The following is a 72,089-nucleotide window of genomic DNA, read 5'->3' on the forward strand; positions in this document are numbered from 1 at the left end:
GAGCTAGGGACATGGAACGTGGGTTCAGAGTCGTGTTACTATGTGCAACAAGGTTGCGAAGCGTGCGATTTCTTCTAAGGACCGTGCTAGGCCGGGTGGGAATATGACCAGAAAGTATAGGGTTACCCCTAAATAATAACCAGTTGAGTTAGTATCTCCTTAAGTATAGTGGGTTGAGGCAAGGCAGAGTCGGCTAATGAATTTCTTTTAATAAGAAGTAAATCCATCACGTCCATGGAGCATTTCAAATGAACAGCATCCCACAATTTAGAGAATTCAGCATCATTAGAAAATGATGATTGTTGGGCTATAACCAAACCCTTGTATACTAAACCTTCATCAATATATTGCTTCAAGAAAAGCACATCTATGTGATTAGTGATCTCAATTCTACTTTGGTTCTCATAATCAAGAAACAATTTAAAAATATCCCTTTTATCAGTGTCATTTAGTTTCAGAAGGGGAACTTGTTCAGACAAAACAACAGAACTTGTAGAGGCCCCTAAAGCTTCAAAGATATTAATAATTCTATGAGATTCAGATTTAAGCTTGAAATAATCCATGTCAGATGGAGGGCAATAAAGCAAGCAGCAATTAGATATAAGGTTAAAACACACAAAGGAAGCAAATATTAAAAGTGTAGACGTCAATAGCTGTTTAAGTTTTAATAGCGGTCACCTGCCTAAATGGATTCTCAATATCCCATATGGGCAGTATTAGAGGATCAGAAAAAAATTGTACAAAGGACAATGATTTTTGCAATGAAGCAGAAATTTTGAAGCAACAGTTTCAACAAAGAGGATACCCCAAAAAATTGGTCCAGGATGCATTTTTGAGAGCTAAAACATTCTCGCAGCAAGATTGTATAGATAAAAACAAAAATAATCAGGTCAATGGTTCCTCAGTTTCTGAAATTGGTAGGTGGAGTTTCGTCACCACATTTAATCAGTTTCATAGGTTGATACAAAGGCTTCTTACTAAATACTGGTTTATTCTTGAGGGTGACCCTAAACTTTCCGGTCATATTCCCACCCGCCCTAGCACGGTCTTTAGAAGAAATCGCACGCTTCGCAGCCTTGTTGCACCTAGTAACACGAATCTGAACCCACGTTCCATGTCCCTGGCTAAAACAATTCTGAGTCCTGGCTGTTTTGCGTGCAGAGCTGCTAAATGTCTTTGCTGTACATCTATTTTAAATGGGGTCAAAGAATTTAGATCTAACACCACAGGCATTAACTATAAAATTAACCACCATGTTAACTGCCATCTATATACTGTATGAGTTGCGGACTACAATACGTAGGTCGTACTATACAAACGATGCACACACGGTTAAATAATCATCGCAAGAATATTCGGAATGGCTTTTTACTGCATAGTTTATCCAAAAACTTTTTGACTACACACCAGAAAAGTTTAAAATCTCTAAAATTAACAATTATTGATAACATACCAGCAGAGGCGTAGCTAGGGTTTTGGTTCAGGGGGGGTGAAACTTCTGAGTGGGCCCCTAACCAGAGAACCTTAACAGATGACCGCGCTGCTGCCAAAAATAATCTATATATAAAAAGACCAATACTGATATTACCGCCATATGGTCAGTGGTAAATAATACCAGTCCTACAGAACATATAATAGATTACAGCAGAGTTACAGATAGTGACTTACCGCTGACGTTTTTTCTGATGGAGTCATTCACTTTTCGCGTCTTTTCCATCTGGCCCAGACCGACATGACTTCTCCAGCAAGGACTCGGCTACAGAGAATACAACAAGACACGTTTCACTTCTCACATTTTCAGCACTGTTTCCAATTGGACTATTCTCAACCAGCACAAACTGCTCATCCTGCTGATACCCCAATACTGAGCCGCTGCTGCCGTATGTGTCCCTATTACTGCACCTGATACCCCAATACTGAGCTGCTGCTGCCGCATATGTCCCTATTACTGCACCTGATACCACAATACTGTGCCGCTGCTGCAGTATATGTCCCTATTACTGCACCTGATACCCCAATACTGAACCGCTGCTGCTGTATGTGTCCCTATTACTACACCTGATATCCCAATACTGAGCTGCTGCTGCCGCATGTGTCCCTATTACTGCACCTGATACCCCAATACTGTGCCGCTGCTGCCGTATGTGTCCCTATTACTGCACCTGATACCCCAATACTGAACCGCTGCTGCTGTATGTGTCCCTATTACTACACCTGATATCCCAATACTGATCAGCTGCTGCTGTATGTGTCCCTATTACAACTGACACCCCAATACTGAGCCTCTGCCATATGCGTCCCTATTACTACACATGATACCCCAAAATTGAGCCGCTGCTGCCGTATGTGCCCCTATTACTGCACCTGCTGTGTGGTTCTGTGTGACTTCTAAATTTTAAAGCAACCCTCTACAATATGTGTCCCTATTACTGTACCTGATACCCCAATACTGAACCGCTATCGCCGTATGTGTCCATATTACAGCACCTGATACCCCAATGCTAAGCCACTGCTGCCGTATGTGTCCCTATTACTGCACCTGATACCCCAATACTAAGCTGCTGCCGTATGTGACCCTATTACTGCGCCTGATGCCCCAATACTGAGCCACTGCTGCCGTATGTGCCCCTATTACTGCACCTGCTGTGTGGTTCTGTGTGACCTCTAAATTTTAAAGCAACCCTCTACAATATAGTGATGCTGGGTGCAAGTACCCTAGAAAACAGTGCCCACATTTTGTCCCCTAGAATGTAATAGTGCCCTTTATGCCCCTTTGAGTCACAGTAACCCAAGTTCCCCTATAAGTGCCCACTTTACATTTAGTAATGTCCCAAGTCTCCCCCCTGTACAGCTCCTCTATACACAGTATGATGCTCTCTTATACACAGTATAATGCCCCCTCACTGTATGATGGCCCCGTCACTATAATCACTGTATGATGGCTCCCTAGATAGCATCCATATAGCACAGTGGTCTCCAACCTTTCTGACCTTGAGAGCCACATTCAGCTTAGACAGAGGGTCGCGAGCCACATTCAGCTCCCATCTCCTTCAAAGAAGTGTTACTCAAAACCCCCATTACAGGTATAGTGATAACCAATGCTTTTCCACACAAATCATTCCAAAGCATCACACTGAGATCCAGGGGTTCCCACAATACCCCCATTCAGTATTCTCCCATCAAGGACTCCCAACACACTGTCACATCAAGCTTTGAGCACCTCCTCTAACAGGTAGTACCATCCTCCAGCGTACCATACCTAAAACATCTCTAAACCCCTAAGACCAGGATATGTGTAACCAGATCTGCTCTTCTGTGCAGGGCTACTCACGTAAATCACTATTTTGTGATGTACTCTTCATACCTGTTTGCTAGGCCTTGAGCTAATACACATAGCTGGCAGACAGTCGCAAGCCCCAATTCATGGGACTGTGAGTAACATGTGGCTCCCGAGCTACAGTTTGGGGACCCCTGATACAGTATAATACACCAGATAGTCCTTAATATAGTATAATGCACCCCCATAGGCAGAGTCTATAGTATAATGCACCCCCATAGGCAGCCTCCATATTATAATGCACCCCCCATAAGCAGCCTCTATATTATAATGCACCCCCATAGGCAGCCTCTGTATTATAATGCAACCCCATAGGCAGCCATTAAATTATAATGCATCCCCATAGGCAGCCTCTGTATTATAATCCACCCCATAGGCGGCCTCTGAATTATAATGCACTCCCCATATGCAGCCTCTGTATTATAATGCACTCCCCATATGCAGCCTCTGTATTATAATGCACTCCCCATATGCAGCCTCTGTATTATAATGCACCCCCATAGGCAGCCTCTGTATTATAATGCACCCCCATAGTCAGCCTCTGTACCCCCATAGACAGCCTCTGAACTATAATGTACCCCCATAGGCAGCCTCTGTACCCCATAGGCAGCCTCTGTATTATAATGTACCCCTATAGGCAGCCTCTGTCCCCCATATTCAGCCTCAGTATTATAATATACCCCCATAGGCAGCCTCTGTATTATAATGTACCCCCATAGTAAGCCTCTGTACCCCCATATTCAGCCTCTGTATTATAATGTACCCCCATAGTCAGCCTCTGTACCCCCATAGGCAGCCTCTGTACCCCCATAGACAGCCTCTTTATTATAATGCACCCCCATAGGCAGCCTCTATCTTATAATGCCCCCCAAAGTCAGCCTCTGTAGCCCCATAGGCAGCCTCTGTACCCCCATAGACAGCCTCTTTATTATAATGCACCCCCATACGCAGCCTCTGTATTATAATGCAGCCCCATAGGCAGCCTCTGTACCCCCATAGGCAGCCTCTGTACTATAATGCACCCCCATAGGCAGTCTCTGCATTATAATGTACCCCCATAGGCAGCCTCTGTACCCCATAGACAGCCTCTGTATTATAATGTACCCCCATATTCAGCCTCTGTATTATAATATACCCCCATAGGCAGCCTCTGTATTATAATGTACCCCCATAGTCAGCCTCTGTACCCCCATATTCAGCCTCTGTATTATAATGTACCCCCATAGTCAGCCTCTGTACTCCCATAGACAGCCTCTGTATTATAATGTACCCCCATAGGCAGCCTCTGTACCCCCATAGGCAGCCTCTGTACCCCCATAGGCAGCCTCTGTATTATAATATACCCCCATAGGCAGCCTCTGTATTATAATGTACCCCCATAGTCAGACTCTGTACCCCCATATTCAGCCTCTGTATTATAATGTACCCCCATAGACAGCCTCTGTATTATAATGTACCCCCATAGTCAGCCTCTGTACCCCCATAGACAGCCTCTGTATTATAATGTACCCCCATAGACAGCCTCTGTACCCCTATAGGCAGCCTCTGTACCCCCATAGACAGCCTCTGTAACCCCATAGGCAGCCTCTGTACCCCTATGGCAGCCTCTGTAACCCCATACACAGCCTCTGTAACCCCATAGGCAGCCTCTGTATTATAATGCACCCCGTTACAAAAATAAATAAATCTAATACTCACCTCTCTTCCTCCCGGCTCCTGCACTGCTCCCTGCTCTCCCGCTCATCTCCTGGCAGCGGGCGCCAGGCAGTGACATCAGCGTGCCCGCTGTCAGGGAGAGGGGGATGATGGGAGGAGCGATCGCTCCCTCTCTCAGCACTGCGGTCAGTTGTATGAGCTAGATGCCGGTACAGCTGACCCTGCAATGACGGGGGGACCACTGCTGGCACAGGGCCCCCCACCGCCTGCTCAGGGGCCCATAGCGGCAGAGCGGGGAGATCGATTCTCCCTGCTCTGCCGCAGAATGTAATTGTGCTGCGCACGCCAATACAGTTACAGTAGTGTAGCTCGGGGTGGGCCCCCTCAGACCATGGGGCCTGGGCGACCGCTCCCTCTGCCCCCCCCCAGTAGCTACGCTACTGCATACTAGATGTTTGTGATCGCTATAGCAGTGTAATCAGGAGAGAAAGCTTTTTGATATTTAAGCTAGACACATTGGCCCCTGAGGGATTAAATGTGACCATTGAAAAGGTGACCAGATAATTTTATTATATCATATACTGTATTATTTTTTATTCTATTCTAATATAATGCACATTTTTATATTTCATATTTTTATGTATTTTAGTATATTGTATATTTCATTTTAGTGTGTTCTTATTATATGCTTTATATCATGTGTTTTTATTAGACCTACACCTGTCCTTTGTAATTCTATGTTACCATGTGATTTGTTAATTGCATCTGTTTTTTCATTGGTTGTTTGAGGGTTAAATACCCTTTCCTGTTTGTCGTTAATAAACTGCCACCTGATGAAGAGGGTGTTACCGTCGAAACGCGTTGTGGATTGAAGAAAAACTACTTGTCTTGGTCTTCCTAGCGCTCCTCTGACCGCGATTTTATTCACCATTGTATTTGTCCTCCTTTGGAGGTGCACGGCTGGAGCTGCGGTGGACCCCTTTCTGCTTAAACTCCTTGAGACCGTTCTCCCAGCGCTCCCCTGTGACCGCAGCTTCCCTGGTTCTCATAATGATAATTACACTCTTTGCAGAACACATTACTCTCCTGTAATGGGGTTTCATAGAGGTAATGAGAATCGGCTAAGTATTTTTCAATGTGACAATTATCTTCTGACTTATCATCTAAATTGAAAAATTATTGTGCAACCATCAGAGCAAGATTGGTTTAAAAAACATCTAAATGCCTTTTACTGTAAATAGCAGTGAAAACCCCACACTGCATGTTTGCGACTTTATGAACCCCCAAATCACTAGTAAAAGGAAACGGACGCATTTCTTCAAAAATATTAGATTGATGGATAAGTCTGTAGTTACTGCCCTCCAGTTAGAAGCGATCATCCAACCAAACTTTGGACCCAAAAATAAAGAGAGATTTTAGTATTATTAAGACTGTTAATCCTTTTTCACTATTCCTGTGTCCTGAACCACAATACTAACCTGGAATAATGTTGTTCCATATAATGCTCAGTTTGGAACAATTCACTAAGGTATTCCTAATAATTATCATATTATCAGTTTTGTGTAAGTGGAGAAAACATATAGCCTGCTTAAGGGAAAAAGGATTATACGTTCCATTGTAGAAACTGTAAGTTGTCTGAGAGAATGCTGAGCTGAGTGAATACTGCATTATTATCTGTTCTTACCCTGGGTCAAAATAATGAATATATGTATTTTATGCATTGTGATATTGTGTTATCCAAGAATAGTACACTTTTGGGCCTGGGTTGCTGCACTGGTGGGCTCAGTACTTGGTGGGCAGCTCAGTGGTTAGCACTGTTGATTTGCAGAACTGGGGATCTGGGTTCAAATCCCACCAAGGACAACATCTGCAAGGAGTATTTATGCTCTTTCCTGCATGTCATCCATTCTCCTCCCACCCTCCAGTTTATATTGTGAACCTGATAGAGACAGCGTTGATGGTGTGTAAAGCGCATTGGAATATGATGGTGCTATACAAGTAAAATAAATAAATACACTATGAGCATAGCTAGAAGCAAGAATGGTTTCTCACCTCTCAGCTAAAACGAGGGCCTACGAACGTATGTTATGATGATGGAACAATGCAACTCAACAATGAAGTGAGGTGCTGATAAAGGGGACACATCACATTTGTGGTGTCAAGTAGTCCTGCAGTTGGCCTATTTAGCTGGTTGGTGTCATGATCCAGACCGGGTTTTGGGTGTTGTCTCTCCTTTCCCGGTCTGGTCATTCAGGAGTTAACTTTCTATGCCTCGTTCCGGTGTCAGGTCTGCTATTTCTCTGCACTGCATCCTGCGGGCAGTCCCAGTTATACTTCCTGCCTACAGCGAGTGTAGCTGACTCTGGTGAGACCCTGATTTGTCCTGCTGCATTTAGCTGACTTTGCCTGTGTCTGTGTACATCTCTCCTACCCGTCCTGACAGTGTGCCCCTGTGTTTGGACTCCCCGGTACTCGACTCTGCTTTGGCTCTGACCTGATTCTATCCTTTCCTTCTGGTACTTCTGATACGGATCGGTACTGACCTTTTTGCGCTTCTCGGACTGTGTGTATGGAATTCCCCTTGGTATTACGCTACTCTCTGGTATCGACCCGGCTTGTCTGACTATTCTGCTGCCACCTGGTGGTAGCCTCGCTGCAGTGCTGCTGCTCTGCTCTGAGCAGGAGTCCAGCCCTCTCTCCACTCTGTTGCCATCTAGTGAAGTTTGCGTTACTCTGCATTTACCTTCAGTGCTGCAGCATGACAGTTGGGATTGCAATTTGCCAAGCGGGGGATTATCATTAAATTGGAGGCCAGTATGGGCTTGGTCATTACTGTGGGCAGTGGGATGTAATGGTCAAGCAAATAAAGAAGCAAGATCACCTTTTATTCATCATCTGGATCTACCCTGCTGCTATTCTTACAGAGCCTAGTCTATGCCAGCTGTAGCATATGTAAATGGACATATATCCGGGTATGTGGCAGATGACTGATCTTCCCCCTTTAGGACTTGTCTGCTATCAGAATTATGGGTCTTATCACACCTTAGCACATTGCATTATTGTTACACCGCTCCGCCATACTCACCCGGCCTCCGCTCCCACGCCGCAGTCGCCCTCCGCTCCCACGCTGCAGCCTCTCTCCACCCGACGGCCGCGGCGGTCACCTGAGACAGGCCCGCGACTGATGCCTTCCCTGCATGCTATGCGCATGCGCCATAGGCCGCGGCTGCGCCTCCTTCCTGCTTCTTATGCTCCGGCTGTGCCCTGACCCGGAAGCACCTTTGGACCAATGGCTGACCAGACGGGGCCATATCAGGCCGCTTCCCCCTGAGGGAGGCGCCTGATCGTTGTGTTTCCTAACACTCTGGCCTCGCTCCATCGTGCACACTCTGCTCCTGCAGTTCCTGTCTCGGCTGCTCCTCACAGCAGCTTCTCAGTCCTGCTACCCGTGTTCCTGGTTACCTACTCCAGTCCTGCCTTCAGTGTTCCTGTCGTCCTACTCCAGTCCTGCCTTGTGTTCCTGCCGTCCTACTCCAGTCCTGCCTTCAGTGTTCCTGCCGTCCTACTCCAGTCCTGCCTCGTGTTCCTGCCGTCCTACTCCAGTCCTGCCTTCAGTGTTCCTGCCGTCCTACTCCAGTCCTGCCTTGTGTTCCTGTCGTCCTACTCCAGTCCTGTCTTCAGTGCTCCTGCCGTCCTACTCCAGTCTCAGTCTTACTCCTGTCCATCCTGAGCCGCCCCTCCCGGTACCGGCTACCGTGGTACTCGAACCCCTGGGCCTGCTCCTAACGGTCCCTGTATAGGGGTCGGTTCCACCTGGCAGCTCGCCCGGGGTCCCTCGGTGCCACGGTCCACTCTCGGAGTTCCCGCTCCTGACCACCCGCGCTAACAATTATTCCTTTAAAGTGTTCTTCTACACTTAATAATGGTGGCACGTGTTTGCATTGCTCTATTTACAGAAACAAAATGATCTGCTTTTAATCTCCATGTTGTTTTCCAAGGTAGATCACAAAATGCTCATGGTCTTAAAGGGGTCTAGGCAGAACACCACTGTCACTAACTACTACTCTATGGTTTTCCATGATACCCTGAAAGACAGTCAGCTATTGGTAGTGCCCTTTTCATCATACGCAGTAACTCCTCCATCCTACTGAAGCCATCAGACTTTCATTTTTGACTGTCTTCGCTCTATTTCTTTATCGTGATGTTTTGTAGTGTATTATTCATACAACCCACCATGGTTCATCTTCATTCTACTATGCCCTGTTGCACTCTCAGAACTTGGATTTCTTGCACCCTCCTCCGCCTCCACGCTTCTTCTTCCCACTTCCTCCCCTCTCTAGAAGGGCTGACACGGGTCGGCCATTATTCCCTGGTTTGATCATGTATTCTTGCTGCTTTGTCCTGTTACCCATAAAAATGATTGATCATTCATAATTTAGGATTCTTTATCTGTCATTTTTCTGTGTTGGTGGTATTGCCCACATGATCTCTTATGATAAATATATAGTAATGAAATAAAACAAAAAAACTAGATTAACCTGCGGTTGGGTAAAATACAGCAGCACATAATGCTACATATAGAACCTTAAGAAGGACCTATCTGCAAAAAATTTACTTTTGTTAAAAAAATTTAAAAATGTTATTAAACATGTATACTTGTTTTACATACTGATTGCTGTGAAAGTCCATATCGATTTAAAAATCTTTGATTTATATACAAGATTTTTAAAGGATGCGTGCTGCTATCTTGTGGATTAATAGAAAACCAGGGAGCAGAAAACAGGGCAATAGGGTCTTATCCGGTAGACAATTAAATATTAAAAAAGGTTATGCTAACTTTGTCTGGTTGTGTTGACACAGCATTATTATGGCAAAGAAATCCAGCTGCTGCAGGTCCAAAGGGTCCTCAGACCAAAGAAATTACAGAAACGATCATGGTTTTTGGTCTGATGAAGTGTGTAATACTTTGGAACACGTTGGCAAAATATAAATCGCAAATCCACTTGTGTGGATCTGGATTTACTATTTGGATTACCAGCAACGCGGATTTTCCACAATTTTCCTTTTCTGTGCTATCTTATGGATGGCTTGGCTTCTGATTGATTGCTCTGCAGTACGAATGCTACTAATGCGCATGCTCACGCACAAGAAACAGGAAGCACTACTGTCAGGGACATAGTGTTACTTTCTTAGGACTTGTCCCTGTCTATCACTGGTTTCTGCTCTGATCGTAAGATTCTCAAGCTGATCAGAGACCGGTATGATAATAATAGACAGTAAAGTGCTTTGAAGATAAAACCCTGCTAATAAAGTGACTATGTTCCCTGGCAGCAGTGCACACATTATCAATAACAGTCTTGAACATGATTGGTGTGCTCTAGGCATCGAGATCACACTGCTCAGAGCAGATGGATCACTTCTGGACGTATCTCCGCTAAGAACGTTGGGAGCTGTCAACGACTTTCAGCAGATAGCCGAATTTGCATACCATCCGTATGCCCTTCCCATGGTGTGTAAATTACTTTATCTAACAATTTAATTATATTTGGATGAAGTTTTTATGTGTAATATATTAAAATACAAACTAGGGGTGAATTTGGATGATAAGTAACCTTTAAAATATCAATGCAACATTTATACCCCCGGAATGGTATTACCAATGCATGTTCCCTGCCCTTAGTTATATATCTACCAGTCACTGTCTTCTGCTCTTCCCGCCACTACTCCAGTACCGTTCCGCCATCTTGTGACAAAAAGCCCGACTGGCCGTAAGTCAGCGGTAACAGTCACAAGTTCCCAATGCAAGTCTATAATAGCCTCGTACTGGATCTCATAGACTTACATTGAGAAGTGACCTTTGACTAACACTTTAGCGATCTGGCTGGTCACAACCAACTGAAAATGACCGAAGCATTGATAAAAGATGAATACAGTTGATGTTAAGTATTTTATTACGGGCAGGGAACATGCATTAGTAATACCACTCTTTCGGTGAAATAGAAAAATAAAACCGGAGTGGTGCTTTATGGGTGATGAAGGTGGTTAAATGAAGAAGACCACAAATAAGAAAAACATTTTTACTTCCATTAAAAAAAACAAAGATGGACAGGCTGAAAAAAATACCCGAGGAATTCCTGAGGTCACATCCATAGAACTGGTCAGATTGAGATTTATTGAACTGTTATACTGTACAACTGTGCTTTTGTTTGCTACGTAGGCTGATTCACTTGACTTAGTATTTGCCCAAACTGATAGCTTGTTATAAGTAGACCATGGTTTTATTTTCCCTGAAGTGATAGAAGAATGAAATAAGGCACTTCATCTCCACAAACTTTAAGACATGTTCCTCACCATTTTTATGGCTTTTTCATTCTGTTACATTGCTTCACATTCGTTTCACCCTGGTGTCCAGACCACTGAGCTCTTGCATAATTTGTGGAGGTAAGTCATCAGGTACTTGCTCCTTCAGGTATTTCCCAACTTCTTGCACTTCTTTTTCCCAGAATCCTTTGGGGAGGGAAAACAGCTGGTTTGTATCAACGGCACCTAGCCCTTCTAGATTCAATGCCCCCTCAGCAGGAAGATATCCAATGGGTGTTTGTCGAGCACTCTCTTCTCCTTCTACCCTACGGAAGATCCAGTCTAGTACCCTGGAATTGTCCCCAAAGCCTGGCCATAAGAACTGTCCTTTGTCATCTTTTCGGAACCAATTGACATGGAAGATTTTGGGAAGACGTAGTCCTGGTCTTTTTTGCAGACTCAGCCAGTGAGAAAGGTAATGGCCGAAATTATATCCGAAGAAAGGTCTCATTGCAAAAGGATCGTGCATGATAACTTTGCCTACATAAAAGATACGTGAGTGAAATATAATAAACAGAATGATAATGCAACAAAATTAGAAACCAGAACGTGAACAAATTGATGAATTACAAAGAATAGAAATCAAGAATAAAAAATAGTAGTAGAAGAAATGAACAAAGACAATGTTGTTATGGTGAGATGTTAGGCTTTCACACTTACCTTTGTGTTCTGCAGCTGCAGTAGCCTCAGACCTCATGGCTGCTCCAACAAACACTCCATGGCTCCAGTCAAAGCTCTCATAGACCAGAGGTACACCTTGAAAAAAAAATATTTTTTTATTTTATTTCTTTATACAATTACTTATTACCTTCAATAACCTCTAATATAAATGCATCTGTGAAAAAGCAGTGTTTTCTGCATGCCACATGTGCTGTTTTGTCACCTCTTACTTAAGCTCCCCAAAATGAAGATATCCTACTGTAAATATGTGGCCAATGTGGGCATAGACAATTCTGATTGAAGTTAAAATGACACCAGACATAGATGAAATTCTACTATAATGCACATTTCAATGCTTAACTCCAATATTCTCCTACTGATGGAGACAAGAAGTCAAGTAAATTCAGAAAATGCTTTACCCTCAGGCCTTCTCCCACCAAAGATAATAGCGTCTATAGGAACACCCTCTGGTGACTCCCAAGCTTCATCCATAATAGGGCACTGAGCAGCAGGGGCGCAGAAACGAGAGTTAGGGTGTGCGCTGGGATCTTTATCTCCTGTAAAAAAGAAACATGCTTTACATTAGCTGGAAGTGTCAAGAAACAATACTTGTATAGAAGACTGTTTTGCCTCACCTTTCTTCCAAGGTTTTCCTAGCCAGGATGTGACTGTCACACCAGGTGGAAGATCTTGGTCTAATCCTTCCCAGTATACACCTCCATCACTTGTCTCTGCCACATTAGTGAAGATAGTATTCTTCTCCACTGTATGCAAGGCATTGGGATTTGTTTTTACAGAAGTTCCAGGAGCCACACCAAAAAAGCCATTCTCTGGGTTGATAGCCCGAAGGCGCCCTATTAAGAAAAGTAAAGGTTTAGCTATATTAGGGGAAAGTTTAACAACACAATCTTTGGTACATGATGATGTCAATCAGGGGAAAATTTTGTACTACTGTGGTTATTTACTGCCTTCACATCATTAATCGGGCAGCATGGTGGCACCTTGCAGCGCTGGGGTCCTGGGTTTAAATCCCCGGGAGTTTGTATGTTTTCTCCATATTTCACACTCCAAAGACATATTGATACAAAGTTTAGTTTATAAGCTCCAATGAGGACAGTAATGATAACGTCTGTAAAGCACTGTGGAATTAATGACTCTATATAAGCGTGTAACATAAATAAATAATAGGTTACAAACCTTCACTATCAAATTTCATCCAGGCAATATCATCCCCCACACATTGTACTTTCCAGCCAGGCAACGCTGGCCGCATCATTGCGAGATTTGTTTTCCCGCAAGCACTTGGGAAAGCTGCAGCGATATATCTCTTACGACCAGCAGGATTTGTGATCCCCAAAATCTAATATGGGAAAGAAACCCCAATGTACAAACAGCACAGAAAAGATGGCTCAGGAAACAGAAGACAGAGGATCTAGTGCAGGAGAGAGTGTACAAGGGGCTAAAAGCTCCTCTCTCACCAGCATATGCTCAGCCAACCATCCCTCATCCTTGGCAATTCGGGAGGCTATGCGCAGAGCGAAGCATTTTTTTCCCAAGAGAGAATTTCCTCCATATCCACTACCAAAAGAGATGATCTCACGGTTATCAGGAACGTGAGCAATAAGTGTTTTTTCAGGGTTGCAGGGCCATGAATTCACCAGAGGGGCTGTAAAGAAGACATAAAGGCACCTGTTTAGTAATTGCATCTGTATACTGTAAAACCCCATAAGACTGTGGGAATATTCTTACCTTTCAGGGGCAGTGGTTGCCCCACAGAGTGTAAACATTTTACAAAGTCACCATCTCCCAATGCATCCAAGACTGGTGCACCCATACGTGTCATGATGCGCATGCTGGCAACTACATATGGGGAGTCCGTGAGCTGAACCCCATATTTAGACAGAGGGGAGCCAACTGGGCCCATACTGAATGGTAACACATACATCGTACGACCTAGGGAAAGGGAAGGAAGTCAAACCATGACCAATTAACACAACTAATCAAGTAGTTATTTTCACACAAACTACGTGCATTCTGTGAGGTGGGATAAGCCTGGTAGCATGGGATGGACATTACAGACTTGGCAAGTAAACGCACATCAGGAATAAAATAAGCTAAAAAAAAAAAAAAAAAGGGAGAAATTCCCAGCTTCCAAAAGATCCATAATTTATTGTGTAAAAACAAAGTTGATAGAGTTCACATGAATGTCAGAGCGACCCGTTTCAAACACTAGACTGGTGTTATTTTTCAAAAAGTTTTTTTAAAAAGAACACAGGTCTAGTGTTCGAAACGCGTCGCTCTGACATTCATGTGAACTCTGTCAACTTTGTTTTTACACAATAAATTATGGATCTTTTGGAAGCTGGGAATTTCTCCCTTTTTTTTCTCTTGATTGAACACACGCTGGACAACGTGTTCCTGTGCTCCCACGCACCACAACCTGCAACAGGTGAGCTGGTTGGATCTTTTCTTTTTCCAATAAAATAAGCTCACAGCATTGCACAAACCTTTCATGCAACCAGGAAACCGATCGTTCTTGGCTCTCTCAAAATCTCCGGGGGACATCCAGTTTCCGAGTTGCCCCACTGCTCCTTCTGCAGGAATCGGAACAGTGTCCCGCTTGTTATTAGTTACTATGACTGTCTTACTCTCCACTCGAGCGACATCTTTTGGGTCAGTTCTTGCCAACCAGCTGGAGAGACAAGAACAAGAAATGATGAGAAAAACGAAGAGATGGCAAAGGCACACAAACTGGGTCAATAAGCATTAGACTATAATAAGCATGCGGGCAGATTGATATATTAATGCTAAACACTGGACTGGTAGGGTTACAGAAGGGAAATGATGGAGAACAGAAACTAAAATCCAAACTCACCAGTTGGGATACTTGTGCAGCTTCTTAATCATACCCTCTTGTTGTAATACAGTAAGGATGGTGTCATTCTCGGAGGCGGTGCCATCACATATATGGATGTTTTGGGGGTCACACAGTTCAGCTCCTCTTATCACAAATTCTCGGACAGCAGGAGGAAGTCGCTCTATCTGACCACTCAGGACCCGCAGGGCATGGGCGTTTCGACTGCTTACCTGCTGTGACTGCACCCATGCTCGTACAGCCCGGGAGCACGGCCTGTGCAAAGAAGAAGTTTGACATTTCTTAAAACCCTCTCCACCTTTGAAATAAGTATATACAAAGTTTAATATCTTCTTAATGTACAGAGTGTCCGCCTCCATTTAGACTAGTCAATCACATATGCAGTTTTTGTAAATGGGCATTCTTAATCTTAATAGTCATGAAGCATTTTTCTACTAGAAGGGTGCTGTATCATTTTTTACAGTAATTTTACCACTGGGAGGCGCTATTGCACTGAAAGCTGTGTAAATGTTAAAACATTGGTTATAGAGTCCTTGGGAAAAAATAAATGACTGAGTCATCTAAGTCAGAGGCTCTATGCATCTTGTTTTGCTCAACTCCTGCAATTATGTTCCTCCACCTCTGCAACCTTTAACCCTAGTGTTCGATAAACAGCACGTACAAAGTGCTAAGTTCACTGACAAGATATGCAGAAACACAGAATAAACATGTACTCAGCATTTACCGACCATAACTTCATTTATCAATGTCTTCAAATATACTGCTAATAAATCAGTATACTGATCAAGGAAGTAGGGGCTATCTTGGCATATCCTGAAATTAATTGAGGTCCTGACATACAAGGCAAAAGCACGATGATGTCTACTTTACTTATTCTACACTCTCCATACACACACACACACACACACATTATTTATATTAGAAATATAATACATCCATCTGTCAGTAGAATCAACCCTCCTAAGCTGTCTACTGTATATGGACATATAGGTCATAGAAAGATGAATAAAATGATACCTTGATATCTGCGATCCGATGAGACATGTAATGACTGACATGAATCTGCTCTTCCCATCTACATACAGTATTACATACTCATATATTCTAAAAAAAAAAAAGGGGATTTCTCTGGAATAAGACATCGGATCAGCTATCAAGGTATCATTTTATTCAGATTCCTATGATCTACATGCCCATATAGACGGCTTAGGAGGATTGATCCTTCTGACACATCCCCTTTAAGTGAATGAAGCCTTGGGTAGCCATCACGTCCAAAAGGAATATACATCAGAGTTAAAAGTCATGAATATCACATCGGTGTCATGAATATCAGATTGGTGGGGTTCTGCACCATTGATCAGATTTTACCAGGTTCTGCCAGATGTACACAATCTATGAAGACGGACTACCACAGCGTTACGCAGTGTTTTTTCTGTCAAAGCTCTTATTTTTGGTGCAGAAAAATCTGCTGCAAATATTCAATGTCCACATGGGTTAGAAATGTTACAGACTTTTACACAAATCTCAGCCACATGCTGCAATTTTTTTCATGCACAGAAATTGACCTGCGGTTCAGATTTTGAACTGAGCAGAATTTAAATCTTTTATTCGGATTTTTACTGCAGATTTCACCTTTTTCAATGTGAGGGATAGAGGTTTGGTAAAATCCACAGAAAAATTTGGTGTAAGATCAGCTGCTTCTATATAAAATCACTTTAAAACATTGGTGCACATGCCTATTTCGGCCACTAGTCTGACAGCTGCATATTATAAATGATCTCCCTGCAAACAAAGTGAAGTACATTTAAATGTTACATTGCTGCAGTACAGTCCAGTTAAACTAAATCTGTCAGCAGGATTTCAGCTATTTATATGGGCATGTAGCTATTTCAAAGACTAATTCAGCAATAACTTTCCATGGCCAGTCTGCTCCTCTGTTACTGAGAAATCAGCGTTTGAATTGATTTGCAAATGAGGCTGTAGATCTGAAGCATTGGGCAGGGAATAGAGCTGGAGTGACAGAGGCTTCAGATCTTTAGCCTCATTTGGATATCAATTCAAATGCTGCTCTCTCAGTAAAAGAGGAGCAGTCTAGCCATGTTAGTGGTATTGCTGGACTTGTCTTTGAAACAGCTACATGCACATATAAATAGTTTGGAAGCTTAAATCCTGCTGACAGATTCCCTTTAAGGCCGGGTTCAGAGGCTAAACTGGAGCGACCACTTCTTTCTGGACATGGCTGCAGATTTCCCTGGGGATGCTTTTGCCGAGATGGGAGATGCTGTGGCTAAGACTCCTCCTGGTGCTGCTGCTGCATGGTATGCTGCTGCTGTATAGGGGGCTGTTATGATTCCATAGCGGACACAAGCGCCCCTGCCTAACCAGCGATCCTCCTTAAAGGGAATCTGTCCCCTTTTTTGAGATATCATATGATATCATTCAATTGTGTGTCACATACGGATTCTCTTAGTACTTTTGCTTCCCCCTGACCCCGCACCTTTCATGCATAAATACCTTTTTTTATATCGGTTCAGATGTATGTAAACTGCCACGGTCCGGTCCGCTGGGCGGGGCTTATTCAACTGCTCCCCCCCACTATGTCTTGCTCTATACAAGAAGAAATGCGTAGAGCAAGACAGGGAGGGGGCGCAGTTGAATAAGCCCCGCCCAGTGGACCGGACAGCGGCAGTTTACATACATCTGAACCGATATAAAAAAATTATTTATGCATGAAAGGTGCGGGGTCAGGGGGAAGCAAAAGTACTAAGAGAATCCTTATGTGACACACAATTGAATGATATCATATGATATCTCAAAAAAGGGGTGACAGATTCCCTTTAAGTATACCGCAACCTGGGATCTGCCAACCGGCGCACGCCTGAAGTTTCTGGTACAGTCCATCGGAAGCTTAGTTCTGATGTACGGTCCCGGCACGTGTCATAGGGGCGTGATTTCCGGTTTGCGCCCCGTGATCTGCGCATCCTGGGCTGCACCAGACCCCATACTGTGATGGCGCCACAGCCCTCGCTCTGTCTGACAGACGAGACCCCATCGGCGCTTCCAGCCTCCAGGCGCCACAGCAGCAGAGACTGTGCCCTGCTGGAACACCGGACGGCCCTGGTCTGGAAATGCATCCACTTCTTCTTTGTCCTGCCGCCGCCAAGAAGGCTCCCCCTGTCAAGGACAGGAATCCACTGATGCGGAGAGAGGCCCCACCCTTTTTATCTTGAAGGTTTCCTGTCCTCGAAGGACGCGCCCCAATCTCGTTGGTGCTCTCATCATACGTTTTCCATCCCAGAAAAAAAAAGGCCGATTTTCATCAATATTCCATCTGTGTGTCATCCATGTGCGTCTGTCTCTTATATATGCTTTTATACATCAACAGTTAATGATACTTACAATAGCAAATACCGTTTACTATGTTAATGATTGCAATATATCTGGAAAAAAAAATTGGATGCAAGATGGATAATCTGTGTGGGCTTCATTTTTTTCTGCACACCTATAGACTTGAATAGACTAGTCTCTCCTGATATACATTAGAGACTAGTGCATGCTGTAATTTCTTCTCACATGGACAATGAGTCTATGTGAAAATAACTCATCTGCATCGCTGTGTTATTAGTCCCCGTGTTATCTCTATATATAAAACTGAATGTATGTATGTGTGTATCACCAACCAATCACGAAGCATCTTTCATTTCACCAGAGCTGTTCAAAAGAAGCTGAGCTGTGATTGGTTGCTATGAGCAAGTTTTCCCACTTGACAACACCTCAGCAGACACTGACATGGTGGGAGAAATCTAGCATCCCCGGGAACATAAGCTCCCAGAAATTGTCTGCCTCCCAGACAGGAGCACAGAGCACATGACAGAAATGAATCCCTCCCGTGCATCATTGGTATGCAAGTTAGGGCAAATCCACTCAGTGTTTTGGTACTCATCCCAGGCCTTTCTTAAAGGGATCTCCAGTATGGAAGGCAGGGCAAATCCATCCAGTGCTTTGGTTCTGATCACATGCCTCTCTTAAAGGGATCCTCGGTATGGAAGTCCGAGCAATTGCCTTCAAATGCTCTGGTACTGACCCCAGGCTCTCTTAAAGGGATCTCCTGTAAGGAAGTAAGGAAAAATCCCTCAGCGCTCTGATTCTGACCCCAGGGTTCTATTAAAAAGATCATTGGTATGCAAGTCAGGGCAAATCCAATCAGCGCTCTGGTTCTGATCCCAGGCTTTCTTAAAGGGATCTCTGGTATGGAAGTTAGGGTAAATCCCTCAGCGCTCTGATTCTCACCCCAGGCTTCTATAAAAGGGATCATTGGTATGGAAGTCAGGGCAAATCCACTCAGCGCTCTGGTTCTGACCCCAGTCCTCTCTTAAAGGGATCCTCGGTATGGAAGTCAGGGCAATTGCCTTCAAATGCTCTGGTACTGACCCCAGGCTCTCTTAAAGGGATCTCCTGTACAGAAGTTAGGGCAAATCCCTCAGCGCTGTGGTTCTGACCCCAGGGTCTCTTAAAGGGCTCATTTGTATGGAAGTTAGGGCAATTCCACTAAGCGCTCTGGTTCTGATCCCAGGCCCCTCTTAAAGGGATCCCCGGTACCGAAGTTAGGGTAAATCCCTCAGCGTCTGATTCTGACCCCTGATTCTGACCCCAGTCTCTCTTAAAGGAATCATTGGTATGGAAGTTAGGGCAATTCCACTCAGCGCTCTGGTTCTGATGCCAGGCTTCTCTTGAAGGGATCCCCAGTATGGAAGTTAGGACCGTTCCACTCAGCGCTCTGGCTCTGACCCCAGGCTGACGGGATGATGTGGGATATTAGGGGTAGTAGGCCGGTGGCTCTGACGGGATGATGTGGGATATTAGGGGTAGTAGGCCGGTGGCTCTGACGGGATGATGTGGGATATTAGGGGTAGTAGTCCGGTGGCTCTGGCTGACAGGATGATGTGGGATATTACGGGTAGTAGTCCGGGGGCTCTGGCTGACTGGACGATGTGGGATATTAGGGGTAGTAGTCCGGTAGCTTTGACGGGATGATGTGGGATATTAGGGGTAGTAGTCTGGTAGCTCTGGCTGACGGGATGATGTGGGATATTATAGTGAATGTGGCTATGCGGAGAGGGCGGGGCTATACACTCATCTATATATATATATAATCATTATAATTTGTTATAACTAATCGTAGTTAGTTACTATGCCAGGGCAGCGCCAGGCTCTTCAGCTAATCCATTTATAACATGGACTGCACGTGTATGTACAGGGTGGGCCATGTATATGGATACACCTAAATAAAATGGGAATGGTTGGTGATATCAACTTCCTGTTTGTGGCACATTAGTATATGGGAGGGGGAAAACATTTTAAGATGGGTGGTGACCGTGGCGGCCATTTTGGATCCAACTTTATTTTTTTTCCAAAGGGAAGAGGTTCATGTGACACATCAAACTTATTGAGAATTTCACAAGAAAAACAATGGTGTGCTTGGTTGTAACGTAACGTTATTCTGTCATGAGTTATTTACACGTTTCTCTTTGTTTACAGCCATTGACATGTTGCAGAGGTTAACACGTGAGGAGCGGATAGAAATTGTGTTGATGTCTCGTGAACGCAGTACCCATGTCAGTGCAGCAGATTTCAATGCAAGACACCCTACGCAAGAAAACTGTCACCATTCCCATTTTATTTAGGTGTATCCATATAAATGGCCCACCCAAAAACGTTTGCCTCATCACTGAACATAATGTTCTGTGTAAACTGAGGGTCCTGTTCCAATTTTTGCTTTGCCCATTATTTAAATTCAGCGCACCGATCTGGCATCAGTCGAACATCCCTTCGGCGGATATTAGCTACTCACAAATGGCACCCTTACAAAATCCAGCTGCTGCAGCATCTCAACGAGGATCACCCAGATCAGCGCGCTGAATATGCAGAATGGGCAAAACAAAAATTGCTATGGGAACCATGTATAACCACGTTTTATAAGTAATGACTGTGCCAGTCCAAATATCTGCCTATACCGTTCATTATGTATGGCGAATGCAGGTTTGCAGAAATATTCCTAACTCTTTCTACTTTGGATGAACTGACTTGTGAACCTGGATGGCTGCCCGTACATTCTTTCCAATATAACAACCTATTATTGTTACATGAAGGATCTTATGACATCACACAGGCTACAAGTTTCTTTGTTAAGGCTTTCTCCACTGCTGGCTCGGTCTCCTGTGCAGATGTACCATGGGGAGGTGATGCAATATTATACATAAAACCAGAGATGTGCTGGTAGACTTTCTGATCTCCCAACCATATCTTATAGCAACCCCAGTTGTACAGAACTTGTCCTGAAAATGTACTTTTATCATATCATACCTTGCCGAATAATGTTCATGTGACCCAATAATACTAAACACATCCTGATCACACACTAATCATATATCACTGATCATATAGCGCTGAACCTCACCTGATCATTTACTACTGATCCTGTACTCTCCATATACCCATCACATAGTACTGGACCTGTCCTGACCACATACCCACTACATAGTACTGGACCTGTCTGGACCATATACCAATGACATAGTACCGGACCATATACCCATCACATTTTACATCATATTTGATAATCAACAAAGGATCAAATGTGATGGGGTGCAATGTTAGTCCGCCTCCACGTGGTGCACCCTAGGTAACGCTAAAGGACTAACACTCTCGACGACCAAACAATCAAACTACATCTACAGTCATGGCCAAAAGTTTAGAGAATGACACAAATATATTTTCACATGATCTGCTGGCCTCTGGTTTTTATGTGTGTTTGTCAGATGTTTTTATCACATACAGAAATATAATTGCAATCATATTATGAGTAGCAAAAGGTTATATTGACAGTTAGAATGAGTTAATGCAGCAAGTCAATATTTGCAGTGCTGACCCTTCTTCTTCAGGACTTCAGCAATTCTCCCTGGCATGCTCTCAATCAACTTCTGGATCAAATCCTGACTGATAGCAGTCCATTCTTGCAAAATCAATGCTTTTATTTTGTCTGAATTTGAAGGTTTTTGTTTGTCCACCCGTCTCTTGATTATTGACCACAAGTTCTCAATGGGATTAAGATCTGAGGAGTTTCCAGGCCATGGTCCCAAAATCTCTATGTTTTGTTCCCTGAGCCATTTAGTTATCATCTTTGCTTTATGGTAAGGTGCTCCATTATGTTGAAAATGGCATTGTTGATCACCAAACTGCTCTTGGACGGTTGGGAGAAGTTGCTCTTGGAGGACATTCTGGTACCATTCTTTATTCATGACTGTGTTTTTAGGCAAGACTGAGAGAGAGCCCATTCCCTTGGCTGAGAAGCAACCCCACACATGAATGGTTTCAGGATGCTTGACAGTTGGCATGAGACAAGACTGGTGGCAGCGCTCACCTGGTCTTCTCCGAATAAGCCGTTTTCCAGGTGTCCCAAACAATCGAAAAGGGGATTCATCAGAGAAAATGACTTTACCCCAGTCCTCAGCAGTCCACTCCCTGTACCTCTTGCAGAATATCAGTCTGTCCATGATGTTTTTTCTGGAGAGAAGTGGCTTCTTTGCTGCCCTCCTTGAGACCAGGCCTTGCTCCAAGAGTCTCCGCCTCACAGTGCGTGCAGATGCACTCACACCTGCCTGCTGCCATTCCTGAGCAAGCTCTGCACTGCTGGTAGCCCGATCCCGCAGCTGAAACACTTTTAAGAGACGGTCCTGGCGCTTGCTGGTTTTTCTTGGGCGCCCTGGAGCCTTTTTGGCAACAAGGGAACCTCTCTCCTTGAAGTTCTTGATGATGCAATAGATTGTTGACTGAGGTGCAATCTTTCTAGCTGCGATACTCTTCCCTGTTAGGCCATTTTTGTGCAGTGCAATGATTACTGCACGTGTTTCTTTCGAGATAACCATGGTTAACAGAAGAGAAACAATGATGCCAAGCACCAGCCTCCTTTTAAAGTGTCCAGTGGTGTCATTCTTACTTAATCATGACAGATTGATCTCCAGCCCTGTCCTCATCAACACCCACACCTGTGTTAATGGAGCAATCACTGAAACGATGTTAGCTGGTCCTTTTAAGGCAGGGCTGCAATGATGTTGAAATGTGTTTTGGGGGATAAAGTTCATTTTCTAGGCAAATATTGACTTTGCAAGTAATTGCTGTTAAGCTGATCACTCTTTATAACATTCTGGAGTATATGCAAATTGCCATTAGAAAAAATGAAGCAGTAGACTTTGTGAAAATTAATATTTGTGTCATTCTCTAAACTTTTGGCCATGACTGTAGATCTCTTGGCCAATATATTTTACATCATATTTGATACCCATCACATAGTACTGGACCTGTCCGAATCATACCCCCAGCACATAGTACTGGGCTGTCCGGACCGATCATATACCCATCACATAGTACTGGAACTGTCCGGACCATATACCCATCACATAGTACTGGAACTAGAACAAAACCGTTGGCACAACCCTGGTAACCGGAGGTGGTGCACAAGTAGGATCCCAATCCGTGAACTTCAATTTATATAGACTTGGCACACACCAAAAAGATTCTGATGCAGAAAGGTGGTTTTAATGAATTGCAGTACATACATACAGACGTTTCGGTCTAGGACCTTCATCAATGTACAATAAGTTGTACTGTGAGCTCTTAGTGACTGGGCTTTAAGGGAGAAACCAATACTGCAAGGAGGCACCTGCGGCCGTCCCACGTGGTTCTATATAACAAGTGGACGCAGTAACCACCGCGAATCCAATGGACCTGCCATCTGTCCCCGATGGGGCTCACAATGTAAATTCCCTATCAGTATGTCTTTGGAATGTGGGAGGAAACCCACGCAAACACATACAAACTCCTTGCAGATGTTGTCCTCGGTGGGATTCGAACCCAGGACCCCAGCGCTAACCACTGAGCCACCGTGCCACCCATCACATAGTACTTGACCTGTCCAGACCATATACCCATCACACAGTATTGGACCCGTCCGGATCATATAGCCATCACATGTGCTGGGCCATATACTGATCACATATCACTTGGCAATCCTTACCAGGTACTGAGCATTTGTTAGTGAGCTTGTGATCATACATAACCAGCCTCTCCTCATCATGTACTTCTGACATACACTACACCCCTGACCCATGATACACCCCTGTACCTGTCCTGATCCTATATGCCTGGACCTGCCATCAGGACCACCAGCATGACTGTCACACATCTGTCCATGCAGGGCTGTCTGACCTTCACACTGAGTCCTGGTGCCAGCACAGGGCATCACTGGGTACAAAGTAAATGAATGGCATGTCAGCTTCCCCCTTCTCTCCAGATCCCCTGCCCCGGACACTTACCCCACCACACGCACAGAGAAGGAGGGCATGGCAGCGGGAGACAGTCAGCAGGCGGACAGTGAGCTCCTGCAGGATGCGGAGCGGGGGGAGGTGCGGGGATACACCGGCCAGGGAGGGACTGGGGGTAGGGACACCAGCAGGGGGCAGGACAACCCGGGGACCGGTTTGGGGTGGTGAAATTGGACTAAAGGTCTTGTTTGTCGCTACGTGTGTTACATCCTGTACCGCAGCCCGAGTGCACACACCCCATGGCATCGTGTCACCGCCTGCCCCTCCCCCACCGCCACAACTTCCTCGAAGAGCCGGGACTGCGACCATTGGCTGCAGGATGCCGAGCCCCTGTGCGCCGCACCGTGCCCACCCCCTGACACACATGTGGAGGAGCCGGCCAGTCACCTCCTTCCACAGGCTGCCCCCCAGAGCTTCCTCCGCCCCCCCCCAGCTGATGTAACAGTGTCCTGCTCTTAGCAGTCTGCTCCACATGTGCACATACCTACACGTAGCCACTGAGCTCAGCAGCAGTGTGTGACAGGCCCACATGACAAGAGTGGGGAGGATCCCCAGGTGATAAAGGGGTGTCTGACTGCTATACTGCAGAGCTACTCTTGTTATTGGGGTCATGTCATGTCCTTACGGGAAAAGACTTGAATTAAAGGGTTAATCGCATCTTCATACTTGAATGTTGTAGGAACAAACACTTTTTAAATTTACAACTTATGAAAATTTCATCTCATTGCCTAGGAAGCCAAACACCGCTGCAGTCTTAGGCTATGTGCACACTAGGGTGACCGCAAAAAAATCGATGTCGGAATTTTGTCCGTCTGGACCCCACAAAACGATTCCCCTTTCCAGATATTGAGATAGCCAAAATTTGAGCTCGATCAAACGACGTTAACCCGTGCCGCTCGTCGCTCAAAGTTTGAAAAATCCAAATTGAGGTATTTTAAGATTTAGGTATTTTGCATAGTCTGTTAGACTATAAAGAATGTGACAACAACATTGCAGAAATAGCCCTGACCAAATTTTCGATCCATTTGTGGTATTTGAATGCAGAGTTGGTGGGATTATCGTTTTTTGATCCCACCATTACAGACAATGAAAAGTTGTTAATGGCTAATAAATTGCTCAGTAGCACAGATGAACGGACTATGCAAAATACCTAAATCTTAAAATACCTCAATTTGGATTTTTTCAAACTTTGAGCAATGAGCGGCACGGGTTAACGTCGTTTGATCCAGCTCAAATTTTGGCTCTCTCAATATCTGGAAAGGGTAATTGTTTTGTGGGGTCCAGACGAACAAGATTCTGACATTTTTTCCCCCCCATATGAGATCCGGTCACCAAAGTGCACACACTGCAGATTCACCTGCGGGTTTTTATCTGCAAAACCTGCAGATAAAACCGCAGGTAAAATACCTGCGGTTTGCCACCTGGACAATGGAATAGGTGGCAAACCGCAGCAGAATCCACAGAAATAATTGACGTGTCAATTGTTTCTGCGGGTTTAAAACCGCAGCTTTTCCGCAGTTAACAATCTGCAGCGTGTGCCCAGCAGAATGTAAATCCCATAGGATAACATGCTACTGTACACTGTCTGCAGAACCGCCACAAAAACCGCAGCTGGTGCACATAGCCTTAGGCTATGTGCACACGTTGCGGATTCCGCTGCGTTTTTTTCCGCGCGGAAACGCAGGTAAAACCGCAGGTAAAGTGACCTGCGGTTTTCCTGCGGTTTGGTCTGCGGTTTTGCCCTGCAGTTTCACACCTCTACTATGGTAGAGGTATGAAACCGCTGCGGAAACCGCACAAACAATTGACATGCTGCGGTTTGTAAACCGCAGCAAAACCGCGTGGAAAAAAAACGCACCGTCAGCACAGCGTTTTTGAAACCCCATAGGGTTTCATTGTACTGTACTTGGTCAGCGGAACTGCTGCATTTCCGCAGGGGCAAAACAGCTGCAGAAACGCAGCAGAAACCGCACCGTGTGCACACAGCCTAAGTAAGGCTAGGTTCAGGTTTGCGGATGTCAGAGCTGCGCAGTTCCTCCGGGAAGCCCCACCCACTGCCGTACCGCCTCCGTTCAGCTCTGCCTACGTCGGCATACGTACTGTGTACCCTATCTTTAGCATTGGGTACGCAGGCCATGCGGATGTATGTGGATGCGACCGCAACAAAATGCAACATGTTGCGTTCGATGCAAGTCGCCGCAGCATCAAAACGACGCATGCGGACGCATCCGCATACATCCGCACAGCCTGCGTACCCAATTTTAAAGATAGGTACGCAGGCTGCATGCAGATGCAGGAGGAGGTGCGGCAGTGCGTGGAGCTTCACGGAGGAACTACGCAGCTCTGAGGAACGCAAACGTGAAACCAGCCTTAGGCTGTGTTCACACACAGCTTTTTTTTAGCGGTTTTTACCGCGGTTTTCACAATAAAACCGCTATAAAACCGCTAAAAATAAGCTTCCCATTCATTTCTATGCATTGATGCATTTTTTACCGCGGTTTAGGCTTCTCCCATGCTTTTAGAAACCGCTGCGGTAAAAAACGCATCAAAACCGCGCAAAAACGCGCAAAAACCGCCGCGGAAAAATAGGTGCGGTTTCTGGGAAGGGATTCAGGTTTTTGTGCAGAAATTTTCTGCAACGTGTGCACATACCCTTACGCCACGTGCACACTCTCAGTATTTGGTCAGTATTTTACCTCAGCATCTGTAAGCCAAAACCAGGAGTGGGTGATAAATACAGAAGTGGTGACAGGTTTCTATTATACTTTTCCTCTGATTTTCCTCTCCTGGTTTTGGCTTACAGATACTGATGTAAAAAATTGACCAAATACTAAGGTAAAATATTGACCAAATACTGAGGTAAAATACTGACCAAATACTTGAACGTGTGAATGTGGCCTTACTTGTAAACTGAAGCTTTCCTGGCCTAGGAGGTAACCTTGCACTCCAGCGATTCTGGTCAGTGTCAAAGCAGTGCTTACAAGCTCAATAGGGAAGAGTCTGTAAGCACTGCGCATGGTCTGCTGTCTAGCAGAGGTGGTCTGTCGACAAGTTGTAAGGGCTCCTTCAGGTGAGCGTATCATAAGGACCTGTACTGTCCGAGTTAAAAGCTTATATTCACCCCCTGTGCTGGCACCGTTCCAGCAGTGTCGGCACTCGCTCTCCCCAGGGCTTCCGTGTTGTTGTGACACATGTCCCCGACACCCAATCAGTGCGGGCATCACCGTCCTCCTGTCGAATTGAACATGAAGAGGAAGTGAGTGCAGCCGCAGCCCGGACTTACTCTTGATGTTTGATTTGTCCGAAGGCGGAAAGTGACGCCGGCGCTGATTGGGCGCCGGGGTCACATGTCATAACAACAGCCCCAGGAACGGTGCCAAGACGGGAGGTGCTCATAAGCTTCTTTATTTTATTGGGGCCAAGCGTGGCGTATGAGAGGGGATTGTCCTAGTTATGGACAACTCCTTTAACCACGGAATCTGCATAGCATCATGTACATTTTAAAGAGAATGTAAAAATGTAAATTCAGCTACTTATCCCCTATAAAATCATGCCAATAATATACATTAGTGTTCTAGTTGCAGATAAATCCACTTTTAATCCATAGCAAATGAGGATGCGTCGGTGCACTGTTACACCCTCCAATCTGCATATCCAGTGCTGTTCCTGATCTTCCTGGACAGTTCTGGCTTTCTCACAGTGAGCGCTCCCTGAACTCACATCCCTGCTCCTACACATGTACTCTGACGCTGGAGGAGCTCAGCAGTGCCATCGTGATATCAGGACTGGCGGTGCACTCAGAGTGGGCTCGGACACACCCTGATCTCCTGCTCCTTTCTGCAGCCACTTGCTGGCAGTAGTGTGATCATGGACTAATATTGTCAATACTGTAATAATTTAATTAAACCTAAACTATTTTAAGTTTGGCTTCTTGGCCATGGAAATAATTGTAAGGTTACAGAAAAAGGAGCAATCAGCTGTTAGCAAGTCCTGTGGTGGCTCCTGGCCTGCTTACAACTGTCAGGTTTTTGACTTCCACCCATCTGAACAAGCCCTTTATTCTTTTTGGATACCTTACAATGGTTATACTCCTTAGGGCTCATTCACACATCTGTGTTTAAAGACGTAAGGCCGGGGTCACACTTGCAACTGCAATGCGAGAAACTCGCGTGAGTCTCTCCCCTCAATACCCAGCACTGACGCCGGCACTCGGACCGGAGCCTAAGGCTGGGATCACACTACCGTGTGTGATGCAAGAAACTCGTTCGAGTCTCTCGCATCAACACCCGCCACTGCCGCCGGCACTCAGGGCCGGAGCTGCGGCTGCATAGAATACATAAAAATACATGTAGCCGCAGCTCCAGTCCTGAGTGCCTGTAAGGGGGCGAAACACAAAAAGAGCCGGGGGGGGGTTGCCTCCTCTGTTCCATGCCCATATAGCTGTGCAGTAGGGTTGCCAGGGGGAAGACTCTTGGACCTGGACCGACTGCATCTTGGGCCTGTCAGTAGAAGTGGGGAGGAGGAAGTGGTGCTGCACAGGAAGGAAGCTGGGCAGAGAGCGGGAAAAGTGGATCACCCCCAGGGCTGTGGGATTACTCGGTGACGGTGGCGGTGACCCGGTCTGTGGCCCTGGGTATTCATGTAAAGTAGAGGTGGAATGAAACTGAATAAAGTTTATAGGTAGATGATTCGTGACACCACCTGTGGTACTCGGGGCAATGAAGGTGTTAAGCGGACACTACAGTGCAGATCCTCTAGGACAGATGGTATAAGGCAGCAAAGATGGAATAGCTCTCCACAGGTAGAGCTGTAGTCCCAGGGCAGTAGTGGTAGGTGTCGAGGTAGATGGTGTAGTGTTAGGCACCGAGTTGTAGCAGTGCTGAGTGGGTTGGCGTAGGAAAGAGGCAAATCAAAGACACAGCTGAGTGCAGTTCCAATTCTTTTACTCACGTTTCTGGCACAGACAGGTGCTCGCTTCGGTGCTGCAGCCTTCAGGTCAGGGGCTCAGCCAACTCCCAGGCACTTGGATTAACCCTTACAGCACTCCCTTTCGTGTGCCTTTTCTGAACGTCTCCTTTCTAGCGCTAATCTGAAGTACTTGTAGTTCTGAATTACACTCAAGTTCCTCCTTCTTGATGTTACTTACAACTCCACTCGTATGACGGGCAGCTGTAGCCTACTTCGGGGACTCCATACAATCATGTCCCGGCTCACACACGTTGCTGCTGCGTCTTCGAGTCTTAGGTGGGAATAAAGTGGTCACATTTTCTATTCCTCCGGTTTCTGCTGTAGGATCATCAGAATCACACACAGCCTCGGATACCGGCGCCCGGCCTTGGTGCATTAAACTTATGAAAGGGCTCTGCACTAGCCCTAGTCCCCAGTCTCCCTCCTCCTCATGTTCCATTCTTATCTATCTATCTATCTATCTATCTTCTGAACAACTGATCCTTCCTTCTTTCTGTTTCCTTGCAAGCAGCTCCAGCTTACAGGAGGCTACAGCATCTACGTCCTTTCCCTCCTTCCTCTGTAGGGGAGTCTGACCTAACTTCCTGTCAGCTTTCCCCTCTAGTGTTTCTAAGCTCCACCCACCACCCTTCATGAACCCAAGAAACTGCCATAAAGGGTGCTCTGCTGTTCTAAGGTGTCTGTGCTGGATGTAGGTGCTGGAGTCTGGTCAGGTGTTACCGTCTTACCTGGGGAGTGGGATACTACACCTCAGGAGGAGGTGCAGTACCTCTGTGGCGACTGAACCCTCAGGGATGCCACAAAAGCGTGCGCACAGACCTCAGAGCAGCCTGGGCAACGGTCAGGACAAGACGCAGCCGCACACCAGGGAGGAGAGAGAACTCCCTGTCATGGCCGTCATGACTGTCATGCTGCTTGCGCTGCGTTATCCCCACTGTCATGCCTGTCATGCCACATTGTCCCCAGTGCCGAGTCCCTGCAGGCGCCCTGGGGGTCCCTCTCGTGTGTGCACGAGCACCTCTCTGTTATGCCTGTCGTGTCTGTTATGCTGCATGACCCCTGGAGCAGTGTGCACGCGCATCTCTCAGTCATGCTTGTCGTGTCTGTTATGCTGCATGACTCCTGGAGCTGTGTGCACGCACACCTCACAGTCATGCCTGTCATGTCTGTTATGCTGCATGACTCCTGGAGCAGTGTGCACGCACACCTCATCCCATGGCTGCCTGCCGTTGCTGGTGCACACTCGTGCTTTACCTCATCGCTATACGCTGTGGCTTGTGCGCACATGTGCTTCAACTCATGGCTGTGCGTCATCGCTAGCGTGCACGCGTACCTCACGCTGGTTGCATGTGCCTTACCTTACGGTTGCGTGGCGTTGCTGGTGCGCACGCGCATCTCCAGTGCTGGATCCTCTGGCTGGACGCCTGTGATTGGCGCCCGAGTGCGCATTCCTCTCCATGCTGTCTGAAATGGATCCTCTCTATGGTCCTGGAGGACCGAATCCAGCAGTCCTCTCTATGGTCCTGGAGGACCGAATCCAGCAGTCCTCTCTATGGTCCTGGAGGACCGAATCCAGCAATCCTCTCTATGGTCCTGCAGAACCTGATCCAGTGATCCTCTCTATGCTCCTGGAGGACCTGACTCAGCGGTCCTTTCTATGATCCTGGAGGAGCTGAACCGGAAGTCCTTCCCATGGTCCTGACCCGGAAGTCCAGGTGCTAATGGCCTATATCAGACTACCCCTTCCTATGGTCGGGGCCTGATTATCGTGTTTGCTTCCCTGCTAGGGCTGCATGGTCCCTGCTCGGTCGCTCCCTGTATTCAGGGCCCCTGCACCCTGCCCTGTTGGTCTTCTCTGCACATGCTCTGTTCTTGTACTCTGTCTATTGTCATGTGCCATGTCTTGTGTTGTCTTTTGTGCCATGTTTTGTCTTTGCTATTCTTTGCCTTGTAGTACTTTCTATGTGCTTTGTCTGAACCCGGCTCTGGTCTCTAGCATACGTTCCGCTTCTTTCTCTTGTACCCGGCTCTGTGCTTCAGCCTACGATCCGCTCTCTAGCTTTTTCTGCTTTCTGACCTTGTACCTTGTCTGTGCTCCTAGCACACTTCCTGTCTAGTACTGTTTTCGTGCGCTCTTGCACATTCTCCTTTCGTACCAGGCTTTGCCGTGCCGTCTTGCATGCGTCTTAGTTCTGTACCTTTGCCTAGCCCTGCCTTGTGGCTGCGTGTCCTGGGCACGCGCCTGGTCGTACCCGTGCCCGCCTGTCTGTGCCTCAGCCGTGCCGCTCTAGTCGTGCCCACCTGTCTGTGTTTCAGCCGTGCTCACCGTCCAGTGCTCTAGTGGTCTCCGCCTGTCTGTGCCTCAGCCGTGCTGCCTCAGTTGTGCCCGCCTGTCTGTGCCTCAGCCAGTACTGCCTGCCAGTACCCCAGTCGTGTTTTCCATGCTCCCTTGCACGCACGCTGTTTCTCGCACTGTGCATTTTCGTGCTTCATTAGCACATGCTTTTGCTATCTTTGCTGTCCTGAACCTCGTCTCTCTGTCTTGTCCTGAGTACTATGTCCTTAGTCTGTACCCGGCTCTGATCTCTAGCATACACTCCGCTTCTTTCTCTTGTACCCGGCTCTGTGCTACTGCCTACGTTCCGCTCTCTGTCTTGAACCCTGCCCCTGGCGTGCCCCTCTGCACACGCAGGACCATGTCTAGTACCTTGAACCTTGGTGTTTTCCCTAAACACGCACCATGCCTAATACCTTGAACCCTGGCATGGCCCCTATACATGCACCATGCCTAATACCTTGAACCCTGGCATGACCCTATACAGGCACCATGCCTAATACCTTGAACCCTGGCGTGTCCCCTAAATACGCACCATGCCTAGTATCTTGATCCTGGTGTTTCCCTAAACATGTACCATACCAGGAACCTCGGACCTTAGCGTGCCCATTGGCACGTTATCACCTCTGTGTCTTCGTGATTACGTCTTGCACCTTATGGAACCCTGTGACCATGCTTTGCACATCCTAGAACCCTGTCATGCACCTGGTGTGCTCTGCACATACCCTTGTCATGTACCTGGCGTGCCCTCTGCACGCACCTGTCTCAGTCGTGTCTTTTGTGAGCTGGCCATGTGGTCTCAGCAGTCATGGTGGCTCACTCCCTTGGGCTTGCCCCTGACACTCCCTGTATAGGGGGTGTTTCTCACTAGGCCAGCTCGCCCTAGGTGAGTGGGTGCCAGGACCCAGAGGGTCCATTCCAAGAGTTACATCTCGTCTCGCCACGAGACGTCACAACAGTATAACACTCCCGTTCTGAGAGCAAATACCGGGGGACTGCACAGAAAGACTGCATCTCATGACTACGTGGAGCCTGAGGCTGCAGTGACAGTAAAGGTGTGTCCTGACCCCCGTGCAGAGACTGTGGCCCATACAAAGACTGTGGCCTGTGTTGAGAGTGTGCCCCGTGCAGAGAATGTGACCTGTACAGAGTTCACAGAGACAGTGACCCCCGCTCGAAGCCCCGGTACCCGCGGTGTTAGTGCAGAGCCCCTGATTCTGGTGAAGGGATGCAATTGTATACAGAGCTTTGATTCTGCAGGAGAGATTGTAGTGTTGGAGCGAAAGACCCAGAGCAGAGGGAACCCCGTTTGCCTCGTGTTCCCCCTGACTCCCACAGTAACCCCTGGGACCCCGGCTGGGGATTGTTAAAGATCACAGAGTTCACAGAGACTATAGACGACAAGTGCCGCTGTTGTTCGGTGCCTGCGTGGGAGAAGGTTGACCCTACAAGCAAGTCCTCTTCAGACTGTTAAGTTCATTCCAGGAAATACTGTTCAATACTGTTTATGCTGTTTGCCTGTTTTAGAACTTGTTTTCACATTACCAATACTTGCACTGTTAATCCCTGTAAATAAACCCCCCTTTAACTGTTGGTCCGTTTGTTCCGTGGTGACATACCCAACACCTGCACATTGTTATATGCCGGTGGCAGTGCTGGATGTTGATGCGAGAGACTCGTGTTCAGAGGTATATAAATATCCACAAATGTTTGACAAAATGAGACCCCAAACCAAAGGCATAGAGGATGTACTGTATATACTGTAGTACAACTATTTCACCCTTTTGTGTCTCTGTGCTGAAACTGCTATCTAGCAGTGGAGGCTGGCACCCTGTTGATAAGATGCAAATTTCTCCCCCCCCTCCACATCGACTGACCCTAACTGGTCTTGTTGAACTCTAATCCAGTATGATGAAATTAGATCAGGCCCAACCAGAACCAAAACCCAAAGGGACTTCAAGTACCATCATTAGCCAACCAAGGTAAAGAAGGGGCTGAGTAGTTCATACCCATTAATATAAGTCATCTGTTGTGTGGGGTTTTATGGGGCAAATAAACATCAAAATATAGAAAACAAATGCATATAGTAAACCCGTAGATGAAACGTGGTTGTAACTTCCAATTATCCAAAGTAAGAACGACAGAAGAATTGTCAAGGAATAAAAGGAAAAAGTAGGAAAACTAACTTTCCTTGCATGTCCCTATGGTAAATGCACAACCTGGCTGCAGAGGTTGGCACACTAGAAAAAGTGCAAATGGAGCTCCCGCTCACCGTCGGCTGATCCTATTAGGTCCTATTAATCAATGCTCTAAAGATATTAAAGATACCAAAAAGAGTAGATCTTTCCCTAAAGTTATAAACCTATAAATAGGGATAAGAAAAGGGGCAATAGAAACAGCAGGGTATGTCATCAATTAACATTTGCCTATCCCTACCTGTAATATGCAGGGCTAAATGCATAGAAATATGCTGCACCATAGGGCATATTAAGGAAATGCAGTTATCTGGATCTTATGCTATGTAGTAGCCTTGACGCGTTTCACCTCCTTCACCAGATTCATCAGGAGGCTCCAGGAAAAGAAGACTGATATCAGATGTACATGATTAGTTGTGGCCTAATTGTAGAGCTGTGTGCATGTAGTCAGTGTGGGTGCTATTATGGCTGCCATACCCCCATATATATATTTTTTTTGTAGAATGGGAATTTTTGGTGGCGTTTTATACATGTGTTGGCTCAAGATCATATTCAGCTAACAGCTTAGTAGAGGTACGTCTAGGGCTTTTCTCTGGGCATCATTCTAAGCCATTTCGAAGATAACGTTGAGGATGTAACATCGTGCTGATGGTTTATAAGTTCCCAATAATTCCATATTTCAGTATTGTGTTTGTTTTTTATGTATTTGTTTGTCATTATTTTATCTACATTCCTCCCTTTTTTACATTCAAATCAAATATCTATAAGATACAAATGTAAAATGACGATTCCGATGTGTCAGGCAGTTGCTTGTCTCTCTTCCCATAGAAATAACTTTGCAAATGGGCAAGTCAAAGGGGAAATGAATAAAACGCTTTCGCCTAAACAATCCTGCCAATCACAGCTATCAGATGTCTTCTGCCATCTTAAGTATGTGACCGCTATGCTACGTACTGGCACACAGTGATTAAAGCTTTTATAGCCACCGGCATAGCAAATAGCAAAGGAGGACTCTGAGCAACTAAAACCTGCTCCTTTTACACTCACAGGGCGGTGAAAGCTGGACATCGCAGAAATGTAGACGTATGTATGTGCCGTGTAGCGTGCGGGACCAGTTAAATCACTGGGCAGCTAACTTGTCCACAGTATAAGTGGTGTACAGACCCAACATAATTTACCATGGAAGTTGTAAACCAAAGTGTGAAATGTAGATGAAAAACATTAAAACTCAGCGTTAAAAAATACTCAAAGTGCATGAAATGAATTTGAGAATTTCTGTCCGTGTGGCGACCACATGGCAGTGTATGAAATCTGTACATAGACGCAGAATAGCTGTCTGTTCTCACATGACTGCCTTGTGTGACACACATAAGGAAAATAAGGCAGATTACAAGACAATGGATGAACTTTATCTCGCATGAAGTGTTTGGGTTTGGTGTCTTCAGTCACTAGAATATCAGTCTAATTTGGCTTTAATCAGCGGGATCAATGCTCCTATCTTTTTGCGATAGTCTCAAGGTCTCTCTAGCTAAAATTTGGGAAGATAAAGCGAAACTTTGAAATTTATTTACCCACCATGAGTGAGGGTTGAACTGTCTGTTGTATGCCTAATGTGTCTCAGGAATCCTTGGTGCCACATTTCTCTTCCATGTTGTGTGTATATGGTATCAGTTGCTTTGACTGTGTATTTACTAAGCCTATTGTTTATTTTCCATCATGTTAGCAGACATCTTGTACAACCTAAATGTAATTTGGGCAATTACATTGTCACGCCGCCACTGCATACTCACCCGACCTCCGCTCCCGCGCCGCAGCCCCCCGCTGTCCGACAGCCACGGCGGTCCCTTCTGACAGGCCCGCGGCCGACGGTGTCTGCATGAAATGCGCATGCGCCATAGGCCGCGGCCGCGCCTCCTTCCTGTTACTTGTGCTCCGGCAATGCCCTGACCCGGAAGCACCGACGGACCAATGGCAGATCAGACAGGGGCATAGCAGGCCGTCCCCCTTGAGGGAAGTGCCTGATCGTTGTGTTTGCTAGCATACTGGGACCTGCTTCCTCGTGTGCTCTCTGCAGCCTCGCAGTCCTGTCTTCCGTGATTCCTGCAGCAGCCTCTCAGGCCTGCCCTCCGTGGTCCCTGCAGCAGCCCCACAGTCTGGTACTCCGTGGGTCCTGCTATCTATGCTCCAGTCCTACTCCAGTCCTGCCTCCCATGTTCCTGCTCCGTCCTGCTATCCACACTCCAGTCCTATAGTCCTTCTCCAGTCCTGCCTCCCGTGTTCCTGCTCTGGCCTGCTATCCACGCTCCAGTCCTACAGTCCTACTCCAGTCCTGCCTCCCGTGTTCCTGCTCCGTCCTGTTATATCTGGTCTGGCCCTGCAATCCTACTCGGACCCTGCCTCCTATAGTCTCGCACTCCTACTCCATTCCGTTCTGAGCTGCCCCTCTCGGTACTGGCTATCGTGGTACCCGAACCCCTGGGACTGCTCCTAGCGATCACTGTATAGGGGTCGGCTCCACCTGGCAGCTCGCCCAGGGCCCCTCGGTGCCACGGTCCAGAGGGTCCACTCCTTGAGATTTGACTCACCTGACCAGCCGTGGTAACAGTACGATCAGGCCATGGACTTCGACGGTACTACTGCTGCTACCCAAAAGGAGTTGCTCTTTTTGCGGGAGAATCAGGGACGCATCATGTCTGTGATGAAGTCTATGGACACCTGTTTGTCTGCCCTGCAGGTGGCTGATCCTGGAAATGCCCCTCAACTGGCCAGTCTTCAACAGGAGCTAGGTCAGCAACGAGATACTCAAGCCCATATTTTGAGTTACATGGCCTCCATTGATAGCCGCTTGTCGGTTCTCCAGTCTGCCGCCGCGATCCCGACTCCTCCCCCCATCTCTACAGCTCTCCCGGCGCCCCGCCTCGCCAAGCCGCCTCGGTTTACTGGTGATCCGAAGCTCTGCAGGGGGTTCTTAAATCAGTGTAGCTTCCATTTTGAATGGTTGCCTCAGCAATATCCCTCTGACCGGGCCAAAGTGGCCTTCATTATGTCCCATCTGGAGGGAGAGGCCTTGTCTTGGCTGAACCCTCTCTGGGAACGGGACGACCCCGTTATCACGAGTCTTCCAGTCTTCTTGGATACTTTTCGCACGGTTTTCAATGAGACAGGTCGGTTTGCCTCTCTCACCGAGTCCCTTTTTAACCTATATCAGGGTTCTCTCACAGTCGGGCAGTATGCGATCCACTTTCACACTCTCTCCTCTGAGCTCGGCTGGAATAACGCGGCTTTGGTAGGGGCATTCTGGCGCGGTCTTTCGAGCAAAATAAAGGATGAACTCGCGGGTCGGGATACCCCGACCACCTTGGAGGACCTTATCTCGCTGGCCACCCGCATTGACATTCGCTTCCAGGAGCACGCTCAGGAGTCAGTGAGAGACAGGAGGTCCACTAGACCAGCTTCCCTTTCTACCCGGTCTGCTAGTCCCCGTATTGCCGGGTCCTCTTCTCCCCCCTCGGTCGAATCCATGCAGGTAGATCGCCTCAAGTTGGCCGAGTTGCATCGGAGAGAGAGGCGGGCACAAGGCCTATGCCTCTATTGCGGAGGTTCGTCACACTTTGTCCGCACATGTCCTGAGAGACTAGGAAACTCCTCCACCTAGGTCAGGTAAGAGAGGCCTCCCTAGGTGCTAATGATTCCTCTCAACTGCTTACTATATCTGTTATTGTGGTTTCAGGGGAGAGACGTGGGTCCGAGGTGGCCTACATGGATTCGGGCTCGGCAGGTAACTTCATCCAGCGTGAAGAGGTGGACAAATACCAAATTCCCGTGGTTACCCTATGTAATCCTCGCCTGATTGCCGCAGTGGATGTCAAACTGCTACAGGAGACCATCACCTTGGTCACTGAGGAAGTGGAGTTGCAAGTCGGAGCCTTACATCGAGAGAAGATAGCCTTTTATGGTTTGCCCATGCTCTCCCATGCGATTCTACTCGGTCTTCCATGGTTAAGAACTCATCAGCCTGTTCTCAACTGGTGTTCAGGGGAGATACTCCGCTGGGGGCACCCGTGCCAAGCTCGCTGTCTGACTCCTGTCCGTCTGGCGGCCGCTCCTCGGCCACCTCCAGACCTTCCGGGCCTTCCTTCAGCCTACAGCTCCTACACTGATGTCTTTGATAAGAAGGAAGCGGAGGTTCTTCCTCCACACCGGCCTTTTGACTGCCCAATTGAACTAATCCCTGGTTCAACCCCCCCAAGGGGCAGAATCAACCCCCTGTCTCCCGCAGAGACCGTAGCCATGTCAGAGTATGTCCGGGAGAACCTCGTCAAAGGCTTTATATGGAAGTCCTCCTCGCCCGCGGGAGCCGGGTTTTTCTTCGTCATCAAAAAGGACGGAACTCTACGGCCGTGCATTGACTATAGGGGCTTGAACGAGATTACCATCAAGAACAGGTATCCTTTTCCACTCATTACGGAGCTGTTTGACCGTCTCAGAGTGGCTCGGGTCTTCTCCAAGCTAGACCTCAGGGGAGCCTATAATCTGGTCCGTATCCGCGCAGGTGATGAGTGGAAGACAGCTTTCAACACTCGAGACGGCCATTACGAGTACCTGGTCATGCCCTTTGGTCTCTGCAATGCTCCTGCGGTGTTTCAAGAGTTCATCAACGAGATCTTCCGGGACCTCTTGTACTCCTGTGTGGTCGTGTACTTGGACGACATCCTCGTCTTCTCTCCAGATCTCTCTTCCCACAGAAGGAGAGTTCGCCTGGTGTTACAGCGTCTTCGGAAGAATCGCTTGTATGCTAAGATAGAGAAATGTCTCTTTGAACAAACCTCTGCCGTTTCTGGGATACATTATCTCTGACGCTGGATTAAGGATGGATCCCGTGAGGTTGACTGCCATTCTCAAATGGCCTTGCCCCGTCGGAGTAAGGGCGATACAATGGTTTCTCGGATTCGCCAATTATTACAGGCAATTCATTTCTCACTTTTCCGCAATAACCAATCCTATTTCTGCTCTCACCCGTAAAGGGACAACTCCCAATGCTTGGACTACTTAGGCGGAGGAGGCCTTTCAGGCCTTAAACCGGGCTTTCTCCACGGCCCCGGTGTTGCATCGTCCCGCTTCCTCAACAGGTGCCGGGGCAGTACTGTCTCAGAGATCCGCCCCCGGTCGTCTGCATCCATGTAGCTTCTTTTCTAAGGCCTTCTCTCCATCCGAGTGTAACTACTCGATCGGCGACCGGGAACTCTTGGCCATAAAATTGGCCTTAAAAGAATGGCGTCATCTCCTGGAGGGGACTGTCCATCCCTTTGTAATCTTCTCGGATCACAAGAACTTGGCCTATCTCCAGTCTGCCCAGAGACTCAATCCTCGTCAGGCTAGATGGTCCTTATTTTTTGCCCGATTTGACTTCGAGCTCCGTTTTCGCCCCAGCAACAAGAACACCAAGGCAGATGCTCTGTCCAGGGTCTTCCAGCCAAACGAAACAGTGGAGTAACCTTCGCACGTTATTGACCCAACTAGAATCATCACAGTGGCTCCAGTGAACTGGCTTTCTCCACCTCCTGGCAAGACTCTTGTGCCTGAAAACCTCAAGCGAAAGGTCCTTCTATGGGGGCACTCCTCCAGACTGGCCGGCCATGCTGGAACTAAGAAGGCGCTTGACCTTATCATGCGTCACTGCTGGTGGCCCACGCTTTTCCATGATGTGCTCGATTTCATGGCCTCTTGTCCCTCCTGTGCTAAAAACAAAGTGCCACGATGACTTCCATCCGGCTTGTTGCTTCCGTTGCCTGTCCCTGCGGTTCCTTGGGAACACATTGCAATGGATTTCATCACTGACCTACCCTGTTCTTCCGGCTGTACAGTTATCTTGGTGGTGGTGGACCGTTTCTCCAAGATGGCCCACTTCATCCCTCTGCCCGGTCTCCCCTCGGCTCCTGAGTTGGCCAAAGTTTTCATCCATCAGATCTTCAGACTCCATGGACTACAGCAACGTATTGTGTCTGACCGAGGGGTTCAGTTAACCTCCAAGTTCTGGTGGGCACTGTGTAACCTCATGAACGTTTCCCTCGACTTCTCCTCTGCCCAGCATCCACAGTCCAACGGGCAGGTGGAGTGTACCAACCAGACATTGACTGGGTACCTACTCCATTTCTCCAATGCCCACCAGAATGACTGGGTTGACTTACTCCCCTGGGCAGAGTTCGCCTATAACAACCATGCTGGCGAGTCCTCGGCCAAGTCTCCGTTTTTCATTGTGTTTGGCAAACATCCTGGTGTTCCCCTTCCGGTAACCCCTGCCTCCAGGGAACCCGCGGCCAACGCCTTGTCCTCTGAATTTTCCAAGATCTGGGCTGAAACCAACACGTCACTCAAGAGGGCCGCTGATCGGATGAAGAATTGTGCCGACAAGAAGAGATTGGATCCCCACCGTATCGTATCGGGTACAAAGTCTGGCTCTTGTCCAAATTTATCCGGTTGAAACTGCTTTCTTACAAGTTGGGTCCGCGCTACATCGGTCCGTTTGAAATTCTTGGACGTATCAATGAAGTCGCCTACAAATTGAGGTTGCCTGCTTCACTCCGGGTCCCGAACACCTTCCATGTCTCTCTCCTGAAACCTGTGGTACTGAATCGCTTCCATTCCGTGTCTGATCCTGTTTCTCAGCCGGTTGGTGCTGATGATGTCTTTGAGGTGGAGGACATCATCGCCATGAAAAGGTTGGAGGTAGGACTCTTTTTCTTATTGACTGGAAGGGCTTTGGTCCTGAGGAGAGATCCTGGGAACCTCGGGAGAATATCAATGCTCCCCGTATCCTCAAGAGATTTCTTGCTAACCTCTGGGGAGGGCGGCTTAGGGGAGGGGGTACTGTCACGCCCCCACTGCATACTCACCCAACCTCCGCTCCCATGCTGCAGCCCCCCGCCGTCCAACAGCCACGGCGGTCCCTTCTGACAGGCCCGCGGCCGACGGTGTCTCTGCATGCAATGCGCATGCGCAATAGGCCACGGCCGAGCCTCCTTGCTTTTACTTGTGCTCCGGCAATGCTCTGACCCGGAAGCACCGACGAACCAATGGCAGACCAGACAGGGGCATATCAGGCCGTTCCCCCTTGAGGGAGGCACCTGATCGTTGTGTTTGCTAGCACACTGGGCCCTGCTTCCTCGTGTGCTCTCTGCAGCCTCGCAGTCCTGTCTTCCTTGATTCCTGCAGCAGCCTCGCAGGCTTGCCCTCCGTGGTCCCTGCAGCAGCCCCGCAGTCCGGTACTCTGTGGGTCCTGCAAACTATGTTCCAGTCCTACTCCAGTCCTGCCTCTGGTGTTCCTGCTCCGTCCTGATATCCACGCTACAGTCCTACTCCAGTCCTGCCTCCCGTGTTCCTGCTCTGTCCTGCTATCCACGCTCCAGTCCTACCGTCCTACTCCAGTCCTGCCTCCTGTGTTCCTGCTCTGTCCTGCTATCCACGCTCCAGTCCTACCGTCCTACTCCAGTCCTGTCTCCAGTGATCCCGCTTCAACCTGCTAGCCCTGGTCCGGCCCTGCAATCCTACTCGGACCCTGCCTCCTATAGTCTCGCACTCCTACTCCATTCCGTTCTGAGCCGCACCTCTCGGTACCGGCTATCGTGGTACCCGAACCCCTGGGCCTGCTCCTAACTATCCCTGTATAGGGGTCGGCTCCACCTGGCAGCTCGCCCGGGGCCCCTCGGTGGCACAGTCCAGAGGATCCACTCCTGGAGATTTGCCTCACCTGACCAGCCGTGGTAACATACATGCACACTGAAGATATTGTCCTTCTGTAAATGCTGTAGTCCCCATGTAAAATAATAATCCTTATATCCATCTTCCAGAGATGTTGGCGCTAGATTTCCCATGCTCATGTGACATTGTTCTGCCACTTGAGTACTACACTCAAGCTGAATAAAATGATACCTTGATGTCTGCGTTTCAGTGTCTTATTCCAGAGAAATCCAAGTTTTTATTAATATGTAAATGAGCTGTTGCTGTTAAGATCTATGGGCAGGACTCTATGGGATGTACATGAGAATATGCCTCCAGAGCAAAGCTAGTTTTAAACATGTAATGACTGACAGTCTGATATCCTGATCTCACTGCAGAGCTTTATGTGATTACAACTAACACAGTATGGCAAAACTAAACTTTGTCTCACTACAAACACATTTGCAGCTCTATCTCTTCACTTTGTTCTGCTGTTAGCTCAGCTGCAGAGCTGCGACTGACTACAACTGAATGTCACGCTCCACAAAGGAGCCAGATGACGCATGGCGAGATAGAATGAAAGGGAAGTACTATGACTAGGGAAAGATTATAGGGGCACCCCTGAATCTTGCCCTGCACAACCCTGAGCTTCCTGACATTCCTAGACAGGTTCTTTCAACCCATGTAGAGGTCATGTTCTTAATCCATATCTTGCCCTAAACACGGTCCTGGCTAGTGCGTGGGGCAGCAGAATAGCTTGTCCTGCTCTATAATACAGACACAATGGAAAACAGACAAGGGTAAAAAAAATAGCAATCACTCTCAACACACCCAGACTAAGGAATGGTATATAACGGGAGAGGAAGGGTGATACAAACCAAAAAGAGAGATATGGTGAAGGATAACACCAAACTTCCAAACAGAAATCTCCCAAGACAACTCTAAATTGGCTTCTCATTCCACTGCTCACTACTCCCAAACCAACTCCAGGGTATAGCAAACTGACACTGGCACAAGTCAAGCTAAGGGCTCCTTCACATGTCCTGATATCTCCGGTACTGGAAAAAAACAGTGCCGGACATATCCATGTCCATGTGTTTCATATGTGTGGCATATGTGTGGCAACCATGTGCAGCATCAGTATCACACATACCGGCGCCTGAAAAAAGACGGCACAGTGCTCCTTTCCTTCCAACCTCTTCCATGCACCCAAACAGTGGTTTATCCTACTCAGGGAAAAATGGACAACAACTTTTGGGGTCCAATTTATCCTGTCACAAGTAGAAAATAAAAAAATTGGGGACTAAAGATCATGTTTATGGAAAAAATATGATTTTTTTACTTTCACGCCCGGGCGTTATAAACTTCTATGAAGCATTTGGGGGCTCAAAGTGCTCACCACACATCTAGACATATCAGGCCGTTCCCCCTTGAGGGAGGCACCTGATCGTTGTGTTTGCTAGCACACTGGGCCCTGCTTCCTCGTGTGCTCTCTGCAGTCTCGCAGTCCTGTCTTCCGTGATTCCTGCAGCAGCCTCGCAGGCTTGCCCTCCGTGGTCCCTGCAGCAGCCCCGCAGTCCGGTACTATGTGGGTCCTGCAATCTATGTTCCAGTTCTACTCCAGTCCTGCCTCTGGTGTTCCTGCTCTGTCCTGATATCCACGCTACAGTCCTACTCCAGTCCTGCCTCCCGTATTCCTGCTCTGTCCTGCTATCCACGCTCCAGTCCTACCGTCCTACTCCAGTCCTGCCTCCTGTGTTCCTGCTCTGTCCTGCTATCCACGCTCCAGTCCTACCGTCCTACTCCAGTCCTGTCTCCAGTGATCCCGCTTCAACCCGCTAGCCCTGGTCCGGCCCTGCAATCCTACTCGGACCCTGCCTCCTATAGTCTCGCACTCCTACTCCATTCCGTTCTGAGCCGCACCTCTCGGTACCGGCTATCGTGGTACCCGAACCCCTGGGCCTGCTCCTAACTATCCCTGTATAGGGGTCGGCTCCACCTGGCAGCTCGCCCGGGGCCCCTCGGTGGCACAGTCCAGAGGATCCACTCCTGGAGATTTGCCTCACCTGACCAGCCGTGGTAACATACATACACACTGAAGATATTGTCCTTCTGTAAATGCTGTAGTCCCCATGTAAAATAATAATCCTTATATCCATCTTCCAGAGATGTTGGCGCTAGATTTCCTATGCTCATGTGACATTGTTCTGCCACTTGAGTACTACACTCAAGCTGAATAAAATGATACCTTGATGTCTGCGTTTCAGTGTCTTATTCCAGAGAAATCCAAGTTTTTATTAATATGTAAATGAGCTGTTGCTGTTAAGATCTATGGGCAGGACTCTATGGGATGTACATGAGAATATGCCTCCAGAGCAAAGCTAGTTTTAAACATGTAATGACTGACAGTCTGATATCCTGATCTCACTGCAGAGCTTTATGTGATTACAACTAACACAGTATGGCAAAACTAAACTTTGTCTCACTACAAACACATTTGCAGCTCTATCTCTTCACTTCGTTCTGCTGTTAGCTCAGCTGCAGAGCTGCGACTGACTACAACTGAATGTCACGCTCCACAAAGGAGCCAGATGACGCATGGCGAGATAGAATGAAAGGGAAGTAGGGAAGTACTATGACTAGGGAAAGATTATAGGGGCACCCCTGAATCTTGCCCTGCACAACCCTGAGCTTCCTGACATTCCTAGACAGGTTCTTTCAACCCATGTGGAGGTCATGTTCTTAATCCATATCTTGCCCTAAACACGGTCCTGGCTAGTGCGTGGGGCAGCAGAATAGCTTGTCCTGCTCTATAATACAGACACAATGGAAAACAGACAAGGGTAAAAAAAACAGCAATCACTCTCAACACACCCAGACTAAGGAATGGTATATAACGGGAGATGAAGGGTGAGACAAACCAAAAAGAGAGATATGGTGAAGGATAACACCAAACTTCCAAACAGAAATCTCCCAAGACAACTCTAAATTGGCTTCTCATTCCACTGCTCACTACTCCCAAACCAACTCCAGGGTATAGCAAACTGACACTGGCACAAGTCAAGCTAAGGGCTCCTTCACATGTCCTGATATCTCCGGTACTGGAAAAAAACAGTGCCGGACATATCCATGTCCATGTGTTTCATATGTGTGGCATATGTGTGGCAACCATGTGCAGCATCAGTATCACACATACCGGCGCCTGAGAAAAGACGGCACAGTGCTCCTTTCCTTCCAACCTCTTCCATGCACCCAAACAGTGGTTTATCCTACTCAGGGAAAAATGGACAACAACTTTTGGGGTCCAATTTATCCTGTCACAAGTAGAAAATAAAAAAATTGGGGACTAAAGATCATGTTTATGGAAAAAATATGATTTTTTTACTTTCACGCCCGGGCGTTATAAACTTCTATGAAGCATTTGGGGGCTCAAAGTGCTCACCACACATCTAGACATCGAGATAAGTTCGCTGGGGGGTCTAGTTTCCAAAATGAGGTCACTTGTGGGGGGTTTCCAAAGTTTAGGCACATCAGGGGCTCTCTAAAGGCAACATGACATCTGCAGACCATTCCATCAAAGTCTGCATTCCAAAACGTTACTACTTCCCTTCCGAGCCCCGACGTGTGCCCATACAGTAGTTTTCTCCCACATATGAGGTATCAGCGTACTCAGGACAAATTGGACAACAACTTTTGGGGTCCAATTTATCCTGCTACCCTTGAGAAAAAAAAATTGGGGACTAAAAGATCATGTTTGTGGAAAAAAAATATGATTTTTTTATTTTCACGCCCGGGCGTTATCAACTTCTGGGAAGCACTTGGGGGTTCAGAGTGCTCACCACATATATAGATAAGTTCCTTGGGGGGGGTCAAGTTTCCAAAATAGGGTCGCTTGTGGGGGGTTTGCACAGTTTAGGCACATCAGGGTGTCATGTCCTCACTAAATGAACGGGATTCATATAGCTTAACAAGCAGCTAAACCGCTATACCGGGGTCCAATAAGGGAGACTGTAGTTGAATCTGTGATTTATTGAACGTAGATATAGATGTGTATGGTAAAACTACAAATAGAAACAGATACATAGAATCAGTATAAAATTCATGGAAATATACATTATCCATAGCTTACAATTTGAGCTACTAGCTGAGCAGGGGTTGTAACTTAGCTAGCTAATATAAGACAGAATATATAGGGGGAATAATTACATACCACCGATGCTAACGCAGGGGGAAAGAGAGTGATGAGGTGCTTCCAATCTGCAGGCTTGAAAGAAATGGCCGACTGAAGGAAAGAAGGGGGACGGGATAGACCATGATCCCTTGCAAAGTTACCCAGAATACATTAGGTATTGGAGGGAAATAATACAGGAAGTACAATACATAACATCATGCAGTAATATCTTTTGGCCACTAGATGGAACTAAGGAAACAAGAAACATTATCTAAGGAAAAACTGAAATCCTGTACATACAGCAATATGGTTATATGTTATCAGAACAGATGATTAAGAGTCATTTCTAATGTTGGAGACAGAACACTCCCCGTCTGGCATTGAATGAATGACACCATTACTATCCTCTGAAGACAACAATAGGACCAGCTCAGTCACTGGTCTGGAGAATGTCTTAGGTCCATCTCCTTTGGCCATCCTGAGTTCGACTTTGCGGACATGGCCATCTTTACTGGGAAATGTAGTAGTCACTAGTCCAAGTGACCACTGGTTCTGATGGGCCTGGCAGTCTTTAACAAGGACGAGGTCACCAATCCGAAGATTAGGCCTGGTAGATTGCCACTTTGTCCGTGGCTGCAAGGTAGACAAATATTGTTTGCGCCACCTGTTCCAGAATGTATTGGCAAGAATTTGTACCTGCCTCCATTGGCGCTTGTAGAGGTCCTTAAGGTCGAAACCTCTTGGAGGGGCACTGGATAGTCTTGTTTTCTGGGTTAGAAGAGTAGCTGGAGTCAATAACAAGGGCTCCTCAGGGTCATTAGGAACTGGAACCAAGGGCCTTGCATTGATTATAGCTGCGGTTTCTGCCATGAGGGTGGTTGGACTTTCGTGGGTAAGTCTCGCTGCTCCTTCCTGAAGAAGAGTAGAGTCAAGAATTCTTCATACTAGACCAATCATTCGTTCCCAAGATCCACCCATATGCGAGGAGTGAGGTGGGTTGAATGACCATGTGCAACTTTGGTCACTGAGGAACTTCTCGAGAGTGTTTGGTCTAGATTTGAGGGTATGCCCAATTCCTGCACTACACCAATGAAGTTGGTACCTCTGTCTGAATGTATATGTTTGATAGGACCACGGAAGGCAATAAAACGTCTCAAAGCATTGATGAAGCTTGAGGTGTCAAGTAACTCAATGAGTTCTATGTGGATGGCTCTGATTGACAGACAGGTAAACATGACGGCCCAACGTTTACTATTGGCTTGTCCGCCTCTCGTGTGACGAGTAACAACTGACCAAGGTCCAAACACATCGAGACCAACGTTGGTAAAAGGAGGGTCTGGGCTGAGTCTATCTGCTGGTAGGTCAGCTATCTTTTGGGTTTGAGTGGAACCACGAAGCTTACGGCAGGTAATACATTTGTAGATGACACTACAGATAAGCTTCTTTGCACCGACAATCCACAGGCCAGCAGTTCTGATGGCTCCTTATGTAAATAGTCTTCCTTGGTGTTTGACCAGATTGTGATAGTGTTGCACGATTAGGCGACCTCCTACTCTCAGCAGGCCATTGCTGTCAATGAATGGGTCAAGTTTTCTCAATGAGCTGCTCGCAGGCATTGAAGCTGTGTTAATGAGACATTGGATTTCCACAGAGTAGGTTTCTCTCTGAACTGTAGAGATGATGTGGTTTCTGGAAGATTCCAAGTCGGAGGTAACATGGGTGTCTTTACAGAGATGCCAACCTTTACATTTTCCTGTGTCACGAGCTTTGGTGGTCTTAAATGAGCGAGCTATATGAGTCAGGCAGGTAATGGCTCGAGTAAGCAACTTCCAACTTGAAAATTTGTCGAATCTGTGGGATCCAAGCTGAATACCAGAAGTCATTGTATGGAGTGTGGACATCTGAGGGCGGATTTCAGCATCTGAGTCCTCTCCTATCAGTTCAAAGGTGTCTGGACAATGCTCCTCCGTGTACAATAGTTTTGGTCCTGAGAGCCACATTGTGCTCTCTAGTCGACTTGCGTCAACTGCTCTAGTTGCATGATCTGCAGGGTTTTGATCCGTGGGGATGTAGTGCCACTGCTTTGGATGAACTGATCTCCTAATTCGTAGCACTCTGTTGTTGACATAAACATAGAATCGCCTGGTTTCGTTGTGAATGCATCCCAGGACTACCTTGCTGTCTGAGTAGAACTTGGCTTGTGTCAGGTCGATATCCATCTCGGATGTGACGAACTCTGCTAACTCGACGACTAAGACTGCAGCACAAAGTTCTAACCTTGGTATGGTGTGCTCTGGTTGTGGAGCAAGTTTGGCTTTCCCCATGATGAATCCAATGTGGCTCTGACATTTGGAGTCCCCAGTTTTGAGATAGGCAACAGCAGCAATTGCTTTGACAAAAGCATCTGCAAATACATACAGTCTTTGGCTCTGTATCTCAGTAGACGGCACAGGGGTGTATGGCCTTGGCACATTTAGGTTGGAGAGAGCTGCTAATGATTTCTTCCATGCTTCCCACTGGATTCTCTTGTCAGGTGGCAGAGGTGCATCCCAGTCAGAAGTCTCCTTAGTTAAGTCTCTTAGTATGGCTTTGCCTTGTATAGTAACAGGAGCTGCGAAACCTAAGGGATCGTACAGGCTGTTGATGGTAGACAGGACACCTCTGCATGTGAAAGGCTTTTCTTCCTGGTTGACCGGAAAGGTAAAGGTGTCTGACTGTAGATTCCAGAGAAGCCCGAGGCTGCGTTGCATTGGTGTGGGGTCTCACCCTAGGTCCAGGTCTCTGAGACCATTACACAAGTCTTGTGAAGGGAATGCTTTCATGAGTTCTTGGCTGTTTGAGGCTATTTTGCGAAGCCTGAGGTTAGAGCAAGCATCTCTTGGGCTCTTTTGACAAGACTGATGGCAGTCTCATTTGAAGGCATGACTTTCAGACAGTCATCAACATAAAAGTCTTTTTCTATAAATTGTCTGACATCTGACCCGTATTCTGATTCTCCTTCTAGAGCTGACCTTTTGAGTCCGTAGATGGCGACTGCAGGAGAAGGGCTATTGCCAAAGATGTGCACTCTCATGCAGTACTCTGCGACTTCTTTAGTAGCATCATTGTCTCTGTACCAGAAGAATCTTAGGAAGTTCCTGTCTCTCTCTCTCACAAGGAAACAATGGAACATTTGCTGGATGTCAGTGATGAAGGCAATGGAATCCTTACGGAAGCGCATAAGTACTCCCAGCAGTTTGTTATTGAGATCTGGTCCTGTCAGTAGAACATCATTCAGGGAGACATCATCAAACTTAGCACTGGAGTCGAACACCACTCTAATCTGGCCTGGCTTCTTAGGATGGTATACTCCAAACATGGGTAAGAACCAGCATTCTTCAGAGTCTTTGAGAGTGGGAGCTAGTTCTGCATGGTGGTTCTCAAATATCTTCGACATGAAGGAGAAGAAGTGATCTCTCATCTCTGGTTTCTTCTGCAGATTATGTTTGAGAGAGGAGAAACGTTTGAATGCCTGATCTCTGTTGTTTGGTAGACGTGGTCTGTGGGTTTTGAAGGGAAGAGGTGCGACCCAGCTGTTGGTCTCATCTTTTACGAGTCCCTTGTCCATTACCTCTAAGAACACCTTATCCTCTACTGACATTGCTACTTGGTTGTCTTGCTTAGTTCTCTGGAAGACTGTGCACCCCAGCTGATCCTCATAGCTTCCTGACACCAAACTGCTGTCATGAGCAAAGTCTATTAGGTGACTGGGTAGTTGGATGCTGTGTGGTAGTTCCTTGACATGGAACTCGTTGTTGCAAGTTTGAAACCGAGATGGGCGTCCTTTCTCCAGTGTATTTGTTAGTATGCTTGTCACAGAAGATGGGGCGTGCATGTGTCCCAAGCATACGTTTCCTATTATGACCCATCCTAGGTCTAGCCTTTGGGCATAGGGAGCATTGTTGAGTCCATTGATATGACTTCTTACTTTATGAACCTCTAGGATGTCTCTTCCCAACAGCAGTATTATCTGTCCCTGAGGGTCGAGTTCCGGTATGAGGTGTGCTATGTGTTTTAAGTGAGCATGATGGATTGCCACATCTGGTGTAGGGATTTCAGACCTGTTGTCTGGGTTCTGATTACACTTGATGATTGTAGGTAGTGGCAGGCAGAATTGTCCGCCTAAGGACTTAATTTGGTAGTCAGTGGCTTTCCTACCCGCTGTTGTCACAGTACCTGCACATGTCTTTAATGAGTAAGGAGTGCTTGGTCCTTTAATGTTGAATAGGTCAAAGAATGTTGATCTAGCCAGGGATCGATTACTTTGATCATCCAAGATAGCATACAGTCTCACAGCTTTGTCTCTATGGCCCTTTGGGTACACTCTGACAAGGCATATTTTTGAACAAGACCTACTGTCTATTGCCCCTTTACAGACTTTCAGTACATTGTGAAGTGATCTCTGGCGTAGCTGTATCAGTGCTCTTTTCCTCCCTGCCATGCTCACTGTCAGCTGGCATGTTTTGTGCACCCCATGGAGCTGGGCCAGGGTGTAGTGCAGTGTTATGATCCATGGTACCACATTCTGTGCATTTTACACTGACCTTACAATCCTTGGCGAGATGAGTGGTGGATGAGCAGCACTTGTAGCAGATACCATTCTCTTTCAGGAAGCTTCTGCGATCCGGCATAGATTTTCCTCTGAAGGCTCTGCATTTCAGGAGAGGTTGAGGCTTCTGATGAAGTGGGCACTGCTTGTCAGGTTCTCGTACCTTTGTCTCTGATTGAGAGCAGCTAGCAGACCTGTACTTGGAACTTGGAGAAGAAACATTAGTCTTGTGCACTGCCACAGATGTTCTGCGTGGGTTTGCAGCTGGTGATGATGCGGCATATGACATTGTAAAGTCAAAGCTGGGATCATTTCTGATTGCCGCTTGTTCGTGTATAAAGTCTACAAAAATGGAGAAGGGATGGAATGAAACACTGTGTTTGTATTTGTACGTGGAGCCACGTGTGAGCCACCTCTCCTGTAGATTGTAGGGCAACTTCTGGACTATAGGGTTAACACCTTTGGCTGTGTCGAGGTATGCAAGTCCTGGTAGGTCACCTTCACATTTGGCAACTAGGACCTCTTGTAGCAGGTCACCTAGCTCTCTAAGTTTTGGGAGACCTTTGTTAGATATTTTAGGAAAGTCATCGATTCTTTTGAACAAGGCTCTCTCTATTACCTCTGCAGAGCCGTAACACTCATCTAGCCTCTTCCAGATCTCTTTAAGGCCTATTTGAGGGTAGTTTATATTAATGTCTCTGATCCTTACTGCGTGTTTGACTGACTCTTCTCCCAGGTATTTGACTAAGAGGTCTATCTCTTCCCTGTTTTTTAACCCGAAGTCTCTGGTAACATTTTGGAAGGAAGCTTTCCAAGCTCTGTAACCTTCAGCGTGGTCAGTGAATTTCATGAGTCCCTTGGCAACTAGATCACGTAGTGTGAAGATCCTAGCAAGTTCTGATGTGAACCGGTTGTCAGCAGAGTATACCGGTGATGGGTCACCCTGATACTGATGTGAGGTGCGTTCATACCTGTTTGTATCCTCAGGGTGGCGCCAGCCGGTGTCATTTTGCTTCGGTCTGACATGCGGTGTGTCAGCAAGGTGATTCACGTTGGTTACCTGGTGAGGGGCAAGGAAGACAGGAGAGTTGCTTTGCTTCACATTTTCCTGGAGCTGAGCCTCATGACGACTCTCACTCGTTTCACTGGATGTGTCGTGATCTTGGTTATAGTTTGGATCAGGAATTCATTAACATATTGAGATGTGCGTTGTGGCGAATCTTGCAGCGGCAAATTCAGACTTGACGTACTGCTGCGACTATGCAGCTCAGGGTTGTGTGCGGCTCCAGTGCTTCCGCTTCGGCCAATGCTGCAGCAGCCTCTCTTTTTACTGCTAGGTTCTCTAAGGCTGCATCCACACGTGCCTTCTCTAATTTAAGTTGCATCTCTTCTTCAGCATAACGTGCTCGCATTTTGGCAGCTTCCGCGTTTGCGCGGGCAATGGCGACCGCGCTGCTGATGGATACAGTCTTTGAGGAGACGGATGTAGCAGATTTTGTCCTGTGTGATTTGTGGGACATGGTGTCTTGGGAGGACGCTTGGCTGTGCAGATTGCTGTAGCTGTGTTAAGCCCCCGTTACACACTGCGATATCGCTAGCAATATCGCTGTAAAGTCACCGATTTTGTGACGTTGCAGCGATATTGCTAGCGATATCGCTATGTCTGATACTTACCTCTGACTGACGACTGACTCCCCCGCTGGTAATCGCTGATCGCGCGAGAAGCTGCTGGATCATTCCTCGTCGGTCACTTCCTGCGGCGCTTCCTGCTGTGACGACGAGCGACGCGTGGAGCCGGGCAGGAGGACGCAGGATCGCCGCGTCTGACAGGTAAGTAGCGATCCCCGTCCCCAGCGATGTCGCTAGTGAGATCTGCCTGTGTGGCAGCTCACTAGCGACCACCTAGCGATGCACCAGTGATCCTGACCGCGTCATATCGCCGGTCGGGATCGCTGGTGCATCGCTAGGTGTAACGGTACCCTTAGTCTCTGTGTAGCCAGTGAATTGAATCTCACTGGATGGATTTCTGCAGCATCACCAGTTTCTGCAAGCTGGATGAAGGGGTGACCTTTCCCTGAATTGCAATAGCTGAATAGCGCTGTGTAACTGGCCTCTGCAGGATGGAAAGCTATTCTTTCTGTATTCCCATTAGCTGGAGAGCCGGTGTTTTACTGTCATGTCCTCACTAAATGAACGGGATTCATAGAGCTTAACAAGCAGCTAAACCGCTATACCGGGGTCCAATAAGGGAGACTGTAGTTGAAACTGTGATTTATTGAACGTAGATATAGATGTGTATGGTAAAACTACAAATAGAACGGATACATAGAATCAGTATAAGATTCATGGAAATATACATAGCATACAATCTGAGCTACTAGCTGAGCAGGGGTTGTAACTAAGCAAGCTAATATAAGACAGAATATACAGGGGGAATAATTACATACCACCGATGCTAACGCAGGGGGAAAGAGAGTGATGAGGTGCTTCCAGTCTGCAGGCTTGAAAGAAATGGCCGACTGAAGGAAAGAAGGGGGGACGGGATAGACCATGATCCCTTGCAAAGTTACCCAGAATACATTAGGTATTGGAGGGAAATAATACAGGAAGTACAATACATAACATCATGCAGTAATATCTTTTGGCCACTAGATGGAACTAAGGAACAAGAAACATTATATAAGGAAAAACTGAAATCCTGTACATACAGCAATATGGTTATATTTTATCAGAACAGATGATTAAGAGTCATTTCTTATGTTGGAGACAGAACACAGGGGCTCTCTAAAGGCAACATGACATCCGCAGACCATTCCATGAAGGCTGCATTCCAAAACGTCACTACTTCCCTTCCGAGCCCTGACGTGTGCCCATACAGTAGTTTTCTCCCACCTATGTGGTATCAGCGTACTTAGGACAAATTGGACAACAACTTTTGGAGTCCAATTTCTTCTGTTACCCTTGGGAAAATAAAAAAATTGGGGACTAAAAGATCATGTTTGTGGAAAAAAAATATTATTTTTTTTATTTTCACGCCCAGGCGTTATCAACTTCTGGGAAGCACTTGGTGGTTCAAATTGCTCACCACATATCTAGATAAGTTCCTTGGGGGGGTCAAGTTTCCAAAATAGGGTTGCTTGTGGGGTGTTTCCACAGTTTAGGCACATCAGGGGCTCTCCAAAGGCAACATGACATCCACAGACCATTCCATCAAAGTCTGCATTCCAAAACGTCACTACTTCCCTTCCGAGCCCTGATGTGTGCCCATACAGTAGTTTTCGCCCACATATGAGGTATCAGCGTACTCAGGACAAATTGGACAACAACTTTTGGAGTCCAATTTCTCCTGTTACCCTTGGAAAAATAAAAAAATTGGGAACTAAAAGATCATGTTTGTGGAAAAAATTTTTTATTTTCAAGCCTGGGCGTTATAAACTTCTGCAAAGCACTTGGGGGTTCAAAGTGCTCACCACACATCTAGATCAGTTCGTTGGGGGGTCTAGTTTCCAAAATGGGGTCACTTGTGGGGGTTTTTCACTGTTCAGGCACATCAGGGGCTATCCAAACGCGAAATGGCGTCCGATCTCAACTCCAGCCAATAAAGTCAAACAGCACTCCTTCCCTTCCGAACTCTGCCTTGTGCCCAAACAGTGGTTTACCCCAACATATGTGGTATCAGTGTACTCAGGACAAATTGCACTATAACTTTTCGGGTCCTGTTTCCCTTGGGAAAATAAAAATTGGGGGTGAAAAGATCATTTTTGTGGAAAAATTATGATTTTTTAATTTTACGGCTGTACGTTGTAAACTTATGTGAAGCCCATGGGGGTTCAAAGTTCTCAACACACATCTAGATAAGTTCCTTGGGGGGTCTAGTTTCCAAAATGGGGTCATTTGTGGGGAGTTTCCACAGTTTAGACCCATCAGGTCAGGGGCTCTCCAAACGCAACATGGCGTCCAATCTCATTTCCAGACAAAAAAGTCAAATGGCACTGCTTCCCTTCCAAGCTCTGCCATGCGCCTAAATAGTGGTTTACCCCCACATGTGTGGTATCAGCGTACTCAGTACAAATTGCACAATAACTTTTGAGGTCCTGTTACCTTGAGAAAATAAAAATTGGGGGTGAAATGATCATTTTTGTGGGAAAAATATGATTTTTTAATTGTACGGCTCTATGTTATATACTTCTGTGAAGCCCTTGGGGGTTCAAAGATCTCACCACATATCTAGATAAGTTCCTTTGGGGGTCTAGTATCCAAAATGGGGTCCCTTGTAGGAGATTTCCACTGTTTAGGCACATCAGGGGCTCTCCCAATGTGACATGGAAGCCAATTTTGCATTGAAAAAGTCAAACGGCGCTCCTCCCCTTCCGAACTCTGCCATGCGCCAAAACAGTGGTTCCCCCCACATATCAGGTATCAGCGTACTCAGGACAAATTGCACAATAACTTTTGCAGTCCAATTTCTCCTGCTACCCTTGGTAAAATAAAAAAATTTGACCTGAAATAATTTTTTTGTGAAAAAAAGTTAATTGTTAATTTTTTTTTTTTAAACATTCAAAAAATTTATGTGAAGCACCTGAAGAGTTAATAAACTTCTTGAATGTGGTTTTAAACACCTTGATGAGTGCAGTTTTTAGAACGGTGTCACTTTTGGGTATTTTCTATCATATAGACCCCTCAAAGTGACTTCAAATGTGATGTGGTCCCTAAAAAAAAATGGTGTTGTAAAAATGAGAAGTCGCTGGTCAACTTTTAACACTTACAGCTTCCTAAAAAAAAAATTTTTGCTCCAAAATTGTGCTGGTGTAATTTAAAAATGTGGGAAATGTGTATTTCTCCTGCGATAATTGCATCGCACTGAACGGACTGGCCCGCACCTCTCCTGACCTGAGCATGACAGCATGATGGATTACTATGCAGCTGTCAAGCTCAGGTCAAGAGAGCAGACAGCCAGTGCGAGTTTTACAATGCGATTCTTGGATGAAAAATACGGCAGTGTGTCTCTGCCCTTAGTCATGTACTGATGAGCTGCTCTTCCTAATGCTCTCAATGTTCAGTGAAAAACTGAGAGAAGCAGTAAGGCTGAGTTCACACGTGGCTTTTTTTTGGGGTTTCCGCGGCGGTTTTAACTGCGCGTTTTTGCCGCGAAAAATAAGCATCCCATACATTCCTATGGGATTCTGCAATGCTGAAATAATGCTGCGGTTTTTACCGCGGCGGAATCGCTTCGTGGTAAAAAACGCAGCATGCTCATAATTTCGCGGAATCGCGGCGATCCCGCACCCATAGGAATGCATTGTTCTGCTTACTTTCCGCATGTGGCTGTGCACACCATGCGAAAAGTAAGCAGAACATTTGCGGATGGTACCCACTGTCTGGAGGAGAGGAGACTGTCCTCCGGGCTTTGGGTACCATATCCCTGTAAAAAATAGAATTTAAAATAAAAAATATTGTTATTCTCACCTTCTGGCGTCCCGCGCAGCCTTCCCGCCTCTCTCCACGCTCCTGGTCCCAGTAAGCCTTTGCGAGCGATGACGTCCGTTCTCACGGGATCGCGAAGTCTCACGGTCATTCGCGCGACGTCATCGTGAATGACCGCGAGACGTCGCGATCCCGCAAGAACGGACGTCATCGCGGTAATTGTCGCAAAGGATTACTGGGACCGGGAGTGTGGAGAGAGGTGGGAAGGCTGCGCGGGACATCGGAAGGTGAGAATAACAATATTTTTTTTTTATTATTATTTTTTACATTCTATCTTTTACTATTGAGGCGGCATAGGCGGCCTCAATAGTAAAAAGTTGGTCACACTCGTCACACACTATGTTTGACGAGTGTGACCAACCTGTCAATCAGTTCTCCAAGCAATGCTACAGATCACTTGGAAAACGCTAGCAATTCTGTAAGCTAATACTGCTTGCAAAATGCTAGTTTTTCCACCTTGAAAATCGCAGGAATTTAAAATGCGATTTTCCCGCGGAATGGAATTCCGGAATTCTCGCGGTAATTTCCGCGAGCGTTCCGCTACGTGTGAACCCAGCCTAAGGGAAGCTCGCTGTCACAGGACCATAAGTATGAAAATCGCATATGAGTGAAGTGTCCATGCGATGACTACTGGAACCTGCAGAGCTGAATGCTGACATTGGAGGCTTCTGAATTCTCACAATGAATGCAGTGCACACTTTTAGGATTCTCCCGTACCAGTGGCAAGAATACACGGTCATGTCAGCACAAGCATGTGATTTGTATACTTCTGGCCACATTCTGACTAGACGTGCCCGGTCTTGCTCAGTTCATTTTCATTGAGTGAGGCCACACATGTCTAGTCAGTATGTGACGGCATGTATGTAAATTTCCGGCACGAGAGAATCCTAACAGCGTTCAGTGAGCACTGTGAGAATTCAGAAGTCTACAGTCACATAGAATGACTGCAGACTCAGCACAAACCTGGACAACCCCTTTAATGTTCCTAACAAATGAAAACATGTGAATTAGTCAGTTTCACAAATAATATTTACATCCAGGTACCTTATAGAAGACGTCATCTCTGGAGTTGTTCTCCTTCTTTTCTTCTTCTTGTCCAGACCCCATGATGAGTTTTCTCAACCACAGCCATCTCTGCAGACTTCCATCTTCTCCGGTCTTCTGCAGCAAATCTCCACACGATCCCCTTAAAGATAGAAGTGTCATTATAATTCTCCTGAATAAAAATCTGCAATATACTGTCGCGTCACACTATTCCCCTCCCTCCTCATACTGTCTCCTCTAACATCCCACCTGTTCACCATACTGTCTCTTCATATATTTACCCCCTCACTCTCTATACTGCCTGATCACACATACCCGACTCCCCATACTGTGTCTGCACACATCCCATCACCCTCACTCCCTATACTGTGTCCACATACATTTTTCCCATTGCTACTCATACTGTGTGCTCATACATTTACCCGTTACTCCCCATATTGTCTGCACCCTTCCCACCACTCACACATTAAGTACCCCTATCCCCATGCCAATTCCCCCCACACATTAAGTACCCCCCATCCCCACTCTAAATCTCTCAACACATTAAGCACCCCCATCCCTACTCTAAATCCCCTCATACATTAAATAACCCCCATCCCCACTCCAAATGCCCACACACATTAAATAACCCCCATCACCACTCCAAATGCCTCCACACATTAAATAACCCCCATCCCCACTCCAAATGCCCCCACACACTAAACAATCCCCCATCCCCGCTCCAAATGCCCCCACACATTAAATAAGCCCCCCTTCCCACTGTTAATCCCCCAAACATAAAGTGCCCCATCCATTAAATAAGCCCCCATCCCCATGCCAATTCCCCTCACACATTAAATAATCCCCCATCCGCACTCCAAATGCCCCCACACATTAATTAACCCCCATCTCTACTCTAAATCCCCCCACACATAAAGTGCCCCCCATCCATTAAATAAACTCCCATCCCCACGCCAATTCCCCTCACACATTAAATAACCCCCTCATCCGCACTCTAAATCCCCCCACACATAAACTGCCCCATCCATTAAATAACCCCCCCATCCCCACGCTAATTCCCCTCACACATTAAATAACCCCCCTATCCCCACTCTAAATACCCCCCACACATAAAGTGCCCCCCATCCATTAAATAACCTCCCATCCCCACGCCATTTCCCCTCACACATAAAGTGCCCCCCTTTAATCGTCGGCTCTGGGTGCCGGCGAGTGACGTCAGCAGCGTGATCACATGACCTGATCACGCTATTGACGTCGCTCTGACCGAGCGGTCAGAGCTTCAATTGTATTGGTGTCTGTACAAGCTTTTAACTCCTCTAAGATTCTAACAAAATAAAATGACATTTGAAAAAAGATGCAGATGTGAAATAGACATGAGATATATTTACTAGTTATTTTGTACAGCATGTCTAACTAGTTTAAGGATATAAAGATTGAAAGTTTGAAAATTTTAATTTTCTTTTGAAATTTTCAACAAAACTCCGATATTTTCACTAATAAACACAAGTCATCATGAAGTACTATACAAAAATAGTCACAGAATCACTGGGATACGTTGAAGCGTTCAAGAGTTATTACCACATAAAGTGACATTGGTCAGATTTGTAAAATTTGACTTGGTCATTAAGGCCAAAATTAGCTTGGCCTCTAAGGGGTTAAATGATAGGTGATGAAATACAGCATCAAAAACATGATTAGAATCGGATCACAGTAAGATGACATTCGGCTCAAACTCTATGGCTATGTGCACACGTTGTGGATTTTGTTGTGGATCTGCAGCATTTTTTCCAAATTGCAGCAAATCCGCAATGGGTAGCTCAAGCAATGTTAATCAATGGGAATCCAGAATTGGCGTGCACATGCTGCTGAAAATTCCGCACTGATTCTCAGTGTTTTGTTTTCCGCAGCATGTCAATACTTTTTGCAGATCTGCAGCGTTTCTGCACCCATTGACTTAGGCTAGTTTCACACTAGCGTTTATGAGCGCAGCGACGGCCTGCGCACGGCCGCCGCTAAGCCCCGCCCCCTGCCGCCCCCGCTGGTAGCTCCGCCCACCGGCGCATGACGCTGCATGCGCCCTGCGTCCCCTATCTTTATCACAGGGGGCGCAGGCCGTGCGCAGTATGCGTTTGGCGGCGCATGCGCCTTTTTGACGGTGCGCCGACGCAACCAAACTGCAGCAGGTTGCGTTTGGCGCAGGTCGGCGCACCGTCAAAAGGACGCATGCGCCGCCAACCGCATACTGCGCATGGCCTGCGCCCCCTGTGATAAAGATAGGGGACGCAGGGCGCATGCAGCGTCATGCGCCGGTGGGCGGAGCTACCGGCGGAGGCGCGGCAGGGGGCGGGGCTTAGCGGCAGCCGTGCGCAGGCCGTCGCTGCGCTCATAAACGCTAGTGTGAAACTAGCCTAACATTGAGTCAGTCAAATCTACAGCTAAACTGCAGGTATAAAAGGGTTTGCGGATTTGCTGCGGATTTGCAGGCCAAAAACGCTGCAGAAAGGAAGGAGGAAGAGTGTGCACACTGGGAGTCACGTGACCGCAGGTCCTATTGGTCACATCATGGAAGGTCCTGTAGCTACTAGCTACAATGAACTGCCTGAATGAGCAGCTGCTGCCGCGCGCCCAGCAGGAGAAGGATGTCAGCAGACTCAGCACAGACACATGAAAGCCATGGGGGGAGCTGGGAGCAGAAGCCATCACTGGAAGATGACTATAGTGACGGGGGGAGAGTGCAGGCACATGTAATATGCACTGATCCCTTGTCTACCAACTCGGCGCGGCTTTAGCACCGAGCTGATGGACAGTGGGTGCAGTGAATATTACATGAGCCTCATGAGCGGGAGTACTTACCACCCGCTGTCTCTGCAGCTGCAGCCAGCCCACCCCAGCCCCCTGACACCATGCCAGAGCCGCCCCCCTCCTCTACAGCACACAGATTCGTATTATAAGATGCAACCCCCACTTTCCCCCAAAATTTGGGGGAACAAAAGTGTGTCTTATAATCCGAAAAATACGGCATCCTTTATTTTCTAAAATTTAAAACGTATGAAATTGAGTTGGATGTTTTTTCTTACAATACAGTAAAATTAATTAAGAAAAAGTGGGGATCTGCGAGCAGGGCCGTATTTAGAGTTTGTGCTGCCCTAGGCACTTTTCGTGCTGCCTCCCCCATTGGTGAGTACGACTAATGCAGACACTGTTGGCAGTGACTTTGGCAAACATCGCTGATGTGAAAGTAGCCTTTCATGGCAGATCCAGCAGTTTTTCCGCATCTGCCATGTAACGGATCACTTATGGCAACACTGCGTTTGGCCTCATTCATTCCCTATGGGACTTGCGGACATGTGCGGCACTTGCGGTTTTGCCACGATCCTGCAAATGCGGTACTTGCAGCAATGGAAAAAAAACGCTGCTAGCAGTGTTTTTTTTGTCTCATCGCAAGTGTAAAACTGCAAGTGCCGCACATGTTCACAAGTCCCATAGGGAATGAGTAAGGGGTCCGAATCTATGTATATGCCCATGTAGCTCTTTCAAAGACAATTCCAGCAATATTTTTACATGTTCGGCTTGCATACATATTCAAATGAGGGAGTAGATCTGCTGCTCTAGCTCTATACCCGCTCGGTGCCACCTCTTCCTGATCGACTTACGTGGCGCCCCCAGGAGTATGGTCGCCACAGTGGCTTTGCCTTCCTCCAGGGAGGGTAATGCCAGGCTTTGAGGCAATGAAGGGTCTCTCTCGCAGTTAACCTATACATGCAACACAGTTCCACTCCAGGCCAGCAGGGGGGACTCTGAACCGGAATTAAGGGGAGGAGTGCTCTCTGAGGGCCAGGAGGAAGGAGTGAGCAGTTAGTGTGAGGAGGGTGAAGTGTGCAGACGTGTGGAAGAAGTGCGGAGATCGAGCAGAGAGGAAAGTCTCATCTCCAGTGAGAGCGCATGAACTGGAGCCTGGACTCTACGGTTGTATGGATACTAATGGTCCTGCAACAGACACCAGAGGAGTAGGAGGCTGTAAATGCACTACCCCATCTAAGACTCAGAGGCACAACAGCATGGAGCGAGCCAAGAGAGGAATAGCGGCTACAGCTGTCTGCCATACGAGGAGTGAGAGTAGAAGAGAATTGAGAGGAACATCAATGTAACTCAGTACTAGGAGTACTTCACTCAAATAAGCGCTAGTGTCACGGTCACGTGTGTGTCTGGACGCAGCGACTACCGCAAGGCGAACCCATGTGACGCACGTGACCCTGGATACACCACCTCCAGTGGGGCAAATTTAAATAATAAACACGTGCAGCTGGATACACCACCTCCAACTGGCGAATTTAGACATTACACGTATATACAAGTCTGGAAACCCCACCTCCAGTAAGGCGAATTTAAACAATAAGGGAAACCTGGGAAACATTAACAATGGTGGGCCCTGCGATAGGGAATAGGGAAGTGGAGACCTCCTGAGCTCCCCTGAGCCAGTGTCCCTGCACTCCTAACATTCCCTATGCCGCTTCCGCACCGGGCGCGCAACAGGAGCCTAAAAACCCTAGCTCGTCCTGACCTAAACCCTCACTAGGGAATTGGTCGGTGCGGAAACTAATCCCACCACTGCACTAAAACACACATGAGGAAAGATGACAAAACAGGGGAAACACCACTTAGCTTTGCTCTGTTGTATACGCTCCTAGCAACAGAGCCCACCACCTGTGTGCATCTTCTCCACCCGGATCCATCACCATAATTGGATCCTTCACCATAGTGCAGCCTTGGAGCAGAGTCCACCACCAGTTGCAGCTGTCCAGTAACAGAGTCCCAAAGATGAGTTCAGCTCCTGCCCAAAAAGTCCAGCATGCTTGAGTCCAGCTTTCAGCAACCAAGTCCCGCATGCTGAGAGCAACTCTCTCCATAGTCGTCACTCCACCAAGCCATGCAAGCACTTCCTGCAAACACCATAAACTGTGACTCCACCACGCCATGCCAGCCCTTCTTGCAGACCACCTAGCTGCCACTCGTCCCCTCTGGCTGGGCTGTGCAGGACTCATGTTCAGCTCATTCATCACCCAGCTTCCTTGTGAATGACTAACACACAATCACCAACCGTGATTGAACACACCTGGCTCTCTTTTATAGAGCCTAACCCCTGATTTGTAATTAAGTGCACATTAAACCAAAAAAACTAAAGTGCACTACCGCTCACCCCCCCGGGGCAACTTAGAATGAACGACACCACATGTAATAATTCTAATGGCCACCGGGGGCAATCAACCCACTTTGGCACCAAGCCAAAGGAAAAAAAGTTCACTTTGTGCATTTAAACTGTCAGATCCACCTTGGATCATGACAGTACCCCCTCCTTAATGAGGGGCCTCTGGACCCTCAAGACCACTCCTCATAAGGGAAACACCTACAGCGGGGATGCCCAGATCCTGGGTTCACCCCACCACCACCTGAAACTTCAGGTTTATAACAAACACGCCGCTGGTATTGCAATAAATGGTCTGGAGGCACCACTCATCTCCACAGCGCCGACCTGGGGAACGAGTTTATGTATGTGTTTGTTTGCTATGAGCTGATCAGACTCCACAACACACTTCCACAAGATGTTTTTTGGTGGCCACCCATACATGCTCGTTTACACACAGGTCCGGACCTGAAAGTTATTGCACACATTCGTTAGTCATAAATTTGGTGAACTCATTCTGGACTCGACAACAGAGGCGTCCCTCCGCTGTCACCACACTCACACCCCCGCTATTCACCAAGGGACACCACCCTCCAACCCTTTCACCATGAGGTCTGCGCCTCCCAGGGTTGGTTAATGGTGAGGGTTGAGATATGCCCCCACTCCCACGCATCGCACCTGCTGCTCACACCTGGAGGTGAAGGGACCGGGATATGGAGGAAATATACACTCGCTGGTCGCCTACCTCCAAACAACCAGGAGGGGACAGCTTCTTCGGTGGTATTGAAGATTTGACGTGAGCCCCGCGGACTATCACCAGTCTGCTCACTACAGGGACGTACCCCTTCACCTCGGGGAACCCCAGACAGCACCATGGGGATCACCAACTCCACCCACCTGTCTGGTTACGTCCACCTGTATGAACAAGTCCCGCTCCCCAGCAGCGACTCAAGGGGGCTTTTGCCAGACCCGCAATTTGCCAAAGCCGCAATTTTGATTTCCTGGTTGCCTGAGCAGAGGCCCCAGACCCTGATAACTGCTGCTGCAGCGGCTCTAACACACCTTGCCGCTCCCCACTCACCTCAGTGAGGCCCGGCAGCAATTACTCATAGGTCTCCTCATGGCCAAAGCTCACCAGAAAAAAAAAAAGTAGGGTTGGTGATAATGTCACGGTCTCACGTGTGTGTCTGGACGCAGCGACTACTGTAAGGCGAACCCATGTGACGCATGTGACCCTGGATACACCGCCTCCAGTGGGGCAAATTTAAATAATAAACACGTGCAGCTGGATACACCGCCTCCAACTGGCGAATTTAGACATTACACGTATATACAAGTCTGGAAACCCCGCCTCCAGTAAGGCGAATTTAAACAATAAGGGAAACCTGGGAAACATTAACAATGGTGGGCCCTGCGATAGGGAATAGGGAAGTGGAGACCTCCTGAGCTCCCCTGAGCCAGTGTCCCTGCACTCCTAACGTTCCCTATGCCGGTTCCGCACCGGGCACGCGACAGGAACCTAAAAACCCTAGCTCATCCTGACCTAAACCCTCACTAGGGAATTGGTCGGTGCGGAAACTAATCCCACCACTGCACTAAAACACACATGAGGAAAGATGACAAAACAGGGGAAACACCACTTAGCTTTGCTCTGTTGCATATGCTCCTAGCAACAGAGCCCACCACCTGTGTGCATCTTCTCCACCCGGATCCATCACCATAACTGGATCCTTCACCATAGTGCAGCCTTGGAGCAGAGTCCACCACCAGTTGCAGCTGTCCAGTAACAGAGTCCCAAAGATGAGTTCAGCTCCTGCCCAAAAAGTCCAGCATGCTTGAGTCCAGCTCTCAGCAACCAAGTCCGGCATGCTGAGTGCAACTCTCTCCATAGTCGTCACTCCACCAAGCCATGCAAGCACTTCCTGCAAACACCATAAACTGTGACTCCACCACGCCATGCCAGCCCTTCTTGCAGACCACCTAGCTGCCACTCGTCCCCTCTGGCTGGGCTGCACATGACTCATGTTCAGCTCCTTCATCACCCAGCTTCCTTGTGAATGACTAACACACAATCACCAACCGTGATTGAACACACCTGGCTCTCTTTTATAGAGCCTAACCCCTGATTTGTAATTAAGTGCACATTAAACCAAAGAAACTAAAGTGCACTACCGCTCACCACCCCCTGGGGCAACTTAGAATGAACGACACCACGTGTAATAATTCTAATGGCCACCGGGGGCAATCAACCCACTTTGGCACCAAGCCAAAGGGAAAAAAGTTCACTTTGTGCATTTAAACTGTCAGATCCACCTTGGATCATGACAGCTAAGAAGCAGACTGCACAGCCCATCTGCTGAGAGAGAACTCCTGAGTTGCTTCCAGGCTAGTCTGCTCCGTGACCATCTGTAATCAGGACCCTGGACTGCATTTATCAAGTAAAGGTACAGAAATTGCACCCCGCAGTGTCTTGTCTGCTTCCTACCCTTCCGGCACCGCTACATCCCCGTGCCGACCACATCTACACTGCCCTGGGACTACAGCTTCACCTGTGGGGAGCTTTTACATCTTTGCTGCACCATACCATCAGTCCCAGCGGATCTGCATGCAGCGTCAGCTTAACATCTCCCTTGCCGAGCAACACAGGTGTCGTCACGAACTATTCATTCAAACCATTACATTTCCCCCATTACTTGGGCGCCCAGGGCCACTGACCGGGTCCCCGCTGCTGTGACACATCCCGCTGATACCGGCTCGGTACCGAGTACCCCAAAGCCCTGGGAGAACGACCCACTTACAGCTCTTTTTTCCAGAAGGAAGCACATCATAGAGGCTGTCAGTGAAGGAGGTGGCACTCTGTGGGAAATAGAGCTAGAGTGACAGAGGGATAAGATCCACCATAGTCATTAGGCATTATTTATATATCAATTGAAATGCTGCTTTCTGAATATGGGAGAAAGGGACTGACCATATAAAGGTATTTATGGAGTTTGTCTTGGAAAGAGCTACATGCACATATAAAAAGTTTAAAGGGGTGAAATGAAGCTAATACACAATGCTGCCAGCAAAAATATTCTTACATAGCTATTATGACAGCACAGTGGCTTAGTGGTTAGCACTGTGTGCGGTGGCTCTGTGGTTAGCACTGTATATGGTGGCTTAGTGCTTAGCACTGTATATAGTGGCTCAGTAGTCAGTGGCTCAGTAGTCAGCACAACAGCTTTGTAGCACTGGGGTTCAAATCCCAACAAGGATGACATCTGCAAAGAGTTTATTTGTTCTCCTCGTGTTTGTGTGTGTTTCTTATCACACTCCAAAGACCTACTAATAGGATGTTTAGATTGTGAGCCCCAATGGGGACAGTGTTGATGATGTATGTAAAGTGCTGTGGAGTTAATAGCGCAATATCAATGAATAAATATTATTCTTAACATTATGTCATAATACCAGGATCTGAGGATCTTCTGTTTCGAGGTCACGAGCTCTCTGATGTGATGTTGCTGCCTGTCTCGCTGTCTTCCTCTTTTGACACTGCAGTGTGGTGGACACAAGAGCATTAACTGGTTAACAACAAGAAGTATGGTGTCTATATACTAACTGAACTATAAACTCTCCCCATACCATGTCCAGCAGACATTGTAGGATTACTATATGGATTTTATTATTCTATTACTGCCCAGTCTCTGACTAAGGCCGTATTCATACATCCGTGTTTAAACAGATACTTGAAAAAATGGTATTTTGTCATTGGTGTATGGTGAGTGTGTCAGATTTTACAATAAGTGTTTTTCAAGGATGGATATATAAATAAATGGCAAAAATTTTCCTATATTTTGCAATGTTAAATATATTATTAATGTATTTTATAGATATCCATATACATTATATGTTATAGATAAATCTGGACATTTTATATTATAGATCTCCCTGTATATTATTTATTATAGATCTACTCTGACATGATATATTATAGAGCTATCTATTATATATAATGTACAAGTAGACCTATAGTATAAAATGTCCAGAATTATCGGTAATATATAATGTATAGAGTTGAGCGAAACGGGTCGAAAAATTTCAAAAGTCACCGACTTTTGGCAAAGTCGGGTTTCATGAAACGAAACCCGACCCTAGGATGAGGTCGGCCACGAGGTCGGCGACTTACGCGCCAAAGTCGCGTTTCAAAAGTTTGTTTTGCGCTCTTTTTCAGCCAATCAGGATCCACGGACACTGTGGGCAACGTGATGACATAGGCAGGGGTCACCACCATCTTTCAGAAGGGCATGCAAGTGATTGGCTTGCTTTGGTGGGCGTCACAGGGGTTATAAAAGGGCGTGCACGCCGACCGCCATCTTACTTCTGCCGATCTTAGCATAGGGAGAGGTTGCTGATTCTGTAGGGAGAGCGTTAGGCAGGGAAGAAGAAAAAAAAACTGCTTCTGCTGCTAGCGATTTTGCCTGTACAACACACCAGTCACTGTGTTTGCAGTGCAAGGGGAGGCTATATTGTGGTGGATCAGCGGTGTTGGTTGTTAGGCTGCTTTCTAAGGCTTCCTGACAGCTGCATTGCTGTTTACCCACTGCTCTGCAAACTGCTTTTTTAAAAGCAATCCCAATTTTTTTTTTGTCCTGCTGAGGTACTGAGCGTGCGTTTTTTCACACCATACAGCGGTGTATGCTCCTCACACAGTACCGTGTAACGGCTGTTATCACAGCCACAGTGAAGCTATCTGTGTGTCACTGTGGAAGGATAAGTGGAGGACTTGTTCCGTTCTTACAGACCTACACTCTAGGGAGATTCCTATTCTGCCCAATTCTACATACAGCTTGTAGTTTGTGATAGAATAGCCAATTTCTGCCTGTGACATAGCGCTCTGATATTCAGTGGGCCTCACACAATCCAAAAGTGTCCAGTGTCCACTAGTGTGTGCAGAAATTCAAAATCTCCGTTATCCTCGAGTGACATTTTTCACACCAGTGCCATCGAGCCTGTGACATAGTGCTCTGATATTCAGTGGGCCTCACACAATCCAAAAGTGTCCAGTGTCCATTAGTGTGTGCAGAAATTCAAAATCTCCCTTATCCTGTAGTCACTTTTTTCACACCTGTGCCATCGAGCCTGTGACATAGCGCTCTGATATTCAGTGGGCCTCACACAATCCAAAAGTGTCCAGTGTCCACTAGTTTGTGCAGAAATTCAAAATCTCCCTTATCCTGTAGTCACTTTTTTCACACCTGTGCCATCGAGCCTGTGACATAGCGCTCTGATATTCAGTGGGCCTCACACAATCCAAAAGTGTCCAGTGTCCACTACTGTGTGTGCAGAAATTCAAAATCTCCCTTATCCTGTAGTCACTTTTTTGACACCTGTGCCATCGAGCCTGTGACATAGCTCTCTGATATTCAGTGGGCCTCACACAATCCAAAAGTGTCCAGTGTCCACTAGTGTGTGCAGAAATTCAAAATCTCCCTTATCCTGTAGTCACTTTTTTGACGCCTGTGACATAGTGCTCTGATATTCAGTGGGCCTCACACAATCCAAAAGTGTCCAGTGTCCACTAGTGTGTGCAGAAATTCAAAATCTCCCTTATCCTCTAGTGACATTTTTCACACCTGTGCCATCGAGCCTGTGACATAGCGCTCTGATATTCAGTGGGCCTCACACAATCCAAAAGTGTCCAGTGTCCACTAGTGTGTGCAGAAATTCAAAATCTCCCTTATCCTCTAGAGACATTGTTCACACCTGTGCCATCGAGCCTGTGACATAGCGCTCTGATATTCAGTGGGCCTCACACAATCGAAAAGTGTCCAGTGTCCACTAGTGTGTGCAGAAATTCAAAATCTCCCTTATCCTGTAGTCACTTTTTTCACACCTGTGCCATCGAGCCTGTGACATAGCGCTCTGATATTCAGTGGGCCTCACACAATCCAAAAGTGTCCAGTGTCCACTACTGTGTGTGCAGAAATTCAAAATCTCCCTTATCCTGTAGTCACTTTTTTGACACCTGTGCCATCGAGCCTGTGACATAGCGCTCTGATATTCAGTGGGCCTCACACAATCCAAAAGTGTCCAGTGTCCACTAGTGTGTGCAGAAATTCAAAATTTCCCTTATCCTGTAGTCATTTTTTTCACACCTGTGCCATCGAGCCTGTGACATAGCGCTCTGATATTCAGTGGGCCTCACACAATCCAAAAGTGTCCAGTGTCCACTAGTGTGTGCAGAAATTCAAAATCTCCCTTATCCTCTAGTGACATTTTTCACACCTGTGCCATCGAGCCTGTGACATAGCGCTCTGATATTCAGTGGGCCTCGCACAATCCAAAAGTCTCCAGTGTCCACTAGTGTGTGCAGAAATTCAAAATCTCCCTTATCCTCTAGTGACATTTTTCACACCTGTGCCATCGAGCCTGTGACATAGCGCTCTGATATTCAGTGGGCCTCACACAATCCAAAAGTGTCCAGTGTCCACTAGTGTGTGCAGAAATTCAAAATCTCCGTTATACTCTAGTGACATTTTTCACACCTGTGCCATCGAGCCTGTGACATAGCGCTCTGATATTCAGTGGGCCTCACACAATCCAAAAGTGTCCAGTGTCCACTAGTGTGTGCAGAAATTCAATATCTCCCTTATCCTGTAGTCACTTTTTTCACACCTGTGCCATCGAGCCTGTGACATAGCGCTCTGATATTCAGTGGGCCTCACACAATCCAAAAGTGTCCAGTGTCCACTAGTGTGTGCAGAAATTCAAAATCTCCCTTATCCTGTAGTCACTTTTTTGACACCTGTGCCATCGAGCCTGTGACATAGCGCTCTGATATTCAGTGGGCCTCACACAATCCAAAAGTGTCCAGTGTCCACTAGTGTGTGCAGAAATTCAAAATCTCCCTTATCCTGTAGTCACTTTTTTCACACCTGTGCCATCGAGCCTGTGACATAGTGCTCTGATATTCAGTGGGCCTCACACAATCCAAAAGTGTCCAGTGTCCACAAGTGTCTGCAGAAATTCAAAATCTCCCCTGTCCTATAGACACCTTGTACCTTGTTTTACATTACTATATAGTTTGTTGGATTTTGTCTACATTTCTACCAAAAATGAGGAAGGCTGGTGGAAGAGGCCGTGGAATTGGGCGGGGGTTGGCAGCTGGTAATGATGGTGTTGGTGGTGGATCTGATGGTAGTGGCAAAAGCAAAATAGGACCGAATGCAGGAGGTGTTGAGCCTGCGTCATCGTCTGGCTACACAAGGCCTTGAAGGCTTAGTTTTCTAGGAGTTGGCAAACCGCTTTTAAAGCCAGAGCTTCAGGAAAAAGTTTTGTCTTACATTGCTGACTCAGCCTCCAGCTCTATCGCCTCCTCTTCTGAAGTTGTAAAAAATAAAAGCACTGAGTCGTCATTGGAGGCTCATGTTCATGAACCACACCTTTCCTTGTGTCCTTCACCCCAACCAAGATTGAAGGATGACGCAGGCCATACTACTGATTACTCCATGGAGCTGTTTTCACATACCATGCCTGGATTATCAAGTGAAATGGTGAATTACCCAGGCCAAGATGAATCTGACATGGAGTGCACTGATGCACAGCCGCTGATAGATGATTCTGCTGGTACATTCACTCAGAGCACTACATTGTCCTCGCAGTGTACAGAGCCAGATTCTGACCCTGATGAGACTCAGGTGCCCCTTCCCGCACACTATACCACCATACACGGTGACACAGAGGAAGGTGCACATGACATTGAAGAGGAGGTGATGGATGACCCAGTTGTTGACCCAGATTGGCATCCATTGGGGGAAGAGGGTGCTGCTTCCAATAGCTCAGATGAGGAGCATCCACAGCAGACATTGACATCGCAACAGCTGTTATCTGGCAGGCCCGGAGCACTCCAAAGACAGGTTCCAAAAATCAAAAGAGTTGCTGGACAGCTTGTCCAGAGGGTCAAAAGATCACAGCGTGCTAGGCCGCAAAATGTCTGCCAAAGTAGGAAGAGTGCAGTGTGGCACTTTTTTGAACAAAATCCTCATGATCAGGCCAAGGTTATCTGTAAGAAGTGCGCAAAGACCTTTAGCCGAGGGAAAAATCTGAAAAATTTGAATACCAGTTGCATGCTTAGACATTTAACCAGCATGCACTTGCAAGCGTGGACACAACACCAAACCTCAAGTGCCACATGTGCAACTGATCACAAAGAAGGTAGTTAGCAACGCTACATTGTTTCCCCCACTGTAAGCCCACCGGTTAGCACAGCAGCAAATGTTGAGGTGTCGTTGCAAGGCCACAGCAGTCAGGAAATCCCACTGTTATATCAACGAAATACTGAATCTAGGCCATGAGAAAGAACACCAACTCCATCACCATCATCAACCCTCTCTCAGTCCGCCCTGTCCACCGCTACTTCCACCATATGCAGCTCTCAAGTCCTGCTCACCCTCCCAGACACTATGAGTAGGTCAAGAAAGTACTCAGTCTCTCATCCGCGTACACTGGGTTTGAACGCCCACATTGCCAAACTAATCTCGTTTGAGATGATGCCCTATCGGTTGGTGGAAAGCGCAGCTTTCCGCGAACTCATGGCCTATGTAGTACCACGCTATGACCTACCCAGTCGCCACTTCTTCTCTCGCAAAGCCATCCCAGCCCTCCACCATCATGTAAAAGACCGCATTGTCCATGCACTCAAGCAGTCAGTGAGTGGAAAGGTGCACCTCACAACTGATGCATGGTCCAGTCGGCATGGCCAGGGCCATTACGTGTCCATCACTGCGCACTGGGTTAATGTGGTGGATGCAGGGTCCACAGGGGACAGCGGTGGTGGGACAGTGCTGCCTAGCCCACGGTATAGGAAACAGTTGGCTGTAGGCGTTCGACCCTCCTCCTCCTCCTCCTCCAGAAGCGAAAGCTCGTCCACAGAGCGCAGTCGTACGAGCACTCCATCTGCAGCTGCCACTGTTGCACACGAGGTGTCCCCCTATCGAGCAGCTAGTGGAAAGCGTCAGCAGGCTGTGTTGCAGATGATGTGTTTGGGCGACAGACACACCGCCGAGGTGCTGGCCGAGTACTTGAAGCGACAAACTGAGTCATGGCTGGGCAGTGTACATCTTGAGGCAGGCAAGGTAGTTAGTGATAACGGCCGTAATTTTGTGGCAGCCATAGCCCTTTCAAAACTCAGCCACATACCTTGCTTGGCTCACACCTTGAACCTGGTGGTGCAGTGCTTCCTCAAAAATTATCCGGAGTTAACAGCCCTGCTCCAGAAGGTGCGAAGACTGTGCGCGCACATCCGCCGGTCGCCTGTACACTCCGTTCGTATGCAGAAGCTGCAGCGATTGCTCCACCTTCCCAACCACCGCCTCATTATTGACATTGCAACAAGGTGGAACTCCACCCTGCACATGGTGGAGCGGCTGTGCGAGCAGAGGCAGGCCATAATGCATTTGTGGGAGGATACACGGCCAGGCACTTTGAGAGCAGACATGGAGTTGACAGGTGTGCAGTAGTCGAAGCTGAAAGACCTCTGTAAAGTCCTTCAGTGTTTTGAGGAATGCACACGGCTGGTAAGCGCAGACGACGCCATCCTAAGCATGAGCATCCCACTTATGCGTCTGCTCATGCAAACTTTGACGCACCTTAAGGAGCAGGCGTCTGCAGCCAATGTTGATGAGGAGGAAGAGGAGGAGGGAATCCTTGATGACATTCAGCCATTGTCTGCTCAGGGACCTCTCCTGGACGAGGTGGAGGAAGAAGAGGAGGAGGAGGATGATGATGGGGATGATTACTTAGGGGAGGAGGATGCATCTCGTGGGGCAAGTGAAAATGTTGGCGTGGCAAGGTCTGGTACAGGGTTTGTGCGTGACTGGAGGGATGTGGATTTGCCAGAAAGTGCTCCTCCAACCAGCACTCGCAGTGCATCAAGAGCCTGAAGACCCACCTCTTCCGACAAGCCTACAACCTGCAGTAATCACCGATCGACCAAACCGCTGCAAGACAAGCTCTACCCTCGCCTACTGTATTCTCACCCATCCCTTGTAGATTGTGAGCCCTCGCGGGCAGGGTCCTCTCTCCTCCTGTACCAGTTATGACTTGTATTGTTTAAGATTATTGTACTTGTTTTTATGTACACCCCTCCTTACATGTAAAG

The 72,089-nt window shown here is 47.1% G+C and overlaps 1 protein-coding gene across 3 annotated transcripts; it reads right to left on the minus strand.

Annotated features, from left to right (window-relative positions):
• Window positions 1-11,056: 11,056 nt before the first annotated feature.
• On the minus strand, window positions 11,057-30,783 carry PCK2 (phosphoenolpyruvate carboxykinase 2, mitochondrial). 3 transcript variants are annotated; one of them, XM_073575380.1, is made up of 10 exons: window positions 30,595-30,783; window positions 14,889-15,143; window positions 14,521-14,705; window positions 13,763-13,966; window positions 13,492-13,679; window positions 13,211-13,373; window positions 12,649-12,867; window positions 12,433-12,570; window positions 12,014-12,109; window positions 11,057-11,833 (listed from the first exon to the last, which is right to left on the minus strand). In XM_073575380.1, exons 1-10 carry the CDS (start codon window positions 30,693-30,695, stop codon window positions 11,379-11,381), a joined length of 2,004 nt encoding a protein of 667 aa, XP_073431481.1. In that variant the 5' UTR covers window positions 30,696-30,783; the 3' UTR covers window positions 11,057-11,378. The 3 variants fall into 3 exon arrangements, with proteins under 3 accessions (XP_073431481.1, XP_073431480.1, XP_073431482.1); XM_073575379.1 differs by lacking the exon at window positions 30,595-30,783 and adding an exon at window positions 24,753-24,772; XM_073575381.1 differs by lacking the exon at window positions 30,595-30,783 and adding an exon at window positions 24,260-24,573.
• Window positions 30,784-72,089: the final 41,306 nt, after the last annotated feature.

This window comes from Dendrobates tinctorius, unplaced genomic scaffold (assembly GCF_039654945.1).
Source record: "Dendrobates tinctorius isolate UK_male_01 unplaced genomic scaffold, ASM3965494v1 ptg000044l, whole genome shotgun sequence".
Taxonomy (NCBI): domain Eukaryota; kingdom Metazoa; phylum Chordata; class Amphibia; order Anura; family Dendrobatidae; genus Dendrobates; species Dendrobates tinctorius.

What these genes read in the sequence shown, in the direction of transcription:
- PCK2 (XM_073575380.1), bottom strand. Translation starts at nt 30,695, where the DNA reads ATGGAGAGGAATGCGCACTCGGGCGCCAATCACAGGCGTCCAGCCAGA. An exon ending in GCAACCACTGCCCCTGAAAG is followed by an intron (nt 13,680 to 13,762) that starts GTAAGAATATTC and finishes TCTTCTTTACAG; the next exon opens with CCCCTCTGGTGAATTCATGG. An exon ending in GATGAAATTTGATAGTGAAG is followed by an intron (nt 12,868 to 13,210) that starts GTTTGTAACCTA and finishes TTTTCTTAATAG; the next exon opens with GGCGCCTTCGGGCTATCAAC.